This window comes from Ambystoma mexicanum, chromosome 13 (genome assembly GCF_040938575.1).
Source record: "Ambystoma mexicanum isolate Mex_15411 chromosome 13, UKY_AmexF1_1, whole genome shotgun sequence".
NCBI classification, from domain to species: Eukaryota; Metazoa; Chordata; class Amphibia; order Caudata; family Ambystomatidae; genus Ambystoma; species Ambystoma mexicanum.
The window spans coordinates 591,967,472-592,039,560 of NC_090938.1; the positions used below are offsets into that span (position 1 = coordinate 591,967,472).

The following is a 72,089-nucleotide window of genomic DNA, read 5'->3' on the forward strand; positions in this document are numbered from 1 at the left end:
CCTCTGAGTTTTACTCGTATACATTCAAGGCACACAACAAATGAAACTGTGTGATAGGGGAACCTTCTTATAGTCATTGCTTGTCAACGATATACAGCTTGTCTCTGTGTGTTACGTGATGCATAATATGAAGTTCCAAAAAACAAAGGAATGGTGTTAACTTTGTGATTCTGTGTTGTTTTGGCGGGTTACATAGCATCATGGCATGTGGGGAGCTTTGACACTGCACCTTTTACCATTTGAATGACTCAAACATTCCCTCCTACCGGAAAGAACTGCCAAGGGAAATGCATACAATTCAGTGCATCATGGGGAGCACCAGTAGTTTCATAACATTACAAATACCATATTTTAATATCAACAATAAACAGTATTCATTTGATCGACTGCATAGAGATAAACGAAAGAGTTGGCTTTGGCAGAATTACAGCATATGCATGTTTTCCCATCTGGTACAGAACTGTTTAATGCAATCAAAGCAATTGATGAATATGAAAAGCCATATGCATGCCAAAGGGTAAAAAATGCAGAAAAAACACAATCCTCTTTTGTCACCCAACAACATTCCTTCATGCACACCCCTGTTTCTTAAAGGTAGGCCAAAACAGATAATGTTCTAAACATATTACATATGTATTGCATGCCATTTTGTATTCCGGTACATATTATTAAGGTTGGACAACATGTTCCAGAATGCAATTTGCAGTGAGCATAAAAGCCAGAACTGGACACATGGCACAAATTGAGATCACTGCAAGCTTCCCTGCATATGACAGTACTTCTTTCAACCGTACACAAAACCCAGGAGAATCTGTGTCATAGTCATTTGCCTGTAGTCATTATTTGACATATACATGTATCTTGGTTCTATGCTTAATAAATAACGTTTGTAAATCAGCAATTAAAGCTGTTAAATCCCACAAAACATGTAGCCAAACGACGACACCTGTTTGTGACGAAGCTGAGAAAATCACGACTATTAATGGGCTTTATCTGAGTTTTATTTAGCCCAAGGGTCCTCTGCCAAGGATCCCATTGCTGGGCAAGACTCCCATTGCTTGCCTTTATGGTTGAAGGCTCCATGTGCGAACAAGCTCTTAAACACCTGTGAATAGGCGCATTATAATTACCTGATAAATAAATACATAACTATGGATATGTAACACCTGTGCACACTTGTACATTGTAGAATGAACATCTAACGTCCTGCAGTCAGAGAAGGGAAATACTTCCCAACAAGATGCATGTTTACTCCTGTGCGCCGTTTCCATTTGCAACGATGGAAATCCCAGAAAATGGGGAAATAATGTTATTTTATCTAATAGTGGGAAACAAAGCGCAGCTACACCCCTCGTGTTGATGGGGCTCTGGTGGGTTATTTCTCTCTTGTACTTCCTCCTGTTCTCTGTGAGATTGTGTCTGACCCTTTTAAGTCTGGTTCATTTTAACGTATTTTGGAGAACGAAGCATAACCAACTTTGGTGACCCCACAACCAAAAAAAAGAAGAGACCCCTATGGAGCATTAGCTTCCCACTATGAAGATACTTGTGTTCTAGCCTAGGTACAGGACACATGTTTACAATAGTAGCCCCAAGGAAGGCATAGCTGCAGAGCAGAGCACAGATCAGCAGCTGTATGACAAAGGTACACAGACCCCAGCACTGGTACAGAATTTAGATTAGTAGCCACACAGAATATACAACTGCTGAGCATGGATGGCAGAGACAGTTTGGGAGCAACAATACATTTACATACCACAGCATAGCTAGAGTACACAGATTAGAAGTTACCAGAAAGGTGGACATATCCGAACATAGGGCCTCATTCTAAGTGTGGCGTTCTGGAAATAAAGTTGCCGGTAGCAGCGTACCAGCACCCTTTCCGGACCGCCAGACTACAACCATGCCTGCAGGGGCCGTTGCTCCTGGCAGGCCTGACCTGCTGGGAGCACTGACCCCTGCAGGCATGGTGTTCACGGAAGCACTGGCACTGTTAGCAACGGTGCCGGTGCCTCTGTGTCTCCATTCCCGTGGAGTCCTCTCGGACTCCACGGGAATGGGGGACTTACACTTTCTGCCGCCTGACATCCCGGCCGCCGGGACTTGTAATGTCCCAGTGGCACTGGGATATCAGGCGGTGAAAATGTGTTACGAGTTTGCCGGCAACCCGCCAGTAATACCATTGGGTTACCGCCGAACTCATAATGAGGCCAACAGACTGAAATTAGAAGAGGCCATGGGTTTTTAAGTGTGTTGCTATAAGTGTTGTGCCAAGTGAGTGTGTGGTGTGTAATATACCAATAGACACTATTATTATATATGACACCATGCAATAGCCACTTACACCATGAGTGTGGATTATTTTTAAGAGCACAACCTGAGAACTAAATTACTTTAAGGGACTGACAAATCATAAATATCAGTAACTAACTGGGGTACCCGGCGTTGCTTGTGTCCTGATCAAGTGGTGTCTCATCTCCCCTGGAGGATGATGCTCTTGTCCTCTTATCGGCAAGTCTTGCTTCAGTTCGCTCTTGCATCTTATTTGCCGTGGAGAAAGTTGCTCTTGTCCTCTGGTCACCAAGTTATGCTGCTATTTGTTGTTGTGTTTCAGAAGCTCTTGATATTGATTTTCGCTTTGCATCAGATGGAGCTTTTCCAAGTGATGTTCGTTTTTTGCGTGGCATCTTTCAGTTACTTAATGGCTTCAGCACATTTGAGAAAGTGTCCAAGAAAGATTGATTGATTGTGCACTCTTCTTGTGAATGAACTTAAGAAAACTGTTACCTTGCCATTTCCCATTTTTAAAGTGGCGTGATAAAAAAAAATTTAAATTCCCTTTGGAAATGCTTTTATAAACACTTTCAAGCTGTATACAGTAGTAATACATTTCAAAGCAATAACCAACACATCGAACATTTTGCTTCAGACACTTTTCCAAATGTTGCCTCCTTCTAGTAACTACTGTAGTGAATCGGGTTGAGCATCAGTAAATGAGGGTGTCTACAGAGTGCATTTTTTGCAACCAAACAGACTACAATCTTTACCCAGACAAATGTGTAATCCTTGCAAACTTTGGTAGCAGTGGGTTCAACGGTGTGGATTTGTATAGCCGGACAAGCATACACACACAAATACATACATTCTGCTTTATATATAAAGATTGGACATATGAGTTGCCTATGATCGCATACGTTGCGCCCATTCTGCAATTGTGGCACTTGACCAGATTGTTTCCCAACTCTTGTCATGCTATTATTTGTGAATAGTTGACATTCATGGACTAATAATAATACTCTGCTTTGTAGACCTGGCTTGAAAAAAAGTACACAAATCACATGATAAACCAACATGAAAATTCTTTAAAAAAATATGTGTAGAAACATATTATGCAAAAGGAGTATAATTGTAGTTTTATGTCATCCATCATACATTGAAGTCTACAAGTATCAGAATACTAATTTATGTCACCCTAAAATATATCACCCAGGTTGTCTATTATATTTTAATGATTTGAATACACCCAGCAAAAATAATGTTTGCGATAAGTTCACCTAGCTTTATTATTCATTTGACACAGACTTGCAGATTGATGTTATTCGTGATGTGGAGAACATGTGAAATTGTACAAAAAAGCGACCAGTTTTTGTGTCCTTAAGATAAGCTTACTAGAGGCCTACGACATTTAGTCGGCGCACCCCAGTCTTTTCGCTCTAAGGGCCTAAATGAAAAAAAGATCATACAATAGGCTAAACAATGCCATAAAAATGTGAGAAGGAAAAAACCCTTTCACCGAATACAGCACAGTAATATGTTTTGAGGTAAAATGATCTGCCCATAATCACGGAATCGTCCGGTGGCATAGTCGCAATATGCCCTTGACACTTTGGCTCCACTGTCTCGAATTTGGCTATCAAATAACCTATCATGACACATTATCCCCTTCATTCCAAGTTTATACAAATCTTGTTTGGAGGCACCAAGCTCTAGACCTGCACTATACTGTTGCAATGTTCATTTTCATAACTAGCATTTTCTAGTGCAGTAATGTAGTGCAGTAGTTTTCCCTATCACCAAAGTTAATATGCTCCAGTTTATCAACCCCTGAGAGAGCTTATTCTGTCAGCTTATTCTGTCTTGCCCGACTTAGTACTGTGATCTGGCATATCAGCACAGATCTCTGCAACACGTGCTTGACACATTTAGTGGTCATTTGAACCATTGTGGCACTTCACTCATCAACAAGTAACTCAAATTTGGTAATTGCAAATGATCAATATATTCCCCAAAGCCTTCTACGCCACTGAATGTTAAGTTATGTTATTGGGTTTCATATAGTGCTACTGCTGCTAGTTTCATCCTGTAGGAAAATTGATTGGGCCTGGTTAGTTAGAGCAGAGGGCACAGTGCACAATCACTTTGCTGTTGTGTTGGTGCATGCAGAGTGTAAGGAAAGGGGCTCTGTGTACCCGTAAGCTTCTAAGCGTTTTAGGGGTACATTGCTTTGGTATATTGCCTGGGTGAACCTTAAGGCGGACACACATATTGCGCATCTGTTTGTTGTCCATGGTGGAAGGTTTGGCCTTATGCTAGTCTCAGGTGGTCTTTGGGCTAGTATTTGGTTTGAGCATGTCTATGCGGTGGTCGACCTGGGTCAAATTATAGGATGTTAGATATGTGCATACTGGTGGTTCTGCTCATTGTGTTTGGTGCTCATTGAATTTACACCCAGTAATTCAGCCGGCCAAAGTGATCAGTGAGTTAAGCGCTCTCCTCTGAGATCTGTGGGTCGTCTCATTACCACCTGCTGACCGTGACCAATTTAGGTCCTGATTAGGAGTTTGCGGCAATTTCTCGTGCATATACAGAGATGGAAGTGTAATATAAATCATTGGTACACTGCATCACTAGTTTGTGTGCTTTTTACAGAGCATACCTTTAGTTCAATGGCTCAAGAAACTCGTCCCTGACGCTTTTTCTTTCTCTTGAGCCAAATATATAATTGGCTAAGGCTGGACATTGAAGCACTGCCAGTTTCCCAAGTCACAGCTCGGCAGACACACACACAGGTTGTTAAGGTGCTCAGGTTGCACACACGTTTATTTTAACAGTGGCAGAGCCTTTCATATGTACGATGGAACATTTCCAACTCAAAGAGCTTGCAAAACACCAGTTACCATGCAAATCTGTGATAGATAAAGTGAGAAACACAAAGCGTCCATTTAAAGATTTGTTGATATTCATGATATCTACTATCTTGACATGCAAAAAAATAAAGTTGCTTTTTACAGTCACTTATCACATTCGAATAACAGCCAGCTGAAGGTTTGTCACAAAGAATGTGCATATCTAGCTTTGTTTATTACACAACTTCTTTTATTACATGTCTTCAATCACTGAAAGTACAGTGGGGTTATCTAGATGTTTGTTTGTTGTTTGTTTATTTATTTATAATGCGCAAAAGTACCCGGGGCTATCAGGGCGCAGCATTTACAAGAAATTTCAAAGCTTGGTTGCAATACATAGAGAATATACAAGGTAAAAAAATAAGGTGCAAAGCGATATATACAAGTAGCAGTTATGTTCAGGGATCATAATGTACAGGTAAGCAAGAAGACACACGTAGTTACAGAGTGTGCAGGTAACGTAGGACATTTTATTGTCTTAGTGGGACCCCAGTTTCAGCCAAGAAATCATCTTGGATCGGAAATTATGATAGGGTAGGTCTGCTCTGAGGTGAGGAGGCAGCGAGTTCCAGAGCTTGGCATCTTTTACCGGGAAGCTATTGCCCCCTAGAGTTGCCCTTTTGTAGTGGGGAACAGATAAGCAGTTGTTGTATATAGTTCTAGTGGGTCTTAAGGAGGGTTGTCTGTGGAATCTGTTGATCAAGTAGATGGGGGCAGCATTGTTAAGTGACTTGTGGGTGAGTGATACCGTTTTTAAGAGAATTTTGTCTCTGGTGGGGAGCCAGTTGTTCTGTTGGCTGAATTCTGTGATGTGTTCTCTTTTGGAAATGCCCAGAGCTGCTCTAAGAGCGATGTTCTGTAGGGTTTGCAATTTGCTGGTAATGGCCTTGGTGGACCCCAGGTATATGGCATTGCAATAGTCGAGACGAGACAGTATGAGGGCTCTGGCAAGTGTCAGGCAGCTGGAATTAGACAGGAAAGGTCTGGCTGTGCGGATTAATTTACATGTGTAAGCCGTGGAGGATACAAGAGAGTTCACTTGTTTTTTAAGGGAGAAAGTAGAGTCTGGGTAGAATCCTAATGTTTTGACCTCCTGTCCGACTTTGATATTGTTACCGTCAATCATGAAAGAACTGTAGGCTGGGCCGAGTTTCTTTATATTTCAGGTTGGCAATATCTTGCATTCTGGGACATGTAGTTTACCATTCAGGATGTGAAAATGAAAGCCACAATGATATCCTTTTGGCATAACATGTTGCTATAAGGATTTGCACATTGTCATATGACTCTATAAGACGTTATTACGGTAGACCTTGAAATTCAACTATTTGAGTGAATGTTTGTGGTCCTGGTCATCCTTGCTCCCACACCATCTCCCCCAATCTGTCCGACCATTCCACTCCCTCCTTTTTAGATGTAGCCAGAGTACCACTCATTTGTTTTTTCCACTTCCACCATTGTGCATATACCACCCACCACACAGAATTACCATTACAGCATGCGGTAAGCACGCGGTAACTTTAAGAGTATGCATGACCCAAGGCCACATAGTCCCTTCTGTTATTCCCCATTCTAGAGTCCCATAGGAAATGGCCATAATATTGCATGGGATATCACTCCAAAAAAAAAGCAGACGGAATTGCAAAGTTTCAGGTTTGAACTCTGATTTTCGCAGAGTGGTAAAACATGCAGTGTTTCCAAATACCAATATGTTTTACTGTTTTTTACTGTTAACACAAAACTTTCAATCAGCCCCTCAAACTTTTATCCTTCGAAAGTGTATAAACTGGGCAATGATAACAGCGCTACTAAGAGCCAAAAACGGAAGTAGTAAATACGTTATCAAATGTAAGTTATTATTATTATTATTCTTTCAGTTGGGCAAAGTTCAGCTCCCTAGTGCTACCCAAACTCTTAAGTGGTGAAGAAAGGCGGTGTACATTTATGAAGAGGTCTAGGCTAACCATCCGCTCAGACGCGTAGTCTGACGGGACGACTCCTTGTTAGCGGCAAATACATTTTTCGAGTCCTTTATTTTTTTTTTACAAAACCGCATTAGAGAATGTCCAATTTCTGCAATTGCACTCACACAAGATCACAACTCCACAATAAATGGGTTTGTTCAGGGTTCGACTTAGAGTTCTCGAGCCCATACCCAGTCTTATCCAAACATGCCAGCATGCCCTTGGTCATTCGGGCACGCTGGTGCAGGCCCTTTTTGCTATTTTATGGCATGTTAGTTGTGGATTTATAAAAGAAAAGGTAAAACTTCAAATCCCAGAATTCAAAGAAATAAACAGGAATGGATCCGCATTTCTGGAATAACAGGGACATGTGTTGGCATGCGTTACCGCCGTCAGTCCCACCAGCTGCCTCGTTTAACGTCTTTTGGGTTTGAGCCCGAGCCTTTGTTCATTTTTGAGTAAAGTCACATAGAGCGGCTGTGAACCGGAAGTGCTTGGGATCTTTTCCAGCAGCGACGCTCTCGCAGCATCAGCTTTCCAACCATCTGCTCCCTTTTCTACTGTGGGAATCTGTTGTTTAATGGATTGGATGGAAGTAGAATTGAGTGATCAGGAAATTGTGTTTGGGAAAAAGGTGATTAGGCAGTCCTGTTGGCCAGGATGGTGCATAAACACACGTCTTCCGATTTGTTCAGCATATAGTAAATAATACACCTGCCCTACATGACGAGTTTTAATACACATGTCCACGTCTATCATTTCCTCTCTCCTTCCTTTCATGAATGAAATTCATGTTTAGTTGTGTTGTATTTTATGACAGTTTTTTGTATAAAGGGCGAACATTGCCAAAGGCATCCGGAGCATTGCACAATTATTTCATGTAGAGTGTTAGGGCCCAATTCATGGAATTACTTGCACAGTAAATAAGGACATTGTGTGCCAAACTGCGAGCAAAATCCCATTAGTCAATTCATGGAATGGACTTCGCAGCACTTTTTTGTACTTTGCGTGGACTTCATGCAGACTCTGCACGTCTCTGCGAGCGGCCCAGTGAGCGGCCCAGTGCCTTGCCCTAGACACTGCGTGGGCGTGGATTGCACAGGGGGCAGGGAAGGGGGCAGAACTCAGAAAATGAGGAAGAACAAGGGAAATGTGGGCATTACGAGGGACAGCTTGCAGGCAGTCCATCGCATTCCAACTATTGCATGGAATGATATGTATTCAGGGATCCAACCACGCAACCTCTCTGCAGTGAAATGGCCATGCAAAGCCCTCATTCGATCCACCACCCGAAGGCAGGCGTACAGACACTTGCACATAGGATTCAACACGCATGGGTAAAATTGGGTGTCAAATTTAGGGGTGCGTGTATGCAGCCGGGGTTCCGATCTAACTTAGGGGTGCAGGAACAGTTTACAGGGGTTCGCATGCAGATTTACTGAGTTTTACCTGAGTTACGATAAATCGTATGCATGTTGTCAGGGTGCCGGTAACAGTTACGGACGACCCAGCGCAGGGTCCCCGAGATGCAGGCCTACTTATGGGGCACCCAATGCACTGTTTTAAGGGTGCATGTATTCGCACCCGGGGAATTCTCAAAGGTAGCTGTTTCTGTCTGTTTTTGCTTTGTATGGGGGCATGTCGGGGGGTTCCAGCCACGACTTGCGCATACGGTTACTTTGCACAAACAATTCCATGAATACGTGGATGGCGCAGATAAAACTTCTGCACGCACAGTCATTCTCGGCACGCAGGAATTGCGGGATCGCTGCGCACTATTCCATAAATCAGGTCCTTAATCAGTTCTCTATCATTTTGTTGAGCATCCTCGGCCTGGGGCTTAGGTTCCTCTAATATATCCATGTAAGTTTGCAGATCTGGCATTTTTTATGTTAGCAGAATCCTTCCATTCATGGGTTGTAAGTTCTTATTGTTTTTTTTCCTGGCTCCTAGCAATCTTCCCTTTGAATTTCTACTGCCCCCGTTTCATTTGTTTACCTCTTGCAAGGATCTTAAGGATGTGCCTTTGAATCCAGCCCTCGGAGACCTTTTCTAAAGTCCTTTTGCTAGTGAGGAAAAACACCAAGCGGAGGTAAGCAACTAACGATGGGCAGGAAAATATTAACACCAATGCCAACACCAATGGGAACATTAGCCTGCCTCGAATGGTTTTGATTGAAGGATAGCATGCCCGCGCCTAAATGAAACTCGAATATTAGCATGTGCCACACTTAGAACTGTGAACACCAGCCTGCGCCACTCCTAGATAACATTATGAATGTTAGCATGCCCACACCTAGATAAAACTGTGAACATTGGCCTGCGTCGCTTCTAGATAGGACTGTGATCACTTAGAGAAAACTGTGAATATTAACATGCTAACTGTGTGGTAACCCACTAACCAATATAACCTCAAACTCTGCATACTTCTCTCACTCAAAACTCACACAACCATCTCTCGCACCACAAGCCGCACGCGCTTCACAACACTGCAACAACACATAAGCCGGAGCAACAGCACACGCGGACTGGCACCGATCCAATACCTGCACCAAAGCTCAGTATCTGGTGTATACCGAGCTTAAGCTGCCTACAGAACACCACTCCTCTCACTATCCTACTCCTTCTTCACCTCACTAACCCATCCCACCTTATCATTTACAGATCCGCCAGAGCGCCTGGGGACCAATTCCGTTGGTGACGGTGCGCGGTACAAATACCTTTTAACATTTAACATTTAACAACCCCTGTGCAAAGGAAACAACACACAGGTCAGTCAGAAGACGTCACATCAGTCAACAATTAGTGTCATTAAAAAACGAACCTAAGAAATACCTATGGTTTTTAGCAATATTCTTCCCAAATTGGCAGGTTCTTTCCACTGCAAGCTCTGAGGCTCAGGCTTCCCTCTTTGCAGCTATCTACATCTACTCTGCAGTAAAGATCCTTAAGTGCAGCTGGACAAGGATGGGCATTCAAGAGTGCCATGAAGACTGCTAGGGATGGCCATTGTGTGCTTAACTCCAGGTTCTCGCACCCTAGGGCTTCGATCACTCATGACAGGGGTTCTATCCCCGCAAGTTTCTCTGGGTGGGAGGAGTTGTTGAAATTGGCTAAGAGAGCGCGTGTCTTCACGGCTGGATGGATCCCCGCTTGTGCTCATGGTTGAAATGGTGTTTCTGCCTCTAGGGGATGAACTGGTTGATAGTGATACTGACAGCTCAGATGATGTAGTGTTTTTAGAAGAAGGGGGTCTCTCATAGATTTACGTGTACATGGGTCTAGTGGGGTGCAGGATTCCTCGGGAAACATTATGTTGGAACTAACTCCAATCCGTTATTCATAAAAATTCTCCTAAATGGTCACGCCCCGCATGTGGTATATTATACTTTTAATCGCATTTCCACTAGCAGCTGCCAGGGGAAGGAAGTGCTGCGTGGGCCTAGATAGACATTAGCTAAGAAATGCGATTCAACCTCCTCTGTAGACCCCAAAATGAATATATTTTTGGCTACATTCTGGAAAGATCCTTTTAAGGGGCATGGGGTCAGTGTAGCATGGTTCACCTGCTCGAACAGGCTTTTAGGCACGCTGGGCCCTTTGTAAAGATTTGGACGTGTCTGAGAGGTTCTATGTGAAAATCCCCAGGAAAATGTAGCCATGTGATAATGTAGTCAGAAAAAAGTTGTTTTAAAAAAATGAAGTTATTCAATGCAAGCAATCCAAAGTGTGAAAATGTTGCTAGCACTAAGGTCCCCAAAAAACTCTTTTTAAATACACAAGGTACTCTAACCCTAAATAACCCTAAATATGACCCAAACCTCTAACAAAACCTCCACAATCACCCTGACTCCATTCCTAAACCTTCCCTAACTACAACCCTTATTCTACCCTGAACTCTTACAAACACTAACACTTCAGCGTGCATTTGCATTTTTGTGCCTGTTACTCAATCCAAAATAAATAGAAATGAACAGTGAACTTATCTTCAACCCCATCAGCAGCTCATCACTCACAAAGCCCTTGCCCTAATCCAAACCCTTGCTCTAATACTAAGCTTAGCCTCACCATAACTGCAACCCTATCACTTACCCTAATGCTTACTTTACCATAACCACTAGGTGTATCCTAACCGCTCTCCTACGCCAACATTGCCAGCCCTCTCCAACCTTCCTATCACCTTCTTTACCCAAAACCATTACTCTATTAGCCCTAGCCTTACAATAACCCCTTCCCTAACATTAACCCTGACACTTTCCCTGCAGATTTATTTTCACCACGACATTTTCACAGACTACATTTTGTTGGCTACATTTTCATTGGATCCTAATACTCAATAGTGAGACCAACAAGCAAAAAGGTTCTTAGGTTGACAATGACGCTCTGAGTGACTGTGCTCAGAGAGAAATATGCTTTGTGGGGAACAATTAGTGCCGTTCGGGTCAAAGAGTTTTCAATGAAAATCAATCCATAATTGGGAGCTCTGACCTCAAGATACAGCGGGCGGATGTTTGGGGATCAGTCTGTGATGGAATTAAGAAGGTATGGCACCACCTTTGATTCCTTAGATAAAGCACAGCCCACACTCTGACCAGTTTCTATCCAACACAGGTTTTCCCACAGCTAGTGGAGGATGGAGCAGCTGGTCTTGCCAAAGGTTTAGACTAAAAGACTTTGCAGCGGTCCCATTGGGTGTCGTTCGTTCTCGCCTGCTCCTGAACCTCAGCAATGGCTTTTTCCCAACCATGGACACATTTATAGGGGAGGCAACCCCACAAGACATATGTGTCTAGGATAATATAGTTGTGAGCATAATCCCCCTTTTTACCCTACCAAACTTTGGAGAGCACATTTGTCACTACTTTACAGGTGGCTTGTCGGTTCTGCAAACCATGCTAGGGTTCCACGGAGAGTTTACCTCGCCTCCTTTTCAGACAAATGACACCAGGTGGATTCAGTTTTCTTTTGTGAAGTCGACAGTCCGAATGGGAGGCAAGGAACAGAAATGTCCTCCTGCCCCAGGGAAACTGACGAAGTAGTCTGGGAGAAATATAGAGACAAGAATGCGTCCTTGAGATCTAGGCATGCCATTGAGTCCCCTGGGTGAAGCACCTCCTGCAATGCATGGATAGTTTCCATCTTGAAATGTCCGCAGAGAAGACATTTGTTGAGATCCCGCAAGTCGAACCCTTTGTCCTTTTCTCTTACAATGAAGACATTGGGCCTCATTACGACTTTGGAGGTAGCCATGGCCTTAATAAGGGCATGGCTGCCTCCAAAATCGTGTCCGGGTTCCCTGAATGGGGAAATACCGGGCCATTCCGACTTTGGAGTGCCCGGTATTTCGTCCTTTAGGGAACCCAGGTCCAGTCCTTCCCCATTCCCATTCGAGCTCCTATAGGGCTCAATGGGAATGGGGAGGGAGCTAACAACGGGCCTGTTAATAACGGGCCCGTTGTTAGCTCCCTGGTCCCCTCGCAGGACCCGCTATTGACGTCTGGAAAAACCAGACGTCCAGAGTGGGTCCCACAAGGGAATCTCATAATAGTGCGGAGTAGGTTTAACGGCGCCGGCCCCATTACCGGCGCCGTTAAACCCATTCCGCACTACTTGTAATGAGGCCCATTATTTTAAGGGCCCAGAGGCAGCAAAATGAGTGGACTCTATGGCACCTTTAAAGAGATCTCTGGCCTTCTTAGAAATGACTCAGACTGAATTGTGAAGGTAGATACATTGCATTTGTAGAAAGGTTGTTTCGCCTTTAAATTATATTTTTCTACATATTAAGTCTTGTCAAAAAATATATGTATGCTTGGGTATCGTTCACTGATGCATTGGAATTTTTCATCTTCTCTAAGAAGAATTGTGTACAAGGGTGACCCAAAAAAAGACATTTTTTTGGACAAAGATATTGCAGGTATCCGGGTGTAACTGTGTTGAATTAAGCCGGTAGGCCGCATTGAGATAGTGTAGTTCTATACAGCATATACATAGTTAGGTCAGTGATAGTCTTTCTTATAGTCTTTCTTTCATATTGGCAAAAAAGAAAGAACAGCTTTTATTGGTTCCATGTAATAATGTCGCCACAAAAATCTCGCCATGCAAAAATATCGCCGAAAAATGGCCGTTTTTTGTGGCAACATTATTGCATGGAACATACGGGGGACACCCCCGCAACCCCCAAACTTTTTTTCTTCTTTTTTTTTTATTTTTTATTTTATTTTTATTTTTTTATTTTTTGGCCCTGTCCCCATATATATGGTCACCCATATAATATCGCTGCGATCTTTTCCGGTGATATTATTTACAGCGACCATATATATGGGGATAATATTACCTGATACCCTTTTATTAACCTTCTGTTTTAGACATAGCAGAATGTACTCTTTCTGCCATATGGATAATTCAGCTTGGCAAATACTAAGTTACCTTGCTACAGTCGGAATTCCCAGGGCCCACTTGTCACTCCATCTCAAGCAAGGGTTTGCATGTTTTTTTTCTTAATACAAAAATACAGGCGAGAACTGTCAGTGGTCGGCCTGGATTTTGGGTGTTGACATTTGTTTTGGCAACCCCCAGCCCCTCCTCCAGCCTCTCTTCCCCTCCCCTTCCTCAACCCTCCCTCTCCACCACCACGTCATCCCCAAAAAAAAACCAGCCACCTCCAACCCACTTATCTGCTGGAACTCCCGGCACCGCTGCTCCTTCCCATTGGGTATTTTCATTTTTTTTTTTCATGGTAGATTGGGCTCACGCAATACACGCAGAGCCCATCTCTCTTGAAAGGAAACAAAAACTATTCGCAACCCAGCCTGCAAATAGCTATTACCCCCTTGTGGGGCTGGCGGGATTGTGTACTGGGCCTGTAACACCCCTCATCCCTCGCCAACGCCTCCTGCTTAGTCTCTGGCTGGTGGGCTCTTACCAGCCCGGTACGCCCCCTGACACTGGAATGATTGCTACAATCTACCCTCATTGTGTTGGGGTAGGGGCCCCAAAATCCCCTGTGGGGTTGTGGTGAGATTTTGGAACCTCATTGGCCCATAAATGTTTACGTATCGTTTCCTGAAAGATTTGTTGAGGTATTCCACACAATGCGCTTTGAAGCCGTATGTACTTGCTGTATAAGCGCTGTATAAGCGCCAAACAAGCGAACAATAAATACATGAAAAGCAAAGGCAGTGATAGCATACTTATTACGAGGCGCACAACGTACATGCATATTGAACAACGGATTCCAATTGGGTGCACGTTTTTCGATGGCCCATATAATCAGGAAACAGAAACAAGACAATTGCATGCATGGTATAAATGTTATTTGTCATTTAGATGTAATTGTTTATTTATAACACGCTTAATACCCAAAGGTTACTAAGGCAGACCGGAGGATCGAACCTGTGCTGCTCTGCGTCCTCTTGCTTCCAGGGCGAGCGTTTTGCCCCTGAGCCATCCTCCTGATTTAGGCAATATTCACTATGATAATAGCCATCAAAAGTACAGCATGAAAACTAAATTAAAAAAATCTTTTGCAGATTATGGTCTATGTAAAAACAACCAACCCACAATAAGTTAGGATATATATTATCTAACTTATTGGACCTTATTTGCTGCACTAAGGCCAAAAAGGAGCGGTCTTAATTCCTGATCTTGTTTATGGTGGGAGGGGGGCAGGGAGGGAGAGCGGGGGGGGGGTGGGTTGGGATAGGGGAAGAGGGGGGCGATAGGCTGCCAAGAGTTTCTCACTGGAAGATTCCTTGGAGCAGGATGGATAGTGCTCTGCGACCATACCCTGTGTAGTCCCGGCGCGAAGGAGGGGGTATGGCATGGGACAGGCCCCCCTGCGCCAACCACCTAGCCGACTTCTAAGCCATAGGTTGGAGGGAGAGTCTGGAAAAAATGAATCAAATTGTGCCGTGACCCGGGGCCTATCCGGCTACTGGCCTACACCTGTGGACCCGCAATATTCCTTATTGGAGATGTATGAATTCATAGAGCCACTTGAAAAATGAAGACATTGTAAAGGAAGCCATTTTGCAAGTCCTGTCCTCGCGAACAGATTTACGAAAGCGAGGCCTATTTTGTAGCCAGTGTAAATATATTTTAGCTGCAAAGCTGAGCATTCTCGTTTTTACATGAGGACATTCCAACCACGGATCTTTGTAGGCAACACAAGAAAAAGGTAGGAGAGCCTTCCTTGCAATTGTGGCTGGTTTTCTAGCACCCTCTGAAAAATGCTTAACGGGTTCTTTCTGGGTTTTTTTGTACCCTTCTCTCTTTTTTTCTGGGGAATACAGTTAAAGTTATTTTGATGCCCACGGGTTTTGTGCGTGTTACACATGTAAAAATAAATAAGTGGTAATGGATATTTCAGGCGGAAAACGAAAACAATGGGCCTGATCGCGAGTTGGGCGGTATTCCAGATGGGATACAGCCGAACTATATTATTGTTAGCGCCCACCAGTCCATTGGTATTACCACCGGATCACGGCTTGGTCGCTTACTCTTTATCCCCATTCCCCTTTTCAGTGTAATTAGTGCACGGACCACCAGCGGTAATTGCAACAAAAATTGGCATTTTCTCAGTGTTTTTCCCCCCAGCTCTGAGCTGGGTGTAAACCCGCCAGACTCGTGATAGTGACAGCCCTTAAATGTGGTGGTAATACCATTGCCGCCGCATTTAATGGCTACCTCCCAACTCGTGATGAGGCCCAGTGATCACTAGCCTGTATAGTTTTGGTTAGTAGGTGGTGCTGTAAGAGACATCTACAAGGAGAAACAGTTGTCTTGGGAAGTGAAGATAGGAGAGCGCTGGCCTGTAAAGAGGCGCATAGAGCCTGTGTGTGCTCATTAACCTTTTAGGCAACCATTAACCCCCATGGCCATACTAGTCAATACCTCCCATGCCACACACTACCTGCCTCTCCGCACCTGCAACAAATGCCCCTGGGATCTCTCTGAGCTTGCTCTTTGGTTTCTGAGCAGCCTTCTGACCGGTAATGGCTTACTTGCCGCTGTAAACTAGCTCCTGGTGGAATTAGAATGTTTTAGAGGGCAGCATGAAAAGGTTTTGAAGCCACTGAGTTAGTGAGTGAAAGTGGGGCACTCTGACTTGTGGGGGGGAGTGGAGGTGGAAATAGGAAGACAGGGATTGGCCACCCACCCCCACTTGGAATGAGAGCTGGCAAGCAGGGCATCGACCAAGTGGCCGGACAACAGGCGCGGAAGGACATAGGGGAGCAGGAAGAGGAACGTAACCCGCACACAATCTGGGGATGAGTTTCCGGGAGACGAATGGCAGAATGGAGGGAGGAAAGGATGAGAAATAAGGAAGAGGATTAAACATCCAACAAAGGAAAGCAAAGGAGACACTTAGGGCTTCACTATGAATACTGCAGTGAGGTAACAAAGTGGCAGTAATTCCATTACAGGTACTTTTTTTGTTGGTAACGGAATTACTAACATGTTTACCAGACTGCCGAATTGTGAGTTTGACCTTTTAGTAAATCCTCCATTTTAAGTCCAAAAATTGGTGGAATTGCTACAGTCGTTTTACCACTCACAGTAATTCTGCCAAAATCACAACGGGGTGCTATGGAGTCCAAAAGTGGGGATTTACACTACCTTGGCACCACTCGTAATCCCATGGTAAATGCATGGGTCTGGCTGGTGGTAACAATAAAGATTCTGGTGGTAATTCAGCAGATTTACCATCGAATTACCGCCAAACTCGCAATGAGGTCCATCGTTTTGCAACACGGGTAATCAGACACATGGCCATGTTACAGAGTAAGGCAGGGTTTGAAAGGGGAATAGTGGGTGACCTGATTTGTAACATGGAGGCGGCAGGCAGTACCTATTTTACCACGCCTGCAGGCAGTCTTTTATACTGAATTTCTTTTAATGTGTTTTCAGAGTTTGAAACTAACTGCAAAGTGGAACATGTCTTCATATCAGTGCAATTTCATCTGCATGTATTTGCAGTAATACATTTACATCTGTGCATTTCCATTGTTTATTATTATTTTTTTATTTGATTTATTGTGCTTATGTTCAATATTTGAACTTTTACACATATAAAATACAAAAGGGAAAGTTAAGACAAAAAAAGAAAATGAATCATAATCCAAATAACATTCATTCATAATTTTTTTTTTAGAGAGCATGGGAAACAGATGTGAAAAGAGTAAGCCATGCAGAAAAATAAAAAGGGAGGGAGTTACTGGGCTATGCCCTAGTTTAAAAAAAAACATGAAAATGCATGCATGCAAAGGCATAAAGATGTAAGTGCATGGCTGTAAAGACATGGAACCCTGGGCAGATTTAACCCATTGTGCAAATGTTTGACTAGTTAGCAAAAATTCAGCAGGGAAAATTGGGGGGTACAAAATCAAAATAATGTTGCATGAATGGACCCTGAGACTTTCTTGTTAAAGTTAGTAAGTTGGAGTGGGAGCGCCCTCAACAATGAGATGCGGCAGCAAGTACTCTCAGTTCCTTGACTTTTAAAACCAGGCAGCCAAATGGGTTGTATTTAATGTAGGTTCAATGTCAGGTCCTGCGTGTGCCAAAGAGACACGTTTTCCCTGGAGAGGCAGAATAGCACGGCAACTGTGCCTCCTTCCTCTAAAAGAGGTGTGTGTGGCTGCATCGCCTTCTGGGTGGAGTGTCCAACCTCAGCAGGCATCATCCTAAGACATGCGTTCTGCTATATAACTCGAGGTCAGAGCTATTTCTCTGATGATTGATGTTTACAAAGCTAAAAGCACTTGCTGTTGCCACATGCAGGTCTGGGTGCAGCTTTCCTATGCAGCTCTGGAAATTGAAGAAGGACACTTTTTAAAAAGAATCTTACATTTATCTAAAAATACGCCTACCATACCAGTTTATATGGAGTAAGGCTTAGGCCCTCTCCCTTTGGAAGCACAATTTAGACCCTATTTCTACAGGTGCCTATTCATTGCGTAGAGGCTCTGATGATCTGTAGGAGAATCTTCTGAGTGAGGGCTTAGAGTGGGAGGGGCTTGCGCAATCCCAAATTATTTTAGGGAAATGAAAGTTGCCTATGATGAGTGCGCAATATGTCGGGTGGGGGGGGGGGGTTGTTGCAAGATTGCCCACAGGTAGTCTTACAGTTGATGATTTGTCCCTAAAGACAATTTTGAGCTTTGAAATGTCTCTTAACTGGATACCCGATTTATTTAAATATTCCTTAATCTTAAAATGTTGCTTAAATCTTTACTTTAGGCGTACAGTGCTTTGAGGTGATATCGGGGCACTTCTTACTTTTGTCCGATATGCCTCAGTGTATCAGAGCCCAATGTCCATTTTGTTCTCTAATGCCCATTCTATAGTCACTGTACATCAAAGTTGATGCTCTCATTATTTTTAAGGAGTGTAGGGATTAGAAAAAACAGCAGTGGCCATGACAATTATTTTAAAGCGTTGATGCCCTATATCAGGTATTATCTGTTGCCAACTTTTAGACTGCGTCTGGTGTCAGCATTGTAGATGTATGAAATTAGCCCCCAATTAACAATGTTTTTATGTGTGACGCTCCCTTTTCATTTATGCTGGTGCTTTCAACATATCTGCAATGCTGTTTTTCATTTCATTTTAATACATCTGTGTTTTTATTCATGTTACTTATATAAAGATGATCACTTTATGCAAATGCAAAATGTCTGAATAAAGATATGATGATGGCAATGATGATGATGAATTTGGTAAAACAGCCAGTCAAATAGGCTGTACTAAAGGGAGGTCCATTGCCAGGTCAGCCTCTTCATGTGTGTGTCCAAATGTCAAATTCTCCCTCGGGAGGCTGGATAACAATGTTGATAACTCTATACCCTGCCTCTAAAAGAGATGTGTGTGACTGCATCTTCTTCTGGATGGGGCAGTGAATCCCAGCAGTCATCCTAAAACATACTTTCTGCAATATAAATGGATCACATTGCTCCGTACCCAGGCCCATGCAAGGTTTGGAGCTGCATTGCTCCGTGCCCAGGTCCATGCAACGATTGGAGCTTCATTGCTCCGTGCCCAGGCCTATGCAAGAATCGGGGCGTCGTTGCTCACACTTTACACTGCTTTACACACTCTGCTTAAGCTTACTGCTAGCATTGTGCAACTAAATCAGGGTGACCTTGGTGTTGCTCCCGGAAGATTTGAGAGGGCAGCCATTGCACCTATAAAATCTCAGGCTACAGCCTCCACATCGCAATTGAAAAGTTGTGGCACTGGCCAGGGTGCTGCACCTAGTCGATTATATGAGGGTAGCCAATTTGATGATTCTAGGCAATTGTCAAACGTGTCTATTACATGGAATGCAGGTGTTGGCAGAATGTAGCCTCTATGGTCATTTGGGGTTTATAATGTAGCAACTTTCCGATAGCTGGATGCATACAGAATGATGCCACCCTAATTTATCTACACAGATGTTTAGAATTATGCTGAATGTACCAATTCTAGGTAGGGGCGTAAAAGACACACACAATGAGGAGTACAGGGGACACCTTTGGGGTTTAGCTACAGACACAACATAACCCAATCCAAAGTGCCAAAACGTATGTGCTCTTATATTTATTTAAAAAAAGAAAAACAGAGAATGACAGTTTTAGAAACACAGTCACACTTCCAATAATTTGCAGATGTCTTATCAATAGCACAATACTTAAAGCTCATTATAAACACATTTTCAGCAAAACAGTGTTAGAAATACAGTATTTGTGAACTATTAAAACTAACTTTCATACATTTGAGATCTTACAGAAAGGACGTTAATGAAACAAAGTACTATTCATCTTTTTGAAGCTCTCAATGTCATTGTTGTAAGAGGGATTTGATATATTGTAATGTATTGTATATTTCTATCCTTTAGAATCCATGGCAATTAGTTTTGCTATTGTTTGTATTTCGTCCAGATCCATGATATTGTTATGTATATCACAGAGCAATATGATTCATTCTTTTCTGAGATGTACTTGAACACACTCAGGTCTTCCGTCGTCTCAAAATACTAATGCTTCACTGAGCCTCACGGGAAGGAACTTGAACAGTGTAGAGGATGTGCAGTACCTTCACCTGTGCAAAGAAATCTCTTTCTCTGGGAAGATGCATTCGAAACATATCTACCAGTTTTTAGACTGAAGAATACTTGTGGATGCTTGATAAGGTTGCCAACTGTGCAGAGAGGAGGACACATTAGATTTCTGGGTGTTTCACAATCATTTCACAGCTTCTGCCTGATGAGTGGAATGGAAGAGGTCAGAAGGGGTAGTTGGGGAGAGTGAAAGAAGGGAGTGGTGGACAGGAGGATAGTTGTTAACAAATTAGTATGAGAGTGGTGGAAAACCTATGATATGGGAGGAGGAGCATTTAAGAGGGAGATAGCGGTATAGATAATGACCCAAAAGAGGTTGATAGATCCAATTGCTAGTTTGCCTATTACTATGCCTGCTGCAACATTTTAGACTCCACTTAGAACAAGCACTGACAAGGCAAATAGTGGTGGCTGACATATAAGCATTTTATGTGCATTGGTGTTAATCTCCAGGTACCTATGCTAATTACCAGCTATTTCAATCATAGGCCCAGAAAGTACAACAATTTGTCAGGTATTGGCTTGATCTTTCTCTGGTACTCACTCGATGCACAATATAGTGCTACCCCATACGAAGTAATACAATCAAAAGCCCAAGTGCTTACAACATTTCAAAGTTTTATTATCAAAATGCAAGGTAGTCATACCATCACCAGGTACCAACATTTGTACATCAGGTTCTCACACAGTTACCATTCAGTGCCCAGGTGCTCAATCAATTATCAAGGCTATGCAAAATTGCATAGTAGAGCCTGTGTCCACGATGACCAGTTAGTGCCAGACTCCATTATGTCCAGTTAGCAAAGACGTGCCTGACTATATTATGCCCATTTAGCATACGAGTGCAAGATTCTGTTTCACTCTATTATGATGTTAATGTAAGGTTCCACCAGGTACCAATATGCCAAGTTATCATATGCAATGGCAGATTCAAATATTCCCAACTTGCACAGTGATGCTACATTCAATTATCTGTAGTTTTCACAGTAGAGCAAGATAGCATTATGAACACCAGCACAATAAGCCCAGACTTCAACATGCTTGGATAGCACTGCACTTACATATTCTGTAGGGTATGTATGTGTGTGGTGCAGTCAGATGTATGTGTGTCATGCTATGGGCAGCAGAAGTGTGCAGTGCAGTGCTGTGGTGCTGTATGCACAGCTGGGTGAAGTGTGGGCATTGCTATGCTGGGGGTAGTGTGTAGTGCTGTGATGGAATGCTGTGTGTGTGTGTGTAGTGTAGTGTCTGTATGCGCAGGGTTGGGTGGAGTGGGGTTGGGGGTATGCACAGTACTGCATTGGGTGTATATACGCAGTGCTGGGTGGTGTGGGTGTCCAGTGTAGTGCAGTGTATGTGCAGTGCTGCAATGGTGTATATGCATTGATGGGCAGTGCTGCCTATGCAGCTCTGGCATGTTTATTGCCAAAGCATACTTGGGCATATGCTGTGCCTGCTTCATACTTTACAATTAAAGGAGTTTCTTGATGTTCAGCACATCTCAGAATGCATGTCCTTTCAATTTACATAATTAATCAAAAAGAACAATGTGCCTTTCTAACACTTTTTAAAGAGGTTCCTATTTGACAACTTTCAGCCAAAATTAAAAACAAGCATTGGCAATGCCGCCATGTTGGGCATTTGTGTGGGCATGGGAAAGGCACTTGCCAGGCACTGGTGTAGTGATATTGACTGGCCATTGATGGCAGCAGGTGAAAAATGGTGCAAATATCTGGGCATCTAATAGCAGTGCTTAACAAATGCCTAATACCTACACAGAAGCCAAAACTTTTGGATTTGCTAGTCCTTGTTTTGCATAGGACGTCACTGAAGGACACGCATAGTGCTTATAAATCGATTGGCCGAAGGCAGATTTGGTTAAACATTTTTTTGACACCAGTTGCGCGTTTACCACCAATTAAGTCATTGGGCCTTATTACGAGGCTGGTGGTAACGGATTACCGGTGCCGGTAAGGGCACCGGTGCCGGTAATCCCTTACCGCCCTACTACAAGTTCCCTTTGCGGGTCCTCCCTTAACGCCTGGTTTTTCCTGGCGTTAAGGATGGGACCCGCAAAGGGACTCTGGAGCTAATAACGGTACTGCAATTTGCGGTACCGTTATTAGCGCCTTCCCCATTCCCATATGGGGGCTCAATGGGAATGGGGAAGGGCCCTGGTGAATGGGGAATTACCGGTCCCACCAACTTTGGGATGGACCGGTAATTGCTCCATTCACCAGGGCGGAGTCGGTAGGGTTTTGTAGGCAGCCATGGAGCTAATAGCTCCATGGCTACCTCCAACCTCGTAATGTGGCCCATTAACTCTCAGATGACTGCTTTGAAAAAACATTGGCAGGCACTTGGAATGCAAAGTTTGACAGTAAGACTTGTTTAAAGTGAGCTCAAAGAGTTTCTATAAGGAGTTGTTCCTTCAGGTGGGGAGGGGCAGGAACTAGAAAGGAATGGCTGTAGGGATTAGCATGGCCGTGGGCAGTCAATGGGTGGGCAAAAAAACAAACAAAATGTACAACCTTTGTGTCCTTCCTCATATGCCATTTCTCCCTAGCTGTACTCTAATGCAATAGTTTTGGTTTATAGGTGGCTTATAGGTGGCGTGAGGCCAAAGGTGGATCATTAGAAAAATTCAATGGGCCAGATTCTCAAAACCTTTTGGCGCAAGGGAGATAGGCTATCGCATCTACTCAAATGAGCCAAAAAAAGTAGAAGCCCAATTCACAAAGGTCATCTCAATAAGCGCAACCTAGATGCATACAATCAGATGCCCCTTTTCCCTCTTTGTGCATTTGCGCAAATAAGGGGCAGTTTCAGGGCATTTAAATGCCCTGAAATGGGGGACGTCCCACTGCGCTGGAGTGGAAACAGGCACAGGAGGGAGGCTCAAGTCATGAAAGGGTAATTTTCTCACTCTGTCATGATCTATTTTTTTTAAGTGTTGACAGTCACTGGAATTCCTCAACAAAGGGACAGATGATCTAGACAAACACACAGAAACAACCAACCCCATCAAAGTGGCAGAAAAACAACCCACACACCCCACCCCCACTGGACCACCAGGAAAAGCATCCAACAACAAGTCATCCAAAACACACATGCTACACTGGAGCCTGCTCAACGTACGATCTGTGGCAAAACACAACACAGAAATGTACGACCTCCTAAGCAAAGGCAGCATTGACACCCTCTTCCTCACAGAAACATGCCTTTCAGACAACTATATAGTAATCGCTCATGAAGCCATACCTGGCAACTATAAACTAATAAAATGGGCCTCTTTATGAGTCTGGTGGTAGCCGTGCCGTTAAAAATGGCACGGCTGCCCCAGAGTCATTTTTTTACCGGCTCCCGGCAATGGGGACTCACCGGGGCATTACAGCTCTGGCGGTCCCGGTAATTCCTCATTGCCGGGTGCCAGTAAATATAACTCCCCATTCCCATTTGAGTCTGATAGGACTCAATGGGAATGGGGAGGACGGATGCACCAGCACCATTCATGAATGGTGCCTGTCATCCATCAAGGTCTGCGAGCAGGTGCTTTTCCACCCGCCAGGTCAAACCTTTACCTTCAACAGACATAGAAAACGACAAATCACTCTTAGTCAACCTCAAACTCAGCGAACCATCCAATCTACCCTTCCTTCATATCTAGAGACTGCCCAGTGACAACCTTAACTTTGCCCCAAAACCCACTGATGCCATAGCAAAAGTAGCCATTAATCATGACAACATCATCATTCTGGGAGATTTCTATGTTTGGTTTAAAAGGGAAAACAAAACCACAACTAGCTCCATCAGTGCACTACTGTTAAATCTCCATTTCAAACAAATGGTGAACGGACCCACCCACGGAGCTTGACACGCCGTAGATGCAATATTCTGCCAGGATGGACTCTCCACGTCTGCTCCATTGGTAACAATTATCTGGAGGGACTATGAAATGATCCCAAACCATACAATACCCACTAACATAAAACAACCAATGACAAATAAAAGAAACAGAAAAAAAGGCTTGATCTAGAAACTTTAACCCAACAACTAAAAATCACCAAACTTGAATCCTCCCAACTACACGAAATAACAACAGACACTGTTGAAAAGAAACTTCACACCTGGCTCACAGATGGGTTGCACGATCTGAAACTCTTGAATGGTTTGCGCCTCCATGCTCTTGGAAAAACTGCAGAATCGTTGTCAGACCTATTTGCTGTTATCTACACTGTTAATTGTATCATACGTACTGACTCTGCCTGCGAAGACTGTTATCGTTCAGAAACTCAAGGGCTGTTGTTTTTCTCCCCTTTTTCCCTCCCCCCTTGAGCGCTTTGAAACACTTGCCTTGTGTATGGGCGCTTTACAAATATACATTACCATATCATTACCATGGGTTAGTACCATTGGAATCCTTAAAAACCTTTAAACAGACACCGAAAAAAAAGTAGTGGCTAGATGGTTCAACGAGAAACTGTGAGAACCCAAGAAAATAAACTGTGAACTAGAAAATACATGAAGAAAAAAACCAACTGAACAAAATGAATCTATACAAATCGTCTGTCTTTAAAGCCAAGACAGCAGACTACGCTGCAAGAATCCAATCAGCAACAAACCCCCAAATGAAAATTGACAGAATTATCAAGGATATAAAAAAAACTCATGCAGCACCAACACTGTACGGTAATGTTATGTTAGAGTATCGCACACCACCTAAGAGCAAAAATACACTCAATCCAGCAAGCTATAGAGGCATCCAGTAGGACCACTAACAACACCCTCCCAGAAACAAGAACCCCAATACCAGCGCAGCATTCACCCAATTCAAACCAATTAGCGAGGAATCCTTCAGCAACCTACTGAAAGAAACCAACAGGGCTGGGTCCCCTAGAGAATCATGCCCACTGTATATCTACAAGCAGCTACTTACCCATAAAACACCAGCTCTTTAAACCCAACTACTAATTAATCTATCTCTGAACACTGGAATAGTACCAAAATGATACAAATCAGCCTATATTAAGCCACTCTTAAAAAAGGAGGCAGGAAAAACAGATGACCCTGTCAACTACAGACCTATTTCAAACCTACCCTATCCGGCGAAACTATTGAAGAACCACCTGTACAAAGAACTGCACAACCATGTTCTTGAGCAATCCCAGGTTGGTTTCATACTATTGAGAGAAACTGAATTAGCACTCCTCTCAATATGGGACAACCTAAAGATGAATGCTGACAGCAACACCCAATCTGCCCTTATACTACTGGACATATCGGATGCCTTTGATACAATCAAACACGCAAAATGAATCAAAAGACTAGTTGAATTCAGCATTCAAAACACAGCACTTCAGTGGCTGAAATCTTTCCTCACCAACAGAACCAAAAGAACCTACCAACCTCTGTTCACATCCAAAACAAAAAACATTACCTGCGGTATAGGACAAGGATAAAGCCTCTCTCTACTTCTCGTCAATATCTACATGGACCCTGTAATGAAGCTCATACAAACTCATGGACTGACATCCTACAACTATGCAGACAACACCCAAATGATTTTCAAGCTGACTACTAATTAGGAACCTAATAATGCCCCCAATAAATGCCTTCTGGTATAAATACCTGGAAGGCAAACAACAACCTTAAACTAAAACCAAACAAAACAGAAATAATGATAACCCACGAGACAACAACCGAAAACAGACATCTCTCACCTGGCCATCGAGTATGGGAACTCAAACTGAATCGTCAACAGTGATACAAAACCTGGGAATACTCGGAGAGTGGTCTCACCTTGGAACCCCAGGCCAAACAGGTAAAAGCAATAGCAAACAAATGTTTGTACCATTTTCGACTAATAATAGGGATTCTCCCTTACACCTTCTTCGCACACTGAACCCTTGTCATCATCTCATTGGTATTATCAAGAGTAGACTATGCAAATAGCCTCTACCTAGGAATGCCCGAACACCTCACCAAAGTACAACACGTCCAAAACACAGTAGTAAGACTACTCCTAAGACTAAATAGAAGAAATCACATCACCGCAGCCCTGAGAATTCTACATTGGCTACCAGTCAGGAATACATCAATTTCAAATATCTCTGCATTGCCAATAGATTGCTACGCAGACAAGGAGCCAAATTCCTCCAAGCAGAAATCACCCAATACCAACCCAGAAGAACCTTAAGTTCTAGCACCGACCTCCAAATAGAAACAAGATACTATAAGAAAACAAAACTACTAAAGGTACTGCCTTCTCCATTCTCATAGCTAAACTATGGAACTTGATCCCGGAGGAATTGAGGATGATGGAAGACCACCTAATCTTCTGGAAACAGTTTAAAACCTGGTTATTCAACTTGCTGAGATAATAACTTATCAACAACTATACAAGAATCACCCTCATGGGCGGGCCATTTCAACCCCATACAATACCCAAATCACAAACACAAAGGCTTTGCAACTCTAGCACTGAGGGACATCACCATGAGGACCCCTACACTGAACACTCCTCTATTCTCTGACTGATGTTTCAAGAAACACACACACAAGTTTGCATAACAGATCAGGAGTACCCAGCAAACCCAATAACCCCTGGACCAGACCCAGCCCCTCTAGATAATTACCTACTCCAGTGACAGCCAACAGCCCTATACACAATAATTTCTACTATATTAATCTATTTCCTTTCTAGTAGTCTTGTCCCACGAATACAATTCTAAACACACGCCAATGCAAAGGTGAATGCCCTACAAAAAGAAAACACTAGCATTGCTGCACAATATCCAGTGACCACCTAACATCCTACTAACCACTTCTTATCTACCACCCTGCCTCCCTCCCTCACCACCCACTTACCACTCATGCCCAGATGGCTAACAAACCACCCTGCTAAACACCCAAACCGTACACCACTCTCAAACGAACTCAGAAACCCCAATAGCCTCCAACACTCAACACCGCAATCACAGGATGCCGCCCATCCGGAAACAAACATCCAGTGTACGAAACAAAGCATATCCAGAATGTTACCTTACAGAGCCACAAGAGTGCCTAGATACCATGGAAATGGCAGCAGAGCGCAGTATAAATCAACTTAACATAACAAACCATTTCCTTTTACCAAACAGGGATGGAAATACTTTTTTACATGGACCGTCTAAGTGAAATGCGCTCCCAGCAATCGTGGTTGCTGGGAGCCTGTTATGCATTAGTGTCGGAAGCACGCTCCCAAAACTAATGTATACAAGGGAGCTTGACAGGGCTTCTTTGTGCCACTGTCCGACCCCTCCAGAAATGATCAAGTCACCTTTGTGAATAAGGTGATCTGAGCAATTTTGAAAGCAACAAAAATGAAATGAGTGCCTTTGCTGCACTACTTTAATTTGCGTCACTTTTTGAGAATCTGGCCAAATGTCCCATGATTTAATATTTCTCCTAGTTAGAGAAGGAAACCTAAATAGTGGACTTCTCTGCTAAACTCTCTGTTTCTTAGAATGTGACATTTTGCATAGTAATAGTAATATTTTATTACAAAAGCTTTAATAAATTACACAATTACATACATGTTATTTGTATATTAATACTTGTACTCTGAACTATACAGTAAATGCTACTTTGTGTACTTACCACTCACATCTTTTCACTGTCTTTGAAAAGACGCTCTGCAGATTATCATTGATGTCTGGGTTTTGCCCTGCAGCCTCTTGCATAAAGGTAGAAGGGGTTGTGACAGCATCCAGCTGTCCATCCACTAATCCCTTACTCTACCGAGACAATGACCTTACTGAGCAATTAATTGGAAGCTAAGCAGCACCTGTATATATTTCAAGCATTTGGAATAAGAAAGACACATTTCTAAAAAGATGCCCTGCTTTGCAATTGGAAAATAAAGTGTTCTTCTTTCCACATCCTCAGATTGTGGGGGATAAATCATACTGTATCCCCCCTGCTTAAACTTGTAAGGGGATTTATCACCCCTGTCCCCCCACATTCACTACGTCCTTGATTCCAGGCATTCATTTGAATATAACCATTGCATGTTTCCCCTCTCACCCGCTTTCATGGAATTAGCCAAAGGCTCAGTTACACTCATGCACGCATCTGATTTCATGCACAACTCGAATGACACTTTGCATAACACTTCTACCATAAGAATGCAGCTACCTCTCACGACAAAAATTTGAACTGTAGCTACATACATAATTGACTATCCTCTTGCACACCCACTCCAGTTCATTTCTCTAGTGTACCTCTGTCCACCCATCCACATGCCGTTTAGATATGGGTGGATAGCAGGGAACTTGGCCACCCCTCAGAACCTTTAATGGTCATAATGCACACATGCATAATAGCACCTCCCAATTTCCCATGCTTTGTACTTAGGTTCCTCCAAGGGCGTTCAACTAACAGCGTGTTGGGACCATGCCCATGGCGAAAGGTGCTATACAAATGACAAATTAAATGAATGAACAACCTTTAAGGAAATCAAGGATGCTCGGTCCTGGTGCACTCCAATATCTGTGGGGAACAAGGGTCTTTTTCGTTAACTTTGTCCCATTGTCTTGATGATTAACCTTGTCCTGAGATATTCGGATATAAAAGGCAAAATCAGAAACACAGCAATTGTATCTAAGCAAAATGATGCAACTGAACACGTGATACAGGAAGTCGAAGAGCTATGCATGGGGTCATCCGTTCTTCCAGACGATGAGTGCAACGGCCGGGGCGATCATACAGATTGGCACAAGGGTCATGGCAATGATGTAGGCAGCCGGTGGATCACTGTATGGATCACTGGGGGGTGCGCAAGCTGAGAAATATTCCAAGTGAATTAGATGATAGATCCGGTCCGACTCAGGGTTGGGCCAATAGCAGGCCAGTTTATCTGAAATGTGCTCGATACAAAAGGTGAGATTGTGGTACGTTCTGCAAGAGGAATGGCGAGAGACAAGGTTGTCAGCACATGCGATGTTGTCACATGGAATGTCGAACGGAACACGTATTCCATCTCTTTACCTACTTACACAATTCAGATCTAGAAGCAAACATTAGAGCCATTGTTCCTGATGAACTTTAGGAATCCAAACCTCTGTAAACAGAGGATAGGAATCCAAACTTCTGTAAACAGAGGATAGGAATCCAAACCTCTGTAAACAGAGAAATATTCGAATGTGGTGGGTCATTCAGATTATCACGTGTAAGGATCATCCACCCAATCTCCCAGTACAAAATAAATATACATTTTACATTTTGTATGTGGTGCTGCTGTCTCTTCCATGTAGTATGTTGCATGACAATCATGGGGAATCTAGAAGCTTGTACCGGGCAGTCCGGAAGATGCTGTGTCTGCTGGCCACCCTGGTCACGGTACCCATAGATGCCCAGTAACGTCTACCAATATCAGGGATGTATGAGGAATAAAGGATGCAGGGCTACTATGCCTTCAGAAGTGCCACACATTGGGAATGTGGATCGGCGTTCACCCCTGAGAGTAAGAGATCTTAAAAGAGCACCAAACAAGGTAATGTGGTTGTTTGGGTTCTATGTTCTTTCATTACAAATGCCTTTTAAAAGTGTACAAAATTACGAAAAATGTCATCTAATTTTTTCATTTTTGGAGGGGTTACTCCCCCTAGTCCCGCCTACCCCACCTATTTTTAGCTATTCCCTACCCCCAACCCCTTATCTGCCCTTTCCCACCCCCCAAACATTTTGTTTACATTTTTCGTAATTTTGTACCCATTTAAAAGCCAGTCATAAAAATGTCTGGCGATGAAACAACGTTGTACCGTTGTTTGACCTTTCCATGTGCAACCAAAGGGTTACCAAATACCCACCGATAACTCTCAACCCTGGGAATTGCGAGTTGACCAATTCCAAGTGGTTTCTCTGAGGTCCAGTTGTTGGTGTATACTAGATATTTCGACATCACGTGACCTGGTGTGGCAAATAAATGAAGTTGATTCTAGCTGTATCTTTGAATTGGATACTGGTGTCTGGCTGTCTCTATTGGTATAACTTGGTAGTTTAATTTGGCCAGTAGACTTCCCCTTGTTTTAAAACGAGACATTACACATCTGTTGTTCAAACATCCACCTGCCACAACTGAATCAATTAGAAGCCATTTGCAATGGATCAAGTGGAATTCCCGCCACCGTCCTATTATTTGTAGCACTGTTGCATTCTGGTTTTGCTCTCCCTGCTTTTCCACTACCCACTCCATTTCCACATCCCTGCATTGTACCCAAAATGGCGCAAATTCCTCCATTAATTATTATAAAAACATTACAATATTTCCACTACACAGTAGTTGCAAAAATCAAAGCAGAAACAAGGACCCCACCGATCTACCAGTTGCTTAGTTATGGGTCCCTTTCAACAAGTTTGGTCGATCCTGGGCAATGCTGCAGGGCCTCCCAAAGCGAGGCAGGGTAACCAGTGCCCCATGGCTGGCTAGGTTGGGGAGAGGGGGAGCAGCAGCCCAACAAATGGGCCAGCACTTTCCCCTCTACCCCCATAATACTACAAAGGCGAGCACAGTCGCTGCATCAGGAAACACAGAGGGAGGGGCAGGGTGTTAATCACCCTGCCCTACCCACACAGGGATGCGAAACATCAGGGCCCACCAAATACAGGAAGTGGGCGGGGGAGCTAGGCTCAGGCACCATAAGGTGCAATTAGCTGTCAGCAGATGCTGGCCGGGGGCTGGCAGTACAGCCCCCACTACACAGAATGACCCAAGAGGCAGCCCCTGGGTCCTATATAATGGCTGCTGCAGCCATAGACAAATCAGTTTGTGGACCCTGCACGGGGACCCAAACCAAAGGGTACTCTGTTCACTCAGAGTCTCTTCTTCTTTTTTGTTTGTGGACTCTGCACGGGACCCAAACAGTCAGGAGGTTCGCTGTTCACTCAGCGTCCTCCACTCTAAGCTGAAATCCAAGCTAAACAACAAGCTGCAATGTTTGCTGCGCACTCAGCATGGGCAGTCTGCTCAGAAGATCCTGCTTTGCATGCGGCGTCACACAGGAAACTCGGCCTGGCAAACGAATTGTGGATAACTTTTAAACGGACTACAGCTTCCCCTCCGCTTTTACTTTAATCCGGCAGTTCCTTCAAAGACATACGAGCGCGTGGGCCGGCCGGAGAAGGTTTGAAGATCCCCAGGGAGCCCAGCGCTCGGAGGAAGAAACCCAGTGCAGTGGCGACTTGCTACATTCTTTCAAGTAAGTTTCTGCCACGGCGCCGGGCATACACAACCCAAAGCCCTGCAAGAGAAGGTTCTCATGGCAACGAAACTGACGTAGTTTTAAAATATACACACAAACATGAAGCAGGCTCTCCGCGAGCTGATATTCACAAATTATAATGAAGCGGGGCTAATGTTTCACAAGCAATTATTAACGTTTGTCGTAGGCCCCACGAAGCAGGCTCTGCGCGAGCTGATATTGACAATTTAGCATGAAGCGTGGCTAATGTTACTCAAGCAATTATTAACTTTTGCCGCAGGCATCATAGAGATGCAGTATTGTGCACGGCAGGGAGTGCCAAACTCTTCACAAAGCGACAGGGCTGTTTGAATGCGACCACAGCTAACGTGGAAGCATCTGTTTACTATTATTATCATAATAATCAGCAGCGCTCAGATACCTGAGGGTTTGTAGCGCTATATAAATGCTAAATTATTATCCCACCCAACAACAGGGGCGGGCCAGGGACAACACGCAAGAAGCCAAATTACCAACAAACAAAACAGTTTCTCGAATTGCCAAAATGTTGCAGCACAGGCAGCGCCAAGACACAAGCCGTCCGCATAACACAGGAGGTTTGAGAGCGGAGCAAGGGACAAGATGATACCTTGGACCTCAGAAAAGAACTGTGAAACCACCTGTACAAAAGCCAACAGAAGCACAAAAAATGCTGTACGCCCAGACAGATCATGCTGGCGCACATTTTTAAAGCCTGGCAGAGACAACACACAAGCCAATGCGTATCAGCATCAGCCTGAAACAAAGATCACAAAAAAGGAGAACCTGCAAAAGGGATCTCCAACTAAATACAGATATCCAAAAAAACGGAGCTGGCAAAACATTTCTGTATGCGCAGAATAAACACAGAACCCTGAAGCAGGGTCAGCCTGAAACAAAGGCCACAAGAAAGAGAACCCGATGAAAGGGATCTCCAACTAAATACGGCTATCCAAAAATGGAGCAAGCCAAATATTTCTTTATACGCAGAATAAAAACAGAACCCTGAAACGGGGTCCAAAAACAACACACAACTAAGGAAAACCTGTACTCAGGGGACAGAGTTGCAACAACACTACTGAAGTAGTGCAACAGATCCAGAACACAGGCACGGAAGGGGGCAACGACAATACGACAAAAGAACACGGAAGCATCCAGAACATCGTGGGCCAGCAGTAAAATGCCAGGTGAAGAAGGGGTGACGACACCAAAGCCACATGGCAAGGTAAGTAAGATAGCACCCACACAGGGCACCATTATGACACAGATCCCGCACACCTTCCAATGGCACAATCAGCCAGGGCCCCAAAGTCACACACATGCAGGCAGAGGAACGTCGAGCCAGCCCCACAAACAGTTCAAATAACTGAAACTAACAGCTAGGACAGGACAGACAACCTAACAGTCAGGTATCACAGCAAGCAGAGCGCCTTGCAGCCACAACTGGCATAGAGGGTTGTCCCGGAGTCCAGTCCAGTTCATACCAAACACAGCCCAACAGACCCCAAGCATCAAAAGATGTACAGTCTAATATGGAAAACCCGCACAGAAAAGCAGAGCCGGGCCAGTTAGCACAACCACCGGCACACCTCAGGGGCAATAATAAATACACAGAGCCATAGTGAGAGCCGAACGATTATGTCAAAACCCAGAAACCAAGGCAACAACAAGCGAGAAGTGTTCCAGACCATCAAGACCCCCCACAACATACAGGTAGTACCCAAGCGGATGACCAGTTTTGCCAGCGGTTCGAGGTGGCTGAGATTGGAACAGAGCAGCATCAACACAGGGGACAGAACAGACAAACACAAATCAGGGGCCAGAATAAAAACCCCAGGCTTGCCGCTAAAGGCAGCCAAAGTAAAGATAGAAGATATATCCCCAAAACAAAGCCGCACCCTCCAACACGGTACAGCGAGTCAGATAGCACAACAAGTAGAGCGTGCACCCTGAGATCAGGGCAGGGCCTGCTGAAACAGGGTCGAACCCCGGCAGGGCCGAACTCAGCCTTTCAATTTTCTCTCAGGTCGAGAAAAGAGCACCACACACTGTGGAAAAGTAGCAGCTGTCAGATACCTGAGGGTCTGTAGGGCCACATAAGTAACAAAAACAAAACATGTGATGCACATGTGTCCAGAACAGAATAGAGAAGGAAATCAAAAGAGGTAGCGGGACATACAAAAAAATATGGTATATTTGGTAAAAGAAAGGCCATTAACACATGGCAAGTCAGGTTGACAGTACACCAAGATGGTTGAGAACTGGGTCAGAGCCTACCAGGCAGCAAAAATAAGTGGAGGAAAATACAAGCAAGAAACAGAAGACAAAAAAAAACCAACAACCGAAGCCGGGGGCCCGAAAAATGCAAGTAGCACTGAACCCAAACACGGGGTCTACAAAAATAATAAACAGTGAGGTTTAAACACTGCACAACACAACCGGCCAACGGCAGAAGGCCGGGGCCAGGGTGTTACAAACAGCACCGAACCTGAAAACAGGTTCAACAAAAAATTAAGATGCAGTGGGGAACAAACACCACATAGCACAACAGGCCAATGAAAGAAGGCTGGGGCCAGGGTGCTACAAACAGCACCGAACCTGAAATAGGTTCAACAAAATTAAGATGCAGTGGGGATAAACATCACATAGCACAACAGGCCAACGCCAGCAAGTCGATGCCAGGGTGCGACAAACAGCACCGAACCTGAAACAGGTTCAACATATTTATAAGCAGTGCAGAATAATCACCACTCAGCACAACAGGCCAACGCCAGAAGGCCGGGGCCAGGGTGTTACAAACAGCACCGAATCCGCTAAGAGGTTCAACATAATTGATAAGCAGTGCGGAATAAACACCGCACAGCACAACGGGCCAAACGCACGGGGCGGGGGCCAGTGTGCTACAATGTAGCACGGAATCGGAAAACAGGTTCAACAAAAATTAATAAACAGTGGGGGGAAAAGGTGCCTGGGTGGACAAACACCACACAGCACAGAGGAGCAGGCCAACCCCGCAAAGGGCCAGGGCCTGCGCTTCTAAAAAGTATAAATAACTCAATAATGTTCTAGATTAGTAATCAGGCCAACGCCACAAAGGGCCGGGGCCACGCTTCTAGAAGCTTCAAACTACAAAGTTTGTTAAAAATAGGCAAACAGGCCAACGTCACAAGGGCCGGGGCCAGAATGTAGCTAAAATAAAGATTAATTTAAACTGTTAGATTTTATGAACAAACACTGGAAAATAGGGCAACCTAGCCTTGATTGTTCCACCAAAAAGAGAAACAAACTTAGAGCAGCCATACAAAGGGAAACCAGAGGCCAGCACGCAATGCCGGCCCACACAAGCCAAAACCCCCACAGCGGTCAGCACCAGGCGCGTGAAAAGAAATAGCCTAAACTAAATGGGAACAGAAAATGCAGCTAGGAAAAAACAGCCAACAACTTTTGGGGGAAACCTGGACAGCCGGTAACCCATCCAGGTTGTGGCGGCACAGGCCAGAGGGGGTAACCTGGTTACTGTAATTATGATTATGTTTTGTTATGACCATAACTCTGCAATAAAATCCCACAGCCTTTTATTTCCAACACCTACCCAATGTCTTGCGTACTAGTACTACCTGGGGGACAGGGAATAAGCATGGGGACCGGGCTCATCGTCACCCAGGACATTTTACCTTCCCGAAGGCATATGGGTCCACTGGTTATTACCATCACGCCCAACGTTCCATGAATGGGCTACCCCTTAAAATGGCAGAACCATGGGACGGAGCAGTCGACGACTCAAAGACGCAGTTGGCTAAAACCAAACCCTGCAGAATCCTCACGTCTAGGGAACAGACCACAATAGTTGCACTCATGATCGTAGCGGGAAAAGTCAGTTGATGGTGGCCCTTTTTGTATGCTATGCTAGGCCATGCTTTGCTTTGCTGTGTTATGTTATGCTAAGCTGAATGAGGTTATGCTATTCTTTGCTATGCTGACGTTACATTACAAGGTATTCATAAGTATGTATGCCAATTGCAGGGCCGCATGGTGCTGATGGGTGTCTGAGGTGTGTGAGATGTCCACAGTCATGCTTCTTGGCAGAGTACGAGCTGCCAATATTGGGGTTCGCTAGGCATGGATTGCTGAAGGAAGATCATTCTCTTTAGACCTTCACCAACATTGTAGGCAACAGCGTGCGGTAGTGTGGTCATTTTTCGGCTAACGGTTTCTGAAAATATTAGGTTGCCCATCAGTCGTCCTATGGTGGTTATTGCCTGTTTAGAACTTGTGTGCAGTTCAGCCATGAGGTGCAGCCCCGTACTCATCGTGAGTTGCGAAAAAAACAGTGACCCAAAATAGGGCACTGGCAGCAGACAGTTGTTCTCTAGCAATCTATCCGCATGAATGTGTATGTACACTACGTAAAATACTGTGTTAAGGTGAGATACACGCTATCTGGACATTATCTCGGTGGGTCATTTTGCGAGACATGTAGACTGAATGCACGAGACCACAAACGTTTGAACACATGCGCGCTTCCTTTTACACCGCGATTTACCACTCTGTTCCCCTAAAAATGATCCTATCTATTTTACAACAAGATGAGCCCACTGAATGGGCTTGATACTAAAGGGGCTTCCTAGTGAAAACAAACAGTTCCAGTATTCTTTACCCATACCTGCAGGGTCAGTATATATTAGCACCCGGCATGGAGGAGGTAGTCAATCTGGAGGCAAGGAACGTGGGCTGAATCTCCCGATGTAAGCTTGTGTTCCAAGCTGCCTATGGCTGCTTCACCCACCAACGATCTTCCCCACACCATCCCTTCCCTTTCTTTCTTTTTCGCCCAACTTTCTGATTGCAGCTGATGCCGCTGCCGCATCTGCTGCTGCTTCAACTCCTGGTCCATTGTGGCTGCCATGAAAATGGAAGAAGGGCTGCATATGGAGTCTGGCCTTTCATATCCATGGCGACCATCTCACTGAAGTATTTTCATTCAATGAACGGGACGCCATGAGGTGTCTCGTTCATTGACGGAAAATACTATGCTCTCAGCACCCCGTGTTACCGGATTGGCAACCCGGGGCGCTAATAGCATTCAAATCTGTTCCGGCCTGCCGGATCCGTTGTTATCGGCCCGGGGAACCCTCATTAAATGACCTGGCTTTCAGTCAGGTCTTTAACTCGGGCCCCCAGGACGATAACACCCTATCAAGCCTGTCAGATTGGGTCTTAACGCTTAATTAAGAATAAGGATGGCAGAACGTCCCTTTGTTGGTGGTTTCGGGCTGTGTATTGTGACATCACTGAATTACTAGTTCCTTCAAAAATGCCAGCGCTTATATATGTCAGTGTCAAAGAAGTCAGAGGTACTGTGTATCTTTTCACCTCTTCAATGTTCACAGGGGGCAGATACCCTCAAATCAATGTAGATTGGACACTAACATACGTTTAATCCCATATACGTACCCAATGATATACGACCAGTCACACCAGTTCTCCTGCTTTACTGACATCATGGCTGCATTAAAGGAGGCCCAACAGTATAGGATCAACATTTCTGGATAGGTTTCAGAGCATCTGTTATCGCTGTCCATGTCTACAAGGAGGTCTGAAGAGAAACATACATTGTTAGCGGGTAGTTTTGATAAGCCATCAAACGTAGGTACTCAGATTATGTTCAGTGGGGTCAATTGACCAAAAACATAAGGGTTGCAGGAATGGTATAACCCGAACTTTGATTTCAATGTCATCACGGGAAGTGACATCACCAAACCTTTGACGACCAACTATACTATATTTTACAAACAATCCGTATTTTAAACCCCAGCATGCATCATGGTAATTAACAATGGCTCACACCAGGCGCAGGCTTCCAAAACTGCCAAAAACCTACCTTGCGTTAATTTGATTGGTTAAATAGCACAAGGCTACCAAACACTCTACAACAGGTGCTATATACCACCACACGAAGTTGCAATTACCACCTGTAGCACTGCCCCCGCCACCAAAATATGTCAACAATGGTGGGTGAAGTCTTACTCTGTGCGTTTCTCACTGGAGGGCTTTGAGATTCTGGCTCACTATTGGAGTTCAGCAATGTGTGGTCGAGTGGTTCATTGGGTTTCTAATGTGATTAGTTGTGCAGCACCCACCTCTTCAAGCATAAGAATCATGGATGAAAGTGCATCAATGCTGCACCCGCTCCTTCCCGCCAGCATTCTAGAGGAGGCGGTCCTGGAAGAGGAATGGCGGATGACTGCAATCCTTTGGCAACTCCCTTCCTCACTTCAATGTTAGCTTCTGAGTCTGTGAATCACAATACACCAGCAGACATGCACCGTGTCTATGCGCCGTCCAACTCCTTCCACTTCCATGACCTCATGGCGCTATCCTCGAGAGGATAGCTCAAGGGCACCGCGCTCCTCTTGAAAGCAAGACGACGCTGAGCAACACAGGTTCGATCCCCGGGTCCGTGCTTAGAGACCACTGGGTATTAAGCGCGTTATAAATAACCCATTACACTTATACATCAGGAACCGTAGCTCATGATGTCAGTGGAAGAACACATGTAGTCTTTGTGGACTATTGATGCAGGGTGGACAGGATAAAAGCATACATGGTGCATGTCTCTGCGAGAGTGTGCGACCTACTAGACAAGGAAGCAAGGGGCGGGGGGGCACATAAGAGACATCAGGCCCTTTCCTCATACTCGTGTTGGCGCTTGCTCTGGAGCATCATATGGCCTGACCATAGAGAAAAAAGATGGCAGCTTTTTTGAAGGAAGTGCTTTATTGAAGACAGTACAGTAGTGTCCCGATGCTCAAACATTGTGCCATTCCAGGCCCCATCTCCAACTGTCCCAGCCTGAATCCCTGCACTTGAACACTCCAAGCCTCCCGCCCTGACCCAGCGACTGTGAGACCCTTGCATCCGCACCACATGTATGATTCAGCACTGCTCATGAATAGAGTGAAAAGGTTTTCCAAACCAAAAAACTAGTTAACGTTGCATAGTTAAATCTACAAAAAGGACATCAAATATGGAGGGCAACATTATGATAAATGGTATTGTCTAAGCTCAAACAATGAACAATGAAGGGTATATTAAAGAATTCTTTAATTTGACCGATTTCCAAGGTATCTTTGGTGCCTTTCTATGTCTTTTTAGGTTTATAGCAACTATTGCAGGAACACTTGGAAAAGTGGAAACATGCTCAGGTAGGTATGGGGCATTTATTCTGCAGAATACTAAGGTGCAGTAATTACGATAAGCCCTGGTGTAAACACTAATGTTGCACTGGGTGTACAGTTATCACTTCCATTCCTTCCTCTCCTTGAACACATCCATTATTTTGTTCCTGTCTACTTCTTATGTTGGGGTGGTCATGAAAGGTCCCAAGGATAAAGAGGAGTTCATGTTGCACGTGCCATATTTGTGACTGGGGATGCAGTGAAATGGGTGCGAGGTTTCAATTTCATATGTATCCACTGTAGTTAAAAGTGAATTGGATAAGTTACTTTAAGTGTTTATTTTGGGCATGATTCATGGAAAAGTGCACATTTATCCCACAAAGCCTGCGCGCACCAAGACCAACTCTGCACGAGCTTGCGCGCAGAAGTATTTCTGCACGTTCCTCGTATTCACCCTGACAACATGCAAACCCCCATAATCCATTCCTGTACCCCGAAACACTGCATACACTCCCCCCTAACTTCGATCTGAACCCCGGCTGTGTACATACACCCCGAAATCCAACATGCAAACCCACCTCTGCGCTGTGATTCCTATGCACAAGTGCCTCTACACCTGCTTACGGGTGGCAGATCAGATGAGGGCTTTACGTGGCATATCGCTGGTGAAAGGTTACATGGTCGGATCCATGAATGCATATTGTTCCTCACAATAGTGGGTGTGTGATGGACTGCCTGTGGGTCGTCCCTCATAACGCCCACATTTTCCCTTGTTGTTCCTCATTTTACGAGGTATGCCCCCTTCCCTGCCCTCTGCACAAGCCATGCCCATGCTCTGCATGGTGTCTCGGTGCAAGGCACCCGCCTCTCGCAGAGACGTACTGAGCCTGCGCGAAGTCCCCACAAGGTACAGAAAAGTGCTGCACAGTCGATTGCATAAATCTACAAACAACAGGATTTTGCACGCAGTTTGGTGCACACATTTTCCATTCACTGCGCAAATAATTCCATGAATCGGACCCTTTGTGTTCAAGTTGATACATATTAGATTTGTAGAAAGACAAATGATAAATGTCAAAACCGCCAAATTAAATATAAAACACGGATTAGGTATGGTTTGCTACATAGTGCCTGGAAACTGGGTGACAGGAAGTTTTGTAATGTGAATGCAGGGAAGGGGACTCGTCATGGAAGGGCCACTGTAAAGGAGAGACAATATTTATTAAACTTGCATGCACACTAAGATAGATACAAAGACAATGTATGCATGTATACATAGTATGCTTTTATGAATACATTTAGACTCTTCAGTTAGCAGTTGCATGGTGAATTTCAGGTGGCTGGGAAAATTTGGTACTGCAGGGTTGAAGGCAGGGGGATGAGTTAAGATGAACTGAGAAGATGGGCAGCTAGCAATGAGCCAAGAATGTATGGCCTGGAAGTGTCGCATACAGCGAATTAAATCTCTTTTAAGCACATGGGAGCTTGTGGAAGGGGTCCGAACATTTGCTTTGACCAGTAATACATTTGGGGTGAGGGGATGCTTGAGGCCAAAGTGACCAATACTATTTGTATTGTATTGTTCGTTAAGTATGACGTTCATTCATTGCAGCATTTTTTGCCGAAAATTATTGGCTGAAAATATAGTTGAAAAATAGGTGCAGGGGCATATAAGGGGTAGGGTGCGGTGGGGAATAGGGAATATATAATAAGGGGGCATTGGGAAGACCCCCCCCCAATAAAAAAAAATATAAAACTTTTGCTGGCTTTTTTCAGGCAAAAATGTTCAGCAAAAAATGCTGTGAAGAAAAAAAACTGGGCATGAATGACCATAGAACCATTCTCAAAGAATGTGACTAGAGGCCATTCATGCTAAATTGGTAGTCGTCTAAATTAGAATGTTCCAGGGACATCAGTAAACCAAGGGCGGATGAGATAGCTATCAATAGTTCAAAAGGAACCTGTTTATTCTGGTCTCTCTCAAGTTGTTAAAGTATCCATGCGAACCATGTGCAATTACGATTAAGGTTAAAGGGCTCAGGCCAGTTGTTACTTGCAATGAATTATGTTTGCATATGAATGTGTAACCATGTCATGATGTCACAACCTACTATGGACTAATCCCAAGAAGGCGTATGCAATGAATATGATCTGAAGATGGTAGTTAAAATAATCAAAGACCAATGAGACTGGAAGAATTGGAGAAAGATGGGATTTCTTTTATAGGTTTTGTCCAACTCACATGTGAGGGTTGATTGGAATAAATTATATTGGAGTTTTTTTTACTGTTGGGAAAATGTATATAATGTGGTTCGCCGAGACTTGGGTTAGTTTGGGTCTGCCGTGTCATCGAGCTCCTCCCGTCACGATTGTACAATAAACTTGCTCTACGTACCAACGTGCACTCATTCCTTAAGTGTTGGGCCTGCTTGGGTTAAGGTGGTTAGGAGCCCATTCATACACTTCTATCCTCCATCGTAGAGTTTCCCTTGTTGGCTTTCTACCCGAGTACCTAACCACATGGCATTTAATCTCCATTTGCTTTTGTTTTGTTGTTGTTGGGAATTCTGTCCTTCTGTCTGCAATACAATCTGCCTATGTTACACAGTCTCTCCATCACAACAGGTTTTTCCCACAGCTGAAACTTGACCTTCAGTCATCCTTCTTTAGGGAAGCGGTCCGATAAGGGTCTAGCTTGAATGTCCGTATCTAAAACTGGGACATTTGAATGTTTTTCAGAAGCTTCTTGGGGTAAGAGGGCATGATGTCAGAAACCAGATCTGTCCCCAGGATATCTGGTCACCATACTCATACATCCACAAAAAAGATAACACAACATACACTCCACTAACTTCACACAAGACAGTGTGACATGTACAACACCACACAAATCTTTCTCTAGCTGCCCATTTCCAGTTTTGATATGGGCCTCGGGACAAAGTGCACATTGAAAGATGATGGAACGTAGAAAGGCACACTAAATAACAAAGTGAGCACTTTCCATGGCATATCTAAATGGAACACAGAACAACAGAAGCCTGTTGTTGTTCCCGTGCACTCTAAATGAGAAAGAAATCCTTCAGCATTTCATTTCATATTTCCGAGGGTCATATTACCATTATTAATATGTGCAATTATTCTCGAGTCAAGAAATGGCAATGCAACAATTTCTCGACTTGAGGAAAAAAAAGCAAAATAAATGGCTGCTGCGATCAGGAGAAGGGACTACATATAGTCCTTTCTCCTTTTCCATGGCGGCCAGTCACGGAAGGAACCCCGGAGCTGCGGTGGTTTCAGAGCCTTCTCGCTAGGGTAAGACCCGGACGAGGGCCAATGAGCCTGCTTGTAACAAGCTCATTGATCGTTGCCGGGTACTAATGCCTGATATGATATCAAGGCAGTGCCAGCAAATCCTGCTTAGGGAAATTGTATGGATTAGAGAGCAGCAGCATTGGACATACAGTATATACAAATAATTTCATGTCAATCATGCAAATAACATGAATATCGATCATAACAACTACAATATTGGTGAAACAATAACTTTTGTCATTGTGTAATTGCCATTAAATTAAAATCTGAACCAAGGCAACATTCATGCGGGCGCCGACTCTGTTAGTTATATCTCCTGTGGGCTTTGAACAATTTTTGGTACTTATATCTCTGTACAAAAATGTGAATTTGACAAGATGCAGTCTAGCTGCAGCAGCATTGACAGTTTATAGGGCGCAAATGCTATAGAACTTCACACTCATAACCACTGACTATTCCTATATAGTACAGTTCAAAAACTCTATTCTCTAAACTATCTAGGAAGACGCCTATCAATATATCCCACTAGGTACATAGTGCAAATGCCTCAGTGCAAAATCTACTTATAACACTGTGCAAAGTATCTATAGCAGCATAACAAAACTACAAAGTGCAAGTGCATTACACGTATTCAAAATCTGCCTGAATACACTGTAACGTGTCTATGCATTCGCCTACTGCTTGAACATTCTGTTGAGACCCAAAGTGTACGATTTTTCCTCTGGCTCTAACTAAGATTTCATAAGGAAAGTGGGTGCTTGAACAGGGATAAAGTGCTGAATTCCAAAAACCATTTCATCATAATAACTGAAAATAAAAGTCTATGGGCCTCATTATGAGTACGGTGGTAGGGGGTTAACAGCACCGTTAAGGATGCCGGTGACATTAACCCCCTACCGCCGCATTCTGAGGTGCCTTAGCGGGTCCCACTAAGGGCAGCTGGTTAGCGGGAGCCGCTAACGGACCAGGGAGCTAATAACGGGCCTGCTATTTGTGAGCCCATTATTAGCTCCTTTCCCATTCCCATTGAGCCCTATGGGGGCGCGAATGGGAATAGGGAATGGTTTTCAGAATGGGGACTTACCAGATCCTTCAAGGTTGGAATGACCCAGGAAATCCCCATTCTGACTACCCGGACCCGAGTTTGGAGGCAGCCATGGCACTAATAGCACCATGGCTACCTCCAAACTCATAATGAGGCCCTATGTGAACATAGAATACATTATGAAATACAGATCATTTGAAAAACACACATTTCTGAGTCAACATTAAGCCCAAATGGTTTCAAAGTATTCAATTCACAAATTAGCTTTGCCTCCCATCGTCGTAGTTTGAATTCTCTGTTTCCTTGCCTGTCATGCTCCCGGATGTGAGCCAGTCCTAAAATCTCATTTCTCTGTCATTACTGCTATGTTTGTCTATGAAATGTTGAGTTAAAGGATATCCCAGATCACCCAGATCAGCATATATATATATATATATATATATACAGGAAAATCCATTGAAGCCAAGTCACACACTCCACAGTGCCCCCAGTAAGCATCGCTTGATGTTCTCCTCCAATTCTCAGCCACAACAGCAAGACATTGTGGGTATGGAAATTAGGCAAAATGCAAACCTTTTTCTCTAAGAAATAGTCTTTAGCAACACCAAGAAAGTTATGGTGGGTTTAAAAAGGTTTTAAAAAAACCTTTCACCTGAAATGTGAAAACAAGAAAATCCATTGGAGCCAAGTCACACACTCCACAGAGCTCATATTAGAGAACTGTATGAACCTCGGTAGGGTAAGCACTGCAAATAGCTTTTCTAATTCAATTTTGAATTGAGAAATATGTATACATACACAAGTGTTTGCTCAAAGGATTTATTGCAGATGGAGAATGACATATAGCCTAACGATATATAAAAACAGCCTTGATATAAATGCAAGCCACTTACTAGACAACAATCTAGATAAGTCCTGATATTTTTAAATATGATTCAGATATGTTAAATAAGTTTGAAATAATTTTCTAAATGTGAACACTATGTTATTGTGATATTTCTAACAACAAATGTGAACAGGCTTTTCATTTAATTGCCCTTTGGGATGTATTGTTATATTAACTCGGGTTAGTAGGCATGATTATATCCATTAAGGATTATTTTTCTTACCTTAGTATATAAACTTTTGCTAAGTTTATATATTCTTTTTGTAGGAAAAGGATTGTCCCCTGGAAGAAGTGTTACAAATCTGAAACGTGTTTGGAAAGAATTAAACAGTCCCAAGTGCTGAAAATAGGTAATTGCTAAAAATGCATTTTAAACAGGTTTCTGTTGGGACTTGACCAACACATTAAATTGTTTATGTATAATAATACAATTTATTAATTTGATGCTTGTGATGAATTACTTTGAAACGCGTAATTATTGAACAAAGAAATACTTGTTGACTAGAAGTTGATAATATATGCACATTAAACATATATTTAAATCAAATGCAGTATACTGAAGGAATTATTTATCATGTATTTATTTTAGCATTTATCTAGCGCTACTAACCCTCAGGCATCTGAGCGCTGCTTATTTCCGAGTGCTCTACTCGTTGTGCCATCTGACCGGCTAGGTGCAAGAGACAACAACCGGGCCTCTGTTGTTCTTTTTTACCTTTAGATTAATTATCTGGTCCATGCTATAGGACCCTTTTTTCTCCTAGCACCAGAAAACGATTTAAACTGACCAATAGTTATTAACCTTGAGTGCTCCTAGATTTCCATCAGCACTATCCATTGCCACATCCCATGTACCTCTCTGTGCAGTAGGCGTAGCTCTAATTTGGGTGGTGGTAAAGTGCCACCCAGAATCCAAAACTAAAAATGATCGAGTTCAGGTGTGTGCTTCTCCTCCTTTAAATCCTACTTAAGAGTTCTGGAGATCACAGTTGATTGTATTTCTAATTGTAACCATCATATTCCACTGCAGTTCTTTGCCTCCAAAATGTGTAAACTACCTAACCAATCACATAAAAGGTGGCATTGTTTCCCAACAGTGATGTCACAGATTCAAATAATAAAGAAAAGTGCTCTGTATAGCACCAAAAGGTCCATCACATTAAAAATATATTGAATTCCCCGTAATTCATTTCAATTTAAACACATTTTAAAATCAGATCATCATTTTTACCAAATTGAAAAAAGAGCAAGGCAAATCAGAACCCGAACGATAAAAAAAAATCAAAATGGCCAAATAATCACTGCACCTCGTTGCAAGGGAAAACAAGATTCATCACATACAAACAGGTCTCAGACGGTCCAGTTGAACCAAACTGACATGTACCTCATCACCTCCCAATAAGTTTTAGGTTTTATAACGGGAAACTGCAAAATCTGAAGACATAGGTTACATAGTTATCCCACCACCCTCATTGGTTAGCACCTATAGAACATACTAATATTGCCCTATAGTCCCTGGACCGACCGGACACACCTTATCTTCTACTTTACTTTTGACTTTACTTTAAGTTATTTATATAGGGCAGCCATGGACCCATAGGTGTTAGGCCGCAGAAGGAACACAAAAACATAATAGCCAAAGGAGACCAACAAGCAGTCCTAGTATGAGATCATCAGTCAGATCTACATCGGAGTTTAAGAAAACAACCAAGTTTTCAGTTTTTTCTTAAAGAGGACTAAGAAAACCTGGCCTCGTAACTTCCGGAGTTCGCAGGTTCCAAGCCTTAGAGGCTGCAGTAAAGAAGACTCCATTTTCTACCTTCTTAGTTGTACATCTAGGAAGAATGAAGGAAATCTGGTTGCTAGCCCTGAGGGTTCTGCTGTTAACTTTATTAATAATACGGTCTTGCAGATAAGAAGGCATAAGGCCCAGTCTATATTTAAAGGTGATAACCAAAACCCATTCCCCTAAAAACATTGTCTAATGCATTGTCACTATTGAATCCAGGTGCGGGATAGGTTGTACGAACATATTGACACATTAATACATCATGGCAGTCACGTAATATACACCCCACCGATCCAGACATGATCAAAGTAAACTGGCGAGGCCAACTCCGCTTTGATAAGACAATAGGCCTTCTCATTATACCCGACGCTGTGGCACACAAGCTGCACCCTGACCTTGTTCTAGATTTATTGGCATCACCTCTGCTCCTCCTATCCCAAATCATGGAACGTTCCAGACACAGCTCCCCCCTTATTTCCTTCAACCCCCAGTTGCCCACTAATGATGTGACTGGGGTGCCGCTCTTTAGTCTGAATTTCAGGGATTTATTTGCTTCAGTTGTGTGTCTACTTGTAATTCAAATGGGATTACTGCTCTTAGGTGAGGGCAGTAGGGCACTCAATGTTCTCCTTGCCCCCTTGGCATCACAAAACCTCACACCCTATTCTCATGAATTTTTCCTTCAAAGGGTGCATCCCTACCAGCTCTCCAAGAAGCTAACATTCCATTTCCACCACGTTCAGGCCCTGCAGCTGGATATAATTAGTGATTATCTGTGCACTGTGGGTGTCTCTGACCTCGGCTTCTATCTTGGGGAATGACAGGAAAGGGGTTTTTTTTGGAACTGAGCTGAAACTGATCCGCAGCTTCACATCTGGGCCTGTGTTCTACTCTGCTCATCGTGTACTAGGCCTTAACATCCAATATGGCAACACTTCCGCCATGTTAACACGCATACCTCAATTCTACCAGAGTACCTTTCTCACTCCATCTTCCACTTGTGTTCAACTCTTTCCACACACCTCACTACAAAACATGATTTTGGGTACAACAACTAAACACAGGGCATATACTACTGCCCTATTTATACCCTATGCAACTGTAACATTAAAATGTTTGTTGCTCCTTCTGTGTTACTATATGTGGGTATGTAATATGTGCAGGGGTGGACTGGGAACCAAAAGAGGTCCTGAAAATAATTTTCAAAGTGGCCCCATATCACACATTTTCAGCAAGACCAACCCTTTCTTTACATTTATATGGGAACATTTGGAAATACAGTAGGTTGACACACAAAAGAGGCCCAGGGTGCAGAGGCATAGCAGAAAATCTCCAGAGTTCCCTATAGGCCAGTCCAGCTCTGAATATGGGTCAAAACGAACTTCAAATTGTGCAGATGACTGCATGTTTTTACACTTTGTAATATCAGAACCTGTCCAATTTAGGGCAAAAATGAGCACTTTCAGTGGTATGTTCTTTTAGAACGGGGGAGGGGGCAGTGGTAATGCTGTTACCACTGGCCGCAGAACTGTGCAGTATTTTACCCATCTGTGGTGGAAATTCTTTTACCGCTGTCAGTAGTGGGCTTTTATCACAAGTGTCCATAATGCTGTTTTTTCAATAATTGGGACTTTGATATGAGAGAGGAGAGTTTCTGGTCAGTGACATGTGAAGGTTATTTTGTGTGAGTTTTAGTTGATGAATAATGCCAATACCTACAGTCAGCTCCATAGTCCTCAGGTGGTGGGGTCTCTCCATCCCCTAGAAGAGCAAAGAGAACATATGAGAAGCCAGCATCTGGTAAAAGTGCAACAAATGCGATTGAAATGCAAGAACGCAGATGTATGATTTATGTTGCATTTTGCCTGTTAGTAAATTCAGTACCGTGCATCACTTCATCATAATACGCTCCAATCCACCACACGTGCCAGGCTTATGCCACCTTATCTCTCTATATGAACCACTTCATCTGCCTGGTCTGTCTCTTATCTTTCCACCTTTACAGGACATGCTGAAATGTTACATGAACACTGACACTGCAGCATGCAGAATGTCACCCACACTCTTAAGAAGGTGCAGTGCGCGGGCGTTGATAGTTGTGTTAAATGCCAATATGGTCACAGCCACCATGACAACTCAGAATAAAATGTATTGCCTCATTTATTCTGAACCAGAATAAATTTCAAGGAAAATATTTAAGTGAAAAACAAAAATGAGGGTAACATTTTTTGGTAGGGTTAAGAGTCAGCATTATGGTTGAGGTCAAAGGTCAGCAACCTTTAGCCCGTCAGATGTTTTGGAACTCAACTCCTATCAGCCCGAGGCAGCCCAGTCAATGGTAAGGAATCATGCCAGTCGTAGTCTAAATCATCTAGAGAGTCCCAAATTATAGACTCATCATTTAGGTTAGGGTAGAGGTTAGATTTATGATTGGGGTATGTAATAGGTTTAGGTTAGGGTCAAAGACACTAGGCATGCCATCTGAGATTGTTCAATATGCTTGCATGCTGCCTATGGCCTTAATAAAGCGATATTTCTTTCTTATCAACACTGGCATGGCCATTTCCTTTGACTGAATGCAATACACGTGTAGCCTGTTTTAAGCAAATTAGACCTTTGTTATAGAAGGCATCCATCAGAATAGTCTGTCATTCTCCACCAGGCCTCCTTATAGCCGCTCATAACATGATCAGCCAACCACAGTGATCTCATCCCCTAGACAACTCTGGCACATCAGATGACATGTTCAGGCAACATGGCATGCCATCCACCTGGAATCTTTACAGTCTCGGATAACATCATCAGTCACTGTAAAAGATTATGGCCACACTGCTAGTTTCTCCTCAAGTAAGTTTATTCATAAAGACAGGCCCACCAGAGCCAACATACAACCGCCAGTAAACTGTTAATACTGCTGCGTTCGAATTTCACAAGCCTGCATGGAACTTTCAGCTTGGCTAGTGAAACTGGAACGCAAAGCAAACATAAACAACTGAACACTAATCACTACAGTCACCTATACCCATATCATTTTAATCTTCCAGGCCTCCTTATCGCACCTGATGCCATGATAAGCCAGCCGTGTCTACGTCACCATCAAGGCATCTCTGCCACCCTTGATGACACGCTCTCCCAGTGTAGCCTTTCTCACCAGCCGGGCATCTCTATCGTATTGGATAGCATCATCTACCAGCCAAGTCTACCTCAACCTCTAGGCATATGTATCGCATCAGATGACATATTTTGCCAGCCATGCCAATCTCATCTGCCTCAGATGAAATTTGTAGAGAAACAGATGTACACATCCACAGGAGATCCTACCCCCCCATCTTCCCCTGTATTGAAGACATGAGACCACGCCCTGTCTAACACCAGCTTTTGTACCAATACCACAACAAGTATTTGGAAGACGGTATCCATTAAGACAACCATATTGAATGTAACCTCGAGTTGATGACAGCCTACAGGAGAAACTCCATGAAGGAATATGAGAAAGAGCTAAGAAAATGCACTGATTACATCATAGGAAAGTGTGCACAAAGTCCTGAAATGCTGGATGAAGGCAATGGGCCTCATTATAAGTTTGCCGTTCTGGAAACAAGGGTGTTAGTAAACTCACTGGCACCCTTGTTTCAGGACCGGCAAACTACATGTCTGCCTGCCCTGGCTACTGCGCCTGACCGGTCTGACCCTACCGGGCACAGCTGTCACAATAGGCCAGCCAGTTCATGAAACTGCCGGCACTGTTAACAACGTTGCCGGCACTTCGGAGTCCCCACTCCCATACAGTCCTATGGGACTCTCTATCGCATTTTCTCCTGTACCTGTGTCACTGTTGCACATTTACTTTACACTTCGCAACACAGCCAGCCTGAGTGATCAGTGAATTAAGTCTCTCTCTTGAGAGCTCTACCCTGCCTGCAGACCTCGACTTTTATCCTATGCAGGTTTTCGATCTGGGTACCATTAACATTGGGCAATGATAACACCTGTCAGCTACAGCACTACTAATTGTCAAAAACTGTGGGAGCAAACGCTTTAAAAGAATCAAGTAATTATTAATAAACATTCAAATTAACAAACTTCCTATCCCTAGTGTTGCCTAAACCCTTAAGGTAATGAGAAAGTTGCAATACAATTATGAATGTGTGTGGGCTAAGAGCACCCTCCTGTAGGGTGACCAGATGACTCCTTGTTAGCAGGACAGCTTGTCCTTAGCGTCTTGTACTTTACTTTTATGAAACATTAGCATGTGCTGCATATGTCAAATTTAGGCAACTGCAGTCAAGCAAGACCACAGCCCCAGAAACAATGAGTGTATTCAGGACTATTAATATATATCCAAATGGCACATAGTCATCCAGCCAAAAAGGACACTTACATTAGCCAATCAGGCCAACATTGCCAGGTCATTCAGGTCATGCTTTTTTTTCTCTGTATTCTGGGACTTGTAGTCCAGGATTTGTAATGGAAAAAGCAATAGTTCAAGTCTAAAAAACAGGATAGAATAATCATGGTATAAGCATCATCCTGTCTCGGCTCATTATGGCATATTCCGGTCCCTTGAGTTTGAACGTGTTTTAGGCCCGAGCCTCCATTCCTGTTTGTGTTAAGTAACAGATAGGGAGCCTGAAACAGAAGTGCGTGTGGCCTTTTCCAGCGGCTACACTCATAGCATGAGCGACACTCATAGCGTGAGCAACACTCATAGGGTGAGCTTGCCACTGATTTGCCCCTTTATGTACTGTGGTAATCTCTTTTTCACTCATTGGCCCGGTGTCCTTTTCACCACACAGACCATGGTCTGGTTGCCACCCCGGGTGTGGTCGCAATCTGCCCATACACAGACAAGGCTCTGCAAGTGAGGTGCCGACCTGTGCAGTATAAAAGACAAATAATATAACATAATGAGCTTGGATGGATGGGTGGTCAGAAAATAGTGTAGTGAAGAGGGGCAGGGTAGTGCTGAAATGTACATGCAATACAATTGTTTACAGTCTCTAGAAGAAAACATACTTGCCTCTGCTGTTAACGTTTCCATACGCAGCATCGCCAGGGTCTGCAAGAGAAAAACATTGAAAGTCAAGGCTTGTAAGTTTCCTATCATTTGACCAACTGTGCAAAGCTGTTTCTCTTAGGCACTTGCATTGATCGAAATCAGCAGATTTCCCTAAAGGATAGCCAGCTTCGGTCAGCATCCTTGCTACTTCTCATAGATCCCAGGTTAGGGCACAAACCCTGCTTTCTGAGCTGAGACTTCTAACCCTCGGACTAGAAAGGGGACTGGGTACAGCAAGAGCCAGGGACTACTTTGTAATATTTCAGGGTCAGGGCAGCTGCAGTGAAATAATTGGCCATAGACAGTGCACTGCAACACGAGAGATTAGTGCCTGCCTTATATAACGCAACCAGGGCCGGCATTAGTGGCAGCAGCGCACTGGGCAAAATGGCACCCCCTCCTCCTTGTGCGCCCCTGGTCAACAAGGGGAAGAGCAGGGAAGAGGGGACAGGAGTGCCACATGTTTTTTTCTAACTCTCACCGCTCTGGCACCTGGCAGTTAATTACTGTAATAAGGTGCTCACGCTAATGCACAAGCGCCCTATTCCAATGAAAACCGCCTGACTCCTTTGTCAGAGTGGGGAGGTAATCATCTCAATAGGGTGCTGATGCTTTTGTTATTAAATGCGCCCTGCTGCCGTGCGCGCATTCGTTAACAAAAGGGCGCCTGCTGCGCCTTCTCCCACTACGCCGGGACTCCTCCGAGCAGGCGTGCAAGGGGGCTAATGGCACCCTGGGAGGGGCATAGCGTCCCTGTCAGACCGCCAGCACACCCTGCTCTAAGGCCAGCCCTGAACACTACCTACACTGCAACATAAACCTTCACTGCGGTCAAGAAGATGGTGTAAAATATCTCAGAATGAGGCACGCACACATTATAGGGCACGGACACAAAAACGTCAATAAGAAGCCAAAATGTTACAAAATTACTTTACCACCAGGCAGTCATTCGGACACATTGTTCAATCACGTGGACCCACATAGCTTACTATTGTACTTCAACCACGGCCTACAACATCCCCATCTCCGGCATGAGGACCCACACACCACGCCATTAAGCTACAGAAAGCTCCATTATGCACTAAAAACTATCCACATGCTGTTGAACCCATGTACTTTATGCCTGCCCTGAGGGCTTTAGGTGGGTCAGGGATAGTGTCCCGCGGTCTCGAAATACTATTGTAAATACTATACCCTACAATTCCTATCCCAGGATATGACAAAATGGCTACTGCACTACAGGAGAAAAGGGATGAGTCATAGGTAAAGTGTCTACTCAGCCCCACGCTACTACTAAACCGGCAGTGATCCCAATCATAAGGAGAAAAAGGCACATCCTGCCAGGTTTTCCTCCCACTCTGTTTGGGGTAGTGCAGACCGAGGGTATGCTATACTCTTCAGGTGAAGTGTGAGCTGATACTGAAGAAACACAAGCAACAATAGTATGGAGGTACCAAAATAAAAGAATGTGCAAGCAAGGTTCTAAACTAATAAAAACACTACTGGCCGAACCCGGGAAGGGAGCATACAGAGAGAGCATATTTTAACATAAAGGGACACTCTGGGTTTGTAGACAGAGGTCTCAGGCTAATGTTTGAGCAGAAAATGGTCAGGGATTATGAAGATCTCTTTTAAAAGGTAGAGAAGGGGGCTTAAAAAGTCACTGGATCGTAAAAGGCAGTTTCAAAACCACTTAAGTGCACGAGTGAGAGGAGCCTACAATTATCCTAATGGGAATCCAGGATGAACATACATGCCCTTAGTACTTAAGGGGTTAAGGTGGACCAAGAGGAACAAGGGCCAATTCAACTGCATTTAGTTATTATCTTTCAGGGTTCATAAGAGTCGAGTCAGACATTTCAGCATCCAACCTGGAGTCTGAGCACTTTTAGTGGTGGGCAGCGGTCGAGTTGGTAAGCAGTGGCACTCGGTTCAAACGATGCAGTGCTGTTCTGCAGCAGCAATGGCATGAGGGTTGAAGATGCTGGGGATGGAAGGCGATGTCGGGCCAGTGGCGATGGAAGACTCAGTGGCTTCTGGTGTGGAGAAGCAGAGATTGACCTTCAGCAGTGAGTGGGCTTGGCTTGAACAACAGACCATCAGGATACTGCAATGGTGATGGCTTGGTGCTCAAGGAAGCTGGTATACTGGAAAGTGGTATCGAGTAGGGGATGATATAAGGCTGTTTGGGTGTCAGATGCAGAGATGGTGGAGCTTTGGCATTGAGCAAATCTTAAAGATGCGAAGGCAGTTGAATGTTGCGGTCGAAGATGGCTCTGGCGGTTCCCTAGCAGCAGCTTGCACAGGATTGAATGTGCCAAAACCGGTGTTGAGGCAGTATATAGATATATTGCGAGCCACAGGCTGCTTCCTTGGTTCTTCGTTCACTAGGAGACCCAGTGCAGGATCTTAGGGGCAGGCAAGTCCTTTTTTCAGCCCTTTTAAACCACAGATGTTTGTAGAGATTACTTGCAGGGTTCTGTCACGTTTATTGAGCAGGATTCTGTGCACCAGGGTCTCAGTTGCAGCAGGCCCTGTGTGAGGAATTTGACCATCTGCACGGTGGGTGTGTGGTCACCTGTTTTTTTTTTAAAATGTTAAATGAAATTGAAATGTTATCAAAGCAGGAGGTGCCAGTTTTCCAGTGCTCGCGGCCAAGACCTGGAACAAGCTATCACCTGCATTGAAGGAATAGTGCGCTCAAAAATATTATTGTCCCGAGGGTTCGGGCATGTGTTTTTAAGCGTATGTTGATCGATCGTACAAACATTTCCTATGCACCTTACCGTAGTTTTCCTCTTTTTTACACATGCGAAATCAGGCAGCAGGGGGTGGCCATCTTGTGATAATCTTCTCCATTGCCGCATCGCCCAAGGTGGACTGCCCTGGCGGCACTAAATCATGAGCCCCGCCCATGAGGCTGAGATCTCTAGATGCGTACCACCCATTTCACAACGCCAATGAACGTCTTGTGTCAACATTCTCTGTGCTTCAGCTAATGACGTGTCTCCATGGAAATGGCAGTACGCCTCTTTCCTCGATAAGTATAAAGAGACCGCTTCTCATCAGACAACATCAGATTTGTTTTTCCAATCGTTTCACTGTCTTTTTTTTTGTATTCTGTCCAGTGTTTCTGTGCTCTGGTCAGCTACCTTTGTTGCTCATAGCCCGTGCGAGCAGATACTAGTACCATTACTATCCATTTTTATTTTGCCCCGAATGGCAACAATACAGCCCTACCAGTATGAGCCAGAGTATTCCGAGGCGGAATTACTCAAAAGAGAAAGATGCTCAAATGATGGTGCTTCAGACGACAGTTGGGAGGACGATTCAACACATCAAGAGCCTGAGCCTAGTCGCATGGATGACATTTCCACCTGGTGTACCTGCAATCGGTGCGCAGTAATTCCAAACTGAAGAGGAGAACTGCTGCTGTCGAGAAAACTCTGGATGCTTGTCCTACATATCGGAAGGCGAGGCACGGCCGCAATGCGTTACCAAGCTGCATGACTTCAGGGAAGCCTGCCTCACACGGTTCGTGTTGAGGATTAGGATGCTGCTTATGCACGAACCTCGAGCAACAGTTCGCCCTCGCAATCCAATTAACGAGTAAGTGTACTCTAGTTGTGATGTCACTTAGGCCACTAACATGTCATGGTTGTCTCCAATACTGTTGTAACCTTGATCTATCATTGCCAACTAATGTAGTCTTGCAATTCTATACATCACTCGCAATTTGGGGAAATCATAGTGGTCTCCTTATGTTTATTTCATGTACAACCATAAAGCAATATTTCTTTGTGTCCCAAATGTAATGGAATGCATAGTCGCTCAATATTGTACAGTGTCTAAGTAACATTTGCACTGGCAACAATGCCATTGGATACAAAATTTGCCATTGTAAACTAAGGTTTAATACACTTATCTTGTTCATTTAAAAACAGTTTGTATCTTTCTCTTTCACAGGTGGTACAGGCTGGTGGCCTATCGTTCGTTTACATGGTGGCTTCATGGGAGGCTTGGACACCGCGTGTTCATCCATACTAAAACAAGTACTGTGTTTCAGGGTGATGCTGGTACTTCTACTACAATTACATCATCCTTCGGAGGTGATACAGAGCCAGAGGTATGCATACTGGCAGTTCCCTTGAATTAAAGAAAGTAGGTCCTAGATCTGATACCATTAGACAGTGACATTATTGTAAATGAGCATCTTTTGCAAATTGCTTTAGTGCAACATTTCAACCAATGGGTTTTGCACAGTCATCTTTGATCGAGTAAACTAGCCATCAATCAACTGAAATTCGAAATGTATATTTTGACTAAGTGATGTACACGGTGTACAAGGGTATCTCTGTAAGCCATGTGTGCGATGGAATAATTTGATTTCAAATACGAATGACTTATTTTTAATGAATACTCTTTTAGAGGGATGCATACAAGATCGGGATATAGAAGAAGAGGCACGTGGATCCGAGTTGGCAGGCCAGCTTGCTGGAATAGTCGTTACAGTGAAGAGGAAGGTTTCACAGAAAACCAAGAAAGCAAGGGTAACTAACAAACAATTTCATTTTCAAACAGTGTTTTGTGCTGGTGCCTTTATAACATGCTTTTAAAAAAAATCTAAAGTGCCATATACTGTATACTGGATTTACATTGAACATGTTTTTCCAACCCGTCTTCTAGAAGTCCGAAGGTATACCAACTATGCAGACACAGACAGCTACAGAAATCAGAGATGCTGCTTGCCAAACTGATTTCACCATGGAGCAACTATTATTTGATGCGCAGCGTGTTCAAATCAGTAAGCAGAATCGAGATGCTTTAGCCCAATGGCCAGAAAATGAATTGTATGTGACCGGCGAAGCCAGCAAAGTGTTGTTGGACCATTGCAACAATGCGAGAGCGCCACCAGATAAAGATGAAACTGAATGTTATGAAGATGCATTTGAATTAGTCACAGACCACTTGACACAATGGACACCTGCCAAAAAAGGGCCTCCCAAAAAGCAATCGACATTGATATTTTCTCCGATTCGTGTTCAAGTAACAAAAGCTGAAATAACACAGACTGAAGCATCAACACAATTGACCGAGGAACTAGCCAAAGATCTCGACTACAGTGTCTCCAGTTCTGCTGATATGTTAACCACAGTTGAGTCAGAAACAACTTTCATGCAGGATGATAGTCTACTAAAGGAGCCCAAATACATTGTATTCGACAGCTGGTTGATGGAGATTATAATGATGCAGAAATATGTGCATCCAGCAAGAGGGGAAGTATGCGGGAAGCCATTGGTGAATGTGACTCGTGTATCACAAGACAATAACCTCAAAATACAAGCCACCTATTAAATTCTCCATGCAAAATGTTCATGGTCCACTCAACCGATGCTGGGGAAACTGCCTGCTGGAAATCTACTGTGTGCAGCTGCTTTACTTTTCAGTACTAGCTCTAGTTTCAGTAAGTTGTCCAGTTCCTGTCAATTTGTGGGACTCAAGTTCCTTTCTAAAACACTATACTACAAATATCAACGTCAATATATATTCCCTGCTATTAGTTAAGCTTGTAAAATTGAATAAATATCTATTCAAAGTACATTCTCCAAAAAACGGTTCAGGCTACCTGGCGATGCACAGCGTGACAGCCGTGGATTTTCAGCAAAGTACTGCACATACCACTTTCAGGACATGGAAAGTAAAAAAAATTGTGAGATCGGTAGTCGTGCACGTGTCTGAATGTAAATCCTCAGTGGCCATGGAGAAACTTGGCTTCATCAAATCCCTGGAAGATCTCCATTCGAGGGGAATGCAAATCGACCTCATAGCCACGGACAGACACATTTCAATAGCCAAGACAATAAGAGCAGTATCCAAATATTCGCCATCAATTTGATGTATGGCACGTTGCCAAATCAATCAATAAAAAAAAATCGCAGCTGCAGGAAAAAAAAGGATCTGAAAATATTTTACAATGGTCCCAGTCGTTCAGCAACCATCTTTGGTGGAGCTCCAAAACTTATGATGGGTCTGTGCAAATTATCCTAGAAAAATGGTGGTCACTAATGCACCACTGTTCCAACATTCACTCTTGGACAGAAAACCAACATTTCCACTAATGTGCACATGGCCCTTTGTCGCCAGAGCAGGAACGGAAGAAGAAGTGGTTGATTCCATCTTCACCTCCACACAAAGCTCTTGAGAAGATTGTGCTTGATAAAACTCTATAAAGGGATCTGAAGGGACTCACAGAATTCTGTCACACGGGAGATTTGGAGGTGTTCCACAATATGTGGCTGAAGTACAGGCCCAAGAGATTGCATTTCGGCATAGACGGGATGCAATATAGGACATTACTAGCGGTATTAGCGCATAACGAGAATGTTGGGAGTGAAAAATCGAGGACTGTGGGAAACTTTGGGATGCTTCGCTACACAGTGGCCTTTACGAAAAGAAGCAAAACATTGGTGAGATTAATGTCAATGGAAAGCGTTGCGTGAGATTAAAGTCAATGGAAAGCGTTGCTTAGAGTGTATTTAAAAAAGGTTGGGGCTGGTTTTCATTCTCAGAATAAGTATAAAAACAGCTCTGACTTCAGGACTGGGGCTGAGTTCCTGTAATTTACATGATGCATCGTGTGTGTCGGTCTGGCCTGAATAAACCTGATGTCCCTGTAAAAAGCCTGCCTCTGTCTCCTTGTTATGCTACCTGAGTATTTCTCTGAGCCCAGGAGAGCCTAGCAGAGCCCGGAAGAGTTGCAGGGGTAGCACAGGGGGGTCCAAGGCCTCCTGAACAATTGGCGAGCCATCCAGGAGGGATAAGATGATGGACGTCCATCTCTTCAAGCCCAAAAGAACCTGGACATTCAAGATTAAGGTAAGCTATACTGTTCTGCCTAAAATGAGAGTGGAGTTGAAGCAAGAAGGAAGATCGAGTGATTGCTGATATTCACTGAACTCCCCGTTTTTTGTATTTGTCATTAAACGGACTCCCTTTGCCAAACTATTGAGTTGTCATTATTGATTTGGTGCAAGAGTACGAATCTGCATCCCCATCCATCTCAAGTGTGCTGCTGCTCATCTTAAAGTGCTGTTTGGAAACCCCCAGTCCTATGGGCCTGGCTGGGGTTCATCCTGCACACTTTGTAGCAGAGGATGGTTCGATTAGAATCGATTAGATAAGACACCCATTGGCCTTCCACGTAAGTAACTCTGGGTCCTCGGCAATATCACAAGTCCTTTGCCATCCGGCTGAGTAGAACGAGAGGCTCCCGTAGATCGTGGTTAGTCTAAGTAAACCCTGTAGGTTAGGTCTGATGGAAACTTTGCTTTCCCCCATAAACCCCTTCCCACTTCTACGAGCAGCTGATCGGATGAAAGGCTCGGAGAGGCGGTAACTAAGGCAGTGATCCATAGTGTCTGGAGAGGAACAAAATGCGAACGGTGAGTGAAAAAGACTGAATGCTTTGGTCAAAAGTGCATGCCTTAGAACAAGTAAAGGGAAGGAAACGGAGGGAGGAGGGATTAAAATAAAGTCAGAGTAAGAGTATAATGCATATATTAGGGGAAAATATTCACTCAAGGGTGGCCGAGCAATAGAGAGAGATACCGGGAGGATACCCGAGAGAGAGATACCGGGAGGATACCTAAGAGCGAGATACCCGGAGGATACCCAAGAGAGAGATACCGGGAGGATACCCAAGAGAGAGATACCGGGAGGATACCCGAGAGAGGAGTATACGCACAGATACCTAGGTTTTAATATAGCGCTAGAAGAAGCCTGCATTTAGGGTCCTGAACTAATAGGACGATACAGGAGACCAGAATCGATTAAAGGTGATCTGAAAGAAATGGGCTTACATTCCATGTTGGAATAACTATAGGGGTAAGATGCATCTGAGAGAGCAGATGACATAGAGGTGTACGTACATGTGGCTAGCCAAGTTTGTCTTTTTGTTTGTGTCATGTTGATTGTGTAAATTCATTTATATGTCATGTTGTTTATCTGCACTGTATGATATTGTTTATGACAAAAAATGCAATTTTTCAAACTGATTTATAATGTGGCTTTTAGCCAAAATTTTAAAATAGTAAAAAATAAAACAATGTTGAGATGACTAGACACTCTAAATTAAAGCAATCAAAATCGTGGTGGTCCTATTTTAAAATAGGCAAGCTTTTCTGAGATAAAAAAAAGAACTGTTCCCTTTTTAAGCCATTATAAATAATTAAAGCCAACAACTACGGAGTTCCTAACACTAGGCAAGATAATTAATGAAGCGCATCATGAATGATAGAGAATCGTATTCAAATAACTGAGATAAAGTGATTTACAGAAGTGGTGTTTTACGTGGGTGCACTGAAAAGGCACGGTGTGGTGTTGAAAGGCAGATTAAGAGGTCAAGACCTTTAGAAGCTTTGTGCGACAGAAGAATCGTGTTGGATTTACAATGATTTATGGACAAGGAATTAACTGTGGAAATGTGAACTGCATGGCGCTAAATACATTTGACGTTAAGCAAGCAATGATTTAATGGCTTGAGATAAGACGCGTGGTACTGTGAAAATCCAGTCTGGTTTTGTTTCTAGAACTAAGCATATTTTTTTAGAGATGAATTTAAGATGTTGACAAGAATGTCTAGTAGATTGAAAAAGCTTGTGTTCTTTGGTTAAAGGAAAATGCAGTGTTTAAAAACTCAGTTGGCATTTTGTTTATAAATTGAAAAACATGTGAATAGAATGTTACAGGAAGCCGCCAAAGAGCGCACATTTGAGAGACATGTGACTGAGATATAAACAGTGTTGCTATGTGCAGAATGTAACTAAGGTAATGTGTTAAGGGATTGTATTTGGACCAAGCACAAGCAAATTGAGTTGTGAGAAGCGAAAGAAATATATGAGACAAAGATGATAAATAACATTGTGATTTTTGAAGTATGCAAACAGGCATACGAATGGCAATCATGTTTTTGTTTTGCCCAGAAACAAGGTTGAGATAAAAGACACGAGGGCCGAGACACATATTTATTAGACAGGAATGCACAATGAAGCAGCTTTTGAGATAACATTGCCAAGTTGAAGAACTGGCCCAGGTTGAAAGAATGCAAAATGCTTGCGCATTGCGAGCCAGCTTTTTTTTAATCGTGTGCAAATATATGAAGTACAGATAGTATTGTATTTGTACTATCAAAGGCATGTGCCAAATGCATAAAAATAAGCACATTTAGCTACAGGAGACAGCAATGGCCTCCAAGCTATGGTACGATGTCCTTTCATCGTGATATGTTTTTTCGCTGGGTTTTTTACCGTGAATTTTTTGCCGAAAAAACTCATCGATTTCTTTTTGGGGGGGGGGGTTAAAAACATTATTTAAATTGGGTGTGGGTGTTCGGGAATATATAAAAAATTAAAGGGGATGGGGGTTTGAGGGGAACCACCCCAAAATAAAAAAATAAAAATGCAATGAGTTTTTTCGAAAACAAAATCCACGATAAAAAAACCAGCAAAAAGAATCCTGCGATGAAATGACATGGAACCCTAGCTATGGGGATACAAACGAATGACAGGTAGTCAAGGAAAAATATTTGCATATTACTGTGCATAATGGAACACTGTGCAAGCACTTGAAAATACAGTAGTCTTGGAAGCATTACCCGAGCCTGCCAGATGGGGGAGGCTTCTGGGATATGCACCAAACAGTCAGGGACATTTTTAGAGTAACCTGGGTGAGTTTAAAATTATACAGAAAGACGATCGAAATGTGCAGTATGGATGAGTAAGGAGCCTGGCTCTTGTGCACCACATTTGGTATGATTAGAAGATATTTGCATACATGTATGAAAGCAAGGGATTCACGCAGAATGAACAATATTTGAGAAAAAATGGGCAGTATGCCCCTAGTGCACAACTGACCCAGCAAGAAAGGGCTGTGCATGAATATACACATGTGGAGACTCATGTTAGGGTGAGCTTCATGTGAACTGAAAGGGGGTACTCCCCTTATGATTAAAGTGGACAGCCGCTGAGTATGCCAGTTTGAGGGCTGACAGCACGATGATAAGATTTGGTTATTTCATTTGATTTGCATTTTTTAAAGTGCTGCACAGCCCAGGCTTCACGGTGCTGAATGATTTTGTGACACAATATATTGAAAATGCAGGATTCTTTCTGTTTGAGAAAAACGGGGGATAAAATGGTTTCTCCAAAGGCTGGCTGCAGCCTTGGAGGAGATTGTGTTTAAACTGGCGAGCAAATAGTCAGACATGAAAGGGAAAATTCTGCCATGGATGCGGCTAAAAGCACTGGCAGACAACGAGCAATGGAAGCACAAGAAATGTTTGCATGTCCTTTAATAGGGGGAAAAGGAGAAAAAGGTACGTACTGGTTCATGCTAAAAGGGTGTGGACACACAGTTAGTAAGAGACACAGGGGCCGATTCATGGAACAAACGTGCGCCAAAAATCTTCGCGCAAGCAGGCGCAAGCAGGTGCAAGCAGGCGCAAGCGGAAAAAAACAGGCGCACGCGCACGCGTGCGCTTCATGGAAGTCCCTGCGCATGTTTACCTCGGGATGTGCGCCAAACCCGTGCATGGCGCACAAGTCACTGCAACATCCCGAAAGGCGTGCGCGACACGCACAGTGAAAGCGCACAACCAAGGCGCATACACCAGAAAGTGGGCGGGACACGGGGCGCAACGCGCGGAATGGGGAACAACGCGCAAAAATAAGGGCGTAACTGGGGATGTACTGCAGGGAAGCAGACGGAACGCCCACACGCACTCGAACCACACGTATTCATGGAATCGAATAGGGCAAAGCCACGCACAGCCAAAGACACGCACAAGCTGAAACACGTCCCCCACACGAAGGCAGGCGGTAGAGTCCCAGAACATCACAAAAGTGGCAACATACAGCAATTGGGCCTGTGTGAGCGGGGCACGTGTATTACGGGGGTGCGTGGGAAGCAACACACGTGATCGAGCGGGGTACATGTATTTCGGGGGTGCGCGGGAAGTTACACACGCGATTGAGCGGGGTACGTGTATTTCGGGGGTGCGCGGGAAGTTACACATGCGATTGAGCGGGGTACGTGTATTTCGGGGGTGCGTGGGAAGTTAAATACGCGATTGAGCGGGGTATGTGTATTTCGGGGGTGCGCGGGAAGTTACACACGCGATTGAGCGAGGTACGTGTATTTCGGGGGTGTGCGGGAAGTTACACACGCGATTGAGCGGGGTACGTGTATTTCTGGGGTGCAGGGGAAGTTACACACGCGATTGAGCGGGGTACGTGTATTTCGGGGGTGCGCGGGAAGTTACACATGCGATAGAGCGGGGTACGTGTATTTCGGGGGTGCGCGGGAAGTTACACACGCGATTGAGCGAGGTACATGTATTTCGGGGATGCGCGGGAAGTTACACACGCGATTGAGCGGGGTACGTGTATTTCGGGGGTGCGCGGGAAGTTACACACGCGATTGAGCGGGGTACATGTATTTTGGGGGTGCGCGGGAAGTTACACACGCGATTGAGCGGGGTACGTGTATTTCGGGGGTGCGCGGGAAGTTACACACGCGATTGAGCGAGGTACGTGTATTTCTGGGGTGCGCGGGAAGTCACACACGCGATCTCATCAGGGTATGTGTATTTCGGGGTGCGGAGGAAGTATCCCACACAACATCAGCATGGTACGTGTATTCCAGGGGTGTGCGGGAAGTTCCACACGCAATTCCATCAGGGTACGTGTATTTCGGGGGTGCGCGGGAAGTTACACACGCGATTGAGCGGGGTACATGTATTTCGGGGGTGCATGGGAAGTTACACACGCGATTGAGCGGGGTATGTGTATTTCGGGGGTGCGCGGGAAGTTACACACGCGATTGAGCGGGGTACGTGTATTTCTGGGGTGCGCGGGAAGTATCCCACGCAACATCAGCAGGGTACGTGTATTCCAGGGGTGCGCGGGAAGTTCCACACGCAATTCCATCAGGGTACGTGTATTACAGGGGTGTGCGGGAAGTTCCACACGCGATATCATCAGGGTACGTGTATTACAGGGGTGCGCGGGGAGCAGCACACGTGAATTGCACGTGTGTGTCCTCCCAGGTGTTCCCTCTACACCCTCCACGGCCGCTGCAGGTGGCTCACACCCCAGGGGCCTACCCAGCACATGTCCTGCAGGCACCCCATCCACCATGGCCATGCCCACCAGCCAACCCACATGTCAACTTGCACTACTGCCCACCAACGCATGTCCCCCTGCACCCCCAGCCACCAGGGGCACCCTCCACCAGGCCCCCACCCATGTCTCCTTCCAACCCCACCCCCCAGCAGTGCAGGGGCACCCACCACCAGGCCCCCACCCATGTCTCCCAGCACCCCCACCCCCAGCCAATAGGGGCAGCCTCCACCAGGCCCCTACCCATGTCTCCCAGCACCCCCACCCCCAGTCACCAGGGGCAGCCTCCACCAGGCCCCCACCCATGTCTCCCACCACCCCCACCCCCCAGCCACCAGGGGCACCCACCAACCAGGCACCACCCATGTCTCCCAGCACCCCCACCCCCCAGCCACCAGGGGCAGCCTCCACCAGGCCCCCACCCATGTCTCCCACCACCCCCACCCCCCAGTCACCAGGGGCAGCCTCCACCAGGCCCCCACCCATGTCTCCCAGCACCCCACCCCCCAGGGGCAGCCTCCACCAGGCCCCCACCCATGTCTCCCACCACCCCCACCCCCCAGTCACCAGGGGCAGCCACCACCAGGCCCCCACCCATGTATCCCACCACCCCCACCCCCCAGCCACCAGGGGCAGCCTCCACCAGGCCCCCACCCATGTCTCCCACCACCCCCACCCCCCATCAGTGCAGGGGCAGCCTCCACCAGGCCCCCACCCATGTCTCCCAGCACCCCCACCCCCGAGCCACCAGGGGCAGCCTCTACCAGGCCCCCACCCATGTCTCCCACCCCCTACCCCCCAGCAGTGCAGGGGCACCCACCACCAGGCCCCCACCCATGTCTCCCAGCACCCCCACCCCCCAGCCACCAGGGGCAGCCTCCACCAGGCCCCCACCCATGTCTCCCACCACCCCCACCCCCCAGCAGTGCAGGAGCAGCCTCCACCAGGCCCCCACCCATGTCTCCCAGCACCCCCACCCCCCAGCCACCAGGGGCAGCCTCCACCAGGCCCCCACCCATGTCTCCCACCACCCCCACCCCCCAGCAGTGCAGGAGCAGCCTCCACCAGGCCCCCACCCATGTCTCCCAGCACCCCCACCCCCCAGCCACCAGGGGCAGCCTCCACCAGGCCCCCACCCATGTCTCCCACCACCCCCACCCCCCAGCAGTGCAGGAGCAGCCTCCACCAGGCCCCCACCCATGTCTCCCAGCACCCCCACCCCCCAGCCACCAGGGGCACCCACCACCAGGCCCCCACCCCTGTCTCCCACCACCCCCACCCCCAGCAGTGCAGGGGCAGCCTCCACCAGGCCCCCACCCATGTCTCCCACCACCCCCACCCCCCACCCCCTAGGGGCAGCCTCCACCAGGCACCCACCCATGTCTCCCACCACCCCCACCCCCCAGCCACCAGGGGCAGCCTCCACCAGGCCCCCACCCATGTCTCCCAGCACCCCCACCCCCCAGCAGTGCAGGGGCAGCCTCCACCAGGCCCCGACCCATGTCTCCCAGCACCCCCACCCCCCAGCAGTGCAGGGGCAGCCTCCACCAGGCCTTCACCCATGTCTCCCAGCACCCCCACCCCCCAGCACTGTGGGGCACCTGCCAGCAGGCCCCCACCTATGTCCAACTCATGTTCCCCACCACCCCCACCCCCCAGCCACCAGGGGCAGCCTCCACCAGGCCCCCACCCATGTCTCCCACCACCCCCACCACCCAGCACTGTGGGGCAGCCTCCACCAGGCCCCCACACATGTCTCCCACCACCCCCACCCCCCAGTCACCAGGGGCAGCCTCCACCAGGCCCTTACCCATGTCTCCCACCACCCCCACCCCCAGCAGTGCAGGAGCAGCCTCCACCAGGCCCCCACCCATGTCTCCCAGCACCCCCACCCCCAGCCACCAGGGGCAGCCTCCACCAGGCCCCCACCCATGTCTCCCACCACCCCCACCCCCCAGCAGTGCAGGAGCAGCCTCCACCAGGCCCCCACCCATGTCTCCCAGCACCCCCACCCCCCATGGGCACCCACCACCAGGCCCCCACCCATGTCTCCCACCACCCCCACCCCCCAGCAGTGCAGGGGCAGCCTCCAGCAGGCCCCCACCCATGTCTAACACCACCCCACCCCCCAGCCACCAGGGGCAGCCTCCACCAGGCCCCCACCCATGTCTCCCAGCACCCGCACCCCCCAGCAGTGCAGGGGCAGCCTCCACCAGGCCCCCACCCATGTCTCCCCCCACCCCCACCCCCCAGCACTGTGGGGCACCTGCCAGTAGCCCCCCACCCATGTCCAACTCATGTTCCCCACCACCCCCACCCCCCAGCCACCAGGGGCAGCCTCCACCAGGCCCCCACCCATGTCTCCCACCACCCCCACCCCCCAGCACTGTGGGGCAGCCTCCACCAGGCCCCCACACATGTCTCCCACCACCCCCACCCCCCAGTCACCAGGGGCAGCCTCCACCAGGCCCCCACCCATGTCTCCCACCACCCCCACCCCCCAGTCACCAGGGGCAGCCTCCACCAGGCCCCCACCCATGTCTCCCACCACCCCCACCCCCCAGCCACCAGGGGCAGCCTCCACCAGGCCCCCACCCATGTCTCCCACCACCCCCACCCCCCAGCCACCAGGGGCAGCTTCCACCAGGCCCCCACCCATGTCCCCCACCACCCCCGCCCCCCAGCAGTGCAGGAGCAGCCTCCACCAGGCCCCCACCCATGTCTCCCAGCACCCCCACCCCCCAGCCACCAGGGGCACCCACCACCAGGCCCCCACCCATGTCTCCCACCACCCCCACCCCCCAGCAGTGCAGGGGCAGCCTCCACCAGGCCCCCACCCATGTCTCCCAGCACCCCCACCCCCCAGGGGCACCCACCACCAGGCCCCCACCCATGTGTCCCACCACCCCCACCCCCAGCAGTGCAGGGGCAGCCTCCAGCAGGCCCCCACCCATGTCTAACACCACCCCACCCCCCAGCCACCAGGGGCAGCCTCCACCAGGCCCCCACCCATGTCTCCCAGCACCCCCACCCCCCAGCAGTGCAGGGGCAGCCTCCACCAGGCCCCCACCCATGTCTCCCACCCCCCCACCCCCCAGCACTGTGGGGCACCTGCCAGTAGCCCCCCACCCATGTCCAACTCATGTTCCCCACCACCACCACCCCCCAGCCACCATGGGCAGCCTCCACCAGGCCCCCACCCATGTCTCCCACCACCCCCACCCCCCAGCACTGTGGGGCAGCCTCCACCAGGCCCCCACACATGTCTCCCACCACCCCCACCCCCCAGTCACCAGGGGCAGCCTCCACCAGGCCCCCACCCATGTCTCCCACCACCCCCACCCCCCAGCCACCAGGGGCAGCCTCCACCAGGCCCCCACCCATGTCTCCCACCACCCCCACCCCCCAGCAGTGCAGGAGCAGCCTCCACCAGGCCCCCACCCATGTATCCCAGCACCCCACCCCCCAGCCACCAGGGGCACCCACCACCAGGCCCCCACCCATGTCTCCCACCACCCCCACCCCCCAGCAGTGCAGGGGCAGCCTCCACCAGGCCCCCACCCATGTCTCCCACCACCCCCACCCCCCAGTCACCAGGGGCAGCCTCCACCAGGCCCCCACCCATGTCTCCCAGCACCCCCACACCCCAGCCACCAGGGGCAGCCTCCACCAGGCCCCCACCCATGTCTCCCACCACCCCCCAGTCACCAGGGTCAGCCTCCACCAGGCCCCCACCCATGTCTCCCACCACCCCCACCCCCCAGCCACCAGGGGCAGCCTCCACCAGGCCCCCACCCATGTCTCCCACCACCCACACCCCCCAGCAGTGCAGGGGCAGCCTCCACCAGGCCCCCACCCATGTCTCCCACCACCCCCACCCCCCAGCCACCAGGGGCAGCCTCCACCAGGCCCCCACCCATGTCTCCCACCCCCTCACACCCCAGCAGTGCAGGGGCACCCACCACCAGGCCCCCACCCATGTCTCCCAGCACCCCCACCCCCCAGCCACCAGGGGCACCCACCACCAGGCCCCCACCCATGTCTCCCACCACCCCCACCCCCCCAGCAGTGCAGGGGCAGCCTCCACCAGGCCCCCACCCATGTCTCCCAGCACCCCCACCCTCCAGCCACCAGGGGCAGCCTCCACCAGGCCCCCACCCATGTCTCCCACCACCCCCACCCCCCAGCACTGTGGGGCACCTGCCAGCAGGCCCCCATCCATGTCCAACTCATGTTCCCCACCACCCCCACCCCCCACACTGTGGGGCACCTGCCAGCAGGCCCCCACCCATGTCCAACTCATGTTCCCCGCCACCCCCACCCCCCAGCACTGTGGGGCACCTGCCAGCAGGCCCCCCCCCATGTGCAACTCATGTTCCCCAGCCAACATGTCATCACAATCTAGATCCCTGGTCCCTATGGTCAGCCTCCAAATGCAAAACACCCACCTGAGTATTGCATCCACCCACTCATAATGTGCAATTACATCACAGAACACCAATTGCAAGTTCCGAAACAAACACATTTGCCTCACATACACCCAATGGGTGTCAGTGAATCTCAAAATACATATCATGAAATGCATGAAACCAATGAGATACCACACATTGAAGTTCACCAAAAAAAATATGTATTAAAGGAAACATAAATAGAATCAAAAATGAAGAAACAGAAATGTGAATGTACAAAAATTAAAAGAAGCATGTCCGTGAAAAGAAGCAAAACCAAAAATAAAATTCCAAAGTAATGTTGTCCAAAGTCAATGTCCACAAAACAAAATCTAATGGGAAATAAAAAAGAAAGCCATTGCTCCATGGTTAAAATGTGAAAAAAAATACAATCCAACAGTGAACTATGTACATGGGAACAAGCCAGGGTCCATTATCCCAACAAAAGAAAGGAAACCTATCTAACTACACTAACTAATAAAATAAACTATATACAAAAATGTGGCCAATGTCCGAAAGGTCCAAATAAAATCAAAACAAAAATAAGACATAACACTACCTACATAACTATGTACAAGGGCAGCGGGCTAGTTTCACGGCTCACTTATGGATGTCCCGGGCCAGGGCATCATCGAACTCCTCCTCAATGTCCCGGAGGCGGTCCTCCTCCATGGCCCCGAGGGTCCGCAGGGCCGTCGACGTGTCCACCTCCAAACCCCTGCGGATTGCCTCGAGGCACTCGGCCCGCCTCAGGGCCCTCCGCATGGAGTTCTCCGCCCTGACCATTGTGAGCCGTGCCTCTTCCGCCCGCTGCAGTTCTGCATCTATGGCGTGGCCCAACCGCTGCCACACGGAAGACACTCTCTGTCCTGGGTCATCCTGCCCTCCGGCCGATGCCTGCCCCTCCGATGTTGAAGGCCCCGAGCCTTCATGGCTCCCACCACGTGCTCCCACCACGTTGCTGCTGCTGCTGTGCCTCTGCCCGTGCACTGCCTCCTGCTGCCTGCACATCCTCCGCCGGCTGGGGTGCAGTCGTAGATGTGGCCACCCCTGCTGGACGTCAGACTCCCGACTGTGGCAGGGATGCCTCCTCCACCAGCCTGCCCGCACCGTCAGAGGCAGCTCCACAGGGCACCCAGGTGACTGATGGGTGGGAAGATGGCACGGAGGACGACTGGCGCATAGGGGGTCCAGTTGAGGAGGGGGTCGTAGCAAGCCCCATCAGACGGAGGAATCCGGCCTGGGTGACCTGTCCCAGCAGGCTGACGTGGTCAACGAGCCATTAGAGATGACGTGCAGTCTCCTCATGAAAAGACTCGCATGGCCTGTTGACGCAACGCCACACCACCCAGGACAGGCTCAACCCGGACCCGGATAGCCACGTCCGCAGGCAGAGGAAGGCCAGTTGACGTGAGCTCATCCCCTGCCTGAAAACGGGTCTGGACGTAGGCACCCCTGCTGGTGCAAGATGATGCAGGGACAGGATCAGGGACAGGATTGCACACAGGCACCTCCGCGGCGGCCTGTGCTGCCTCCTGTCCCTGGTCCTGCACTGCACCACTAGCACCAGTGGAATCCCCACCTCCAGACCCCGTCTCTGGTGCTTGCACGGCCTCCTCCTCCACCAAACCCCCCACCAAACTGTATGACTCTGTGCCATCTTCCCCTGTTGGGCCCTGTGGGGTCCCAGCTGCCCCTTCTGCTGCTGAGGAGTCCAACTCCAACCTCCGCCTCTTGGACCTCCCCCCGGCAGCTGCGGCCTGGGACGCGGCACCGGTCTCCTCACTCCCCGACGAGATCACAACATGGGAGGGGAGCCGGGCCTTGCGTCTCCGGCTGGCGGTGGGATCCCCGCCGCTGTGCTCCACAGCACCTTCTCCGCCCTCTTCATCAGTTGACGCTCCAGACAGGGAGAAACAAAACACAGGCATCAGGGCACTGTACAATGGACACATACACACATGACAGTTGTACATGAGTGGCATTGGCAAACCTCAGACATGTCATCACAATCTCCAACACACAGGTCATTACAACTCGCACACATGAGCCATATCACGGCCATATCGCAACTGCCACCACCATCCTTACACATACAACAGCATGAGCAGCCAAAGGTGAGCCAGACATCACATGCAACACAGGAAGTGCACCACACATGTACACACACCACCACACTTGCATGCATGTGTACACCTCTGCCAAGTGTCGCAGTGTTCAGACGGGCATCCATGTCACATCTGCCAATCAGGCTTCCACGTACCGCTGTCACATGCATCCATGTTGCATCACTGTTGCACCCTTGTCAAATACACACACATGCACATGTACACAGTGCTGATACATGCAGCCGAAAACAACATACATGCGTGACATCACGGACATGTCTACTTACATACACATTCATCCAAACATGTGTGCCCACACAACTGCATTTGGCATGCAAGCCTACACACACAAGCACCATCCATGTCTCACACATTCCAGCGCTCGCATGTGTTAGCCCCACGGCCCTGTACACCCCCACCCATACTCGACCCCATACAAACAGATGTGCAACCTGCACACTGCTGAATAATCACCACACGCACTGCTCACAATAAGGATGCATGTACACTCACCGCTCGACTCCAGACGGGTCTGCCTCTCAAGGACCTGGACGTGGAGCGCTGGGGATATGCGTTCCAGGACCCTCATCTGTTCTTCCGACAAGTGGCCCCGGCGCCCCTTGGCATCCGCTGCCTTCAAGAGGCGCCGGGCCTTGTTCAGGGTCCTGGACCTGAAGTCCTCCCAATGCTTCTTGACATGTTGTAAGTCGCGGACTGCCACCCCCTCCGCGTTGATGGCAGTCATGATGTCAGTCCAGATACGAGTCCGTCCTTCCTTGTCGGCGCGGGAACTTCCGAAGAGGGCATCATACTGCCCCAGGACTTGCTCCACCAGGACACCAACTCCGGTGGCACTGAAGCTGGTGCCCCTCTGCCTCTCTGGCCGGGGGTTGTCAGTGGCCTCAGATGGTGTTTGCCCCGACATGACAACCCCAGAGGCAGGAGTGGGTGGGCAACTGGGTCCTGGGGCTGGGCTGTGGAGCGATGGAATCCCAGTCGGGAGCCTTCGGTTCCAGCAGGGGTGGTCACAGCAACAGCACCCCTGGCTGATGTGCAGGCAGCAAATGGCAGGGCACGTGGGCAGCAGGCAGTCAGGCAGCAGCAGATGGCAGGTGGGAGCGTGCTCGGGGCTCTGGAGGGCAGTAATTCGGGCTTCTGGGCAGGAGCGTGGTCTTCCGTGTGCTTACGCGTGGCCAGCTTGATACGGAGTAATTTGGCACGTGAAAAATCTGCACGTCAGCTGGCAGGTGTCCCACAGTGCTGGGGGGTGGGGTGGTGGGGAACATGAGTTGGACATGGGTGGGGGCCTGGTGGAGGCTGCCCCTGGTGGCCAGGGGGTGGGGGTGCTGGGAGACATAGGTGGGGCCCTGGTGGAGGCTGCCCCTGGTGGCTGGGGGGTGGGGTGCTGGGAGACATGGGTGGGGGCCTGGTGGAGGCTGCCCCTGGTGGGTGGGGGGTGGGGTGCTGGGAGACATGGGTGGGGGCCTGGTGGAGGCTGCCCCTGGTGGCTGGGGGGTGGGGGTGCTGGGAGACATGGGTGGGGGCCTGGTGGAGGCTGCCCCTGGTGACTGGGGGGGGTGGGGGTGGTGTTAGACATAGGTGGGGGCCTGGTGGAGGCTGCCCCTGGTGGCTGGTGGGTGGTGGTGCTGGGAGACATGGGTGGGGGCCTGGTGGAGGCTGCCCCTGGTGGCTGGGGGGTGGGGGTGCTGGGAGACATGGGTGGGGGCCTGGTGGATGCTGCCCCTGGTGACTGGGGGGGTGGGGGTGGTGGGAGACATGGGTGGGGGCCTGGTGGAGGCTGCCCCTTGTGGCTGGGGGGTGGGGGTGGTGGGAGACATGGGTGGGGGCCTGGTGGAGGCTGCCCCTGCACTGCTGGGGGGTGTGGGTGCTGGGAGACATGGGTGGGGGCCTGGTGGAGTCTGCCCCTGGTGGCTGGGGGGTGGGGGTGGGGTGGTGGGAGACATGGGTGGGGGCCTGGTGGAGGCTGCCCCTGCACTAGTGGGGGGTGGGGGTGGTGGGAGACATGGGTGGGGGCCTGGTGGAGGCTGCACCTGGTGGCTGGGGGGTGGGGGTGCTGGGAAACATGGGTGGGGGCCTGGTGGAGGCTGCCCCTGGTGACTGGGGGGGTGGGGGTGGTGGGAGACATGGGTGGGGGCCTGGTGGAGGCTGCCCCTGGTGGCTGGGGGGTGGGGGTGGTGGGAGACATGGGTGGGGGCCTGGTGGAGGCTGCCCCTGCACTGCTGGGGGGTGTGGGTGCTGGGAGACATGGGTGGGGGCCTGGTGGAGGCTGCCCCTGGTGGCTGGGGGGTGGGGGTGCTGGGAGACATGGGTGGGGGCCTGCTGGTGGGTGCCCCTGCCCTGCTGGGGGGTGGGGGTGGGGTGGTGGGAGACATGGGTGGGGGCCTGGTGGAGGGTGCCCCACAGTGCTGGGGGGTGGGGGTGCTGGGAGACATGGGTGGGGGCCTGGTGGAGGCTGCCCCTGGTGACTGGGGGGGTGGGGGTGGTGGGAGACATGGTGGGGGCCTGGTGGAGGCTGCCCCTGGTGGCTGGGGGTGGGGGTGCTGGGAGACATGGGTGG

At 46.8% G+C, this 72,089-nt stretch overlaps 1 long non-coding RNA gene across 1 annotated transcript; it reads right to left on the reverse strand.

Annotated features, from left to right (window-relative positions):
- Positions 1–19,735: 19,735 nt before the first annotated feature.
- LOC138521519 (uncharacterized) lies at positions 19,736–47,483 on the reverse strand. Its single transcript, XR_011283068.1, has 3 exons — positions 47,440–47,483; positions 36,965–37,106; positions 19,736–29,189 (listed from the first exon to the last, which is right to left on the reverse strand). It is a non-coding gene; the product is annotated as an uncharacterized lncRNA (long non-coding RNA).
- Positions 47,484–72,089: the final 24,606 nt, after the last annotated feature.